Source organism: Chenopodium album, chromosome 9, assembly GCF_948465745.1.
Source record: "Chenopodium album chromosome 9, dcCheAlbu1.1, whole genome shotgun sequence".
NCBI classification, from domain to species: Eukaryota; Viridiplantae; Streptophyta; class Magnoliopsida; order Caryophyllales; family Amaranthaceae; genus Chenopodium; species Chenopodium album.
In genome coordinates this window covers 29,537,201-29,609,289 of record NC_137842.1, presented here as the reverse complement: position 1 = coordinate 29,609,289, position 72,089 = coordinate 29,537,201, and the positions used below count along the sequence as shown (strand labels likewise).

At 40.0% G+C, this 72,089-nt stretch overlaps 1 protein-coding gene and 2 non-coding genes across 3 annotated transcripts; 1 reads left to right on the top strand and 2 right to left on the bottom strand.

Annotated features, from left to right (window-relative positions):
• Positions 1–11,189: 11,189 nt before the first annotated feature.
• LOC145557576 (uncharacterized) lies at positions 11,190–13,371 on the bottom strand. The gene is made up of 4 exons (XM_081618749.1): positions 12,909–13,371; positions 12,007–12,809; positions 11,680–11,920; positions 11,190–11,488 (listed from the first exon to the last, which is right to left on the bottom strand). Exons 1-4 carry the CDS (start codon positions 13,369–13,371, stop codon positions 11,190–11,192), a joined length of 1,806 nt encoding a protein of 601 aa, XP_081474875.1.
• An 18,695-nt stretch (positions 13,372–32,066) lies between these two features.
• LOC145561059 (small nucleolar RNA R71) lies at positions 32,067–32,172 on the top strand. The gene has a single exon (XR_014093643.1). It is a non-coding gene; the product is annotated as a small nucleolar RNA R71 (small nucleolar RNA).
• Positions 32,173–54,217: 22,045 nt separating this feature from the next.
• LOC145560937 (small nucleolar RNA R71) lies at positions 54,218–54,323 on the bottom strand. The gene has a single exon (XR_014093528.1). It is a non-coding gene; the product is annotated as a small nucleolar RNA R71 (small nucleolar RNA).
• Positions 54,324–72,089: the final 17,766 nt, after the last annotated feature.

Below are 72,089 nucleotides of genomic sequence, written 5' to 3'. Positions count from 1 at the left end.
TGCTTATAGGGGCTAACTGGCGTACCAAGGAACCCAAAAATTGCTATAAGAGGTAAAAATAACCTTCCTGAGTGGCTTAGAGCGGTGTCGCCGCTTAAACGTCGCTGGCGCCAAGATTTGGCTCTGTCGCCAGATGTTGCACTCTATCGCCAGACACTGCGCTGTGTCGCCTGGCGACTGATCTTTCGTTTGGCGCCGAAATCGGGATTTCCGTAAAAATCCCTTTTCTTCTTCATTTTTACTACTGCTGCTCTTTTTCTTTGAAAACTCACCGCAAAAGTTCGATGTGTTCAATCTTGGTCGTTTCTCAACCAAATTTGCCCAAATTTGTTGCAAATTGAAGCATTATTCATCTACTTTCCCGATCTATGTAAGTTTTCTTCAAACTCAACTCGGTTTTTGCTTAATTTGTGTGTTTTTGTTAACGAATTTTTGAAAAATTCGAAACTTCTTTTGCTTAAATTGCTTTGTTTATCAAATTTTATGCCATGAAATTGTTTGATTATGTTTGTATGTTGCCTTAGGAGTATATATTTTGAGACTTGTTTCACTCAATTTGATGAAGAAACGAACATTTCACCATTGTTGGACCTTTTAAGGTGGGGAAAACAATGTGGCTTGGTCTTGTTGTTTTTGCTAGCAATTCTTGTCCAATTTGTCAATGTAATTATCATAATATTGTAAGAAATTGTTAGAATGCTTGAAAAATGCCATATATGCTCAAATTGAAACTGTGCTATGTTTTAGTACTGCGTACTTTGTGTTTTTTTTTTTTTCGAACATAGTATCATGCGGCTAGGAAAACCTTAGATACTATAGAACCTTAATTTATGTCAATTTTGCACAATGTAGTATGGATAGACAACGAGGTTCAAATTCATGGTCCCGAGACACACGAGGGGAGCATGAGCCCGTTGAAGAAGACGCCGACCCGTCCACTTCTCTTGGTCCCCTCCCTGAGTGGGATGAGCGGACTTTGTACTTTGCCCCCGACCACCACATTTCTGAGAGGGTGCGTCATGGGATCACCGCTAGTAGGACACGTTGCCATAGCTTAGGCAACGACACTTAGGGCAAGTTGTATAGGACGTTCTTCAGCGTCGATGGGTAGTTGAGACTTCTTAGGGAGTCTTATGGGCTAACTGCATTGTTTGAGGCCACGCAGGCCATGACCTCTTTTGATGGAGGTTACCGCGTGGTCCGTGCTCTGGTGGAGTTCTTCTCGGACACCATCAACACTTTTCACTTTCCCTGGGGTAAGATGATGGTCACCCCAGCCGACTTAAGTCCCATCTCGGGATTGGAGTTTAGTTCGACTGTGCTGCCGTTCGACATCAACATCAGCGTCTACTCTCTTGAGGTTGATGAGCTACTTGGTCTGATCGCTGTTTGGGCCCGTGCTGAGGTGGAGTCATCATAGTTCAGCACCAATAGTATTCGCCAATCGACTCTAGTGACAGCTTTCGAGGATGATGCGACAACTCGAGAGCAGTGTGTGCGCATCTTTGCGCTTATTTTGCTGTCAGGGATGTTTTCCCCTAACAAGGGTAGTAGGGCGCTGCTTTACTATCTTCTTGCTGTCCGCGATCTTCATCTGATCGGGACTTATGACTGGGCCAGTTTGGCCTATGCCGATTTTCTGCGTGCCCTGCAAGACTCGTGTCGACACTAGTCTTACAAAGGAGACATCGCTCTGTCCGGCTTCTGGAGAGTCGTAGAGGTATAAATTATCTCCTACAAAGTTAGCTCTAAGCTTTTTGTTAGCACTTGCTGATATCTTTGTCTTTTGTAGATCTGGTTCTACGGGTACTTTCCTTCACTCGCGCCGGTGAGGCCGTCGCCACGAAGGTTTCCTGTGGGTGCCTACTGGGGAGGGCTCTACATCCGGGCGACTACCGCCCATGTTCAAGAACAGATCCTCTCGGTACGATCTTTTGCATAGCTATCATTTTTGTATTGCTTTTTAGTAGATCTTTATCTCATAGGTATTCTTTGCAGGAGCCTGAGGTGTTGTACCAGCCATGGGGCGATTTGGTTATCCCTAGGCTAGCCGCGCAGTAAACTACTGAGCGTCGCTACTTCTTAGGGACATATGGGGCGGCGGCGTACCTAGGAGAGAGAGTTGCTATTCAGCACTCATCGGATATTTTTGTCGTCCCTGCTTTTCCGCCACATTACATGTTCAATGACGTGACGCTGCTCAGCATGTCAGATAGGTCGCCTGCTGGCACACCTTGGCGATCTCATGTGATCCCAGGCTAGTGCTACGAGAAGGAGTTGCTGTTGTTGTTAGCTCCAGCCCCTGTTCTATCTACGGAGGCGGCGTTATGATTTTTATCTTTTACCTTTTGCTAAGTATCCCCCAAGTGATATTTTACTCACTTTGGTTTTCTTTTTGTCAGGCTGGGCCTACTGAGTTCGTGCCTCCTTGTATGTCCATCCATTACCAGGGGACATACGACCTGTTGAGGAGATGATTCCTCTGGCTCCCGAGGATCAGCGCTGTGTGGAGCGATCGATTCCTCGCCATTAGACTCGGGTGAGTTTATTTACTTGCTATTTGTTCATATCTGTCTTGTATTTTTATTGATTTCATTTCTTTGACAGTTATCGAGCGAGGTGGTTACGGCGATGGCGAGGTGCATAGACGCCTTCCGAAGCCAGCTCGTTCGGATGAGGAACGTGGCTACCTGTCGTCGCGACGACACTGTTCAGGAGGTAGCTTTTTCTCCTTATTTCTGTATTGTTTATTTTTCTATTTTGATTGTTTCTGACTTGATATCTTCTTGCAGAGACAACCCATTCCTTCTCGTACCCGGACTAGTTGGCAGTAAGGGTGGTCAATCTGACGCTGCCCGGACAGAGGCGGTGGAGGGCTCGGGCTCTTCATCTGAGGGTGCACAGGCCGGGCTAGTAGGCTAGGGAGAGGCCACCTCGGCTCCGAGATGTGGTGGGATGTACGAGGTCGGCTCGTCATCGCAGCAGCCTCAGCCTCTGTCAGTTCATCAGGGCGACCTTGGGTGGACGGGTCCTGAGCTGAGTCTTCCTCCTCCTTGAGGGACTGGAGCTGGAGCTGGTGGGGAGCATACTCCTCATTCTGCGCAATTCTTTGATATGATGAACATTCCTCACCGTCTGCGTCCTCCAGCGCCGTAGTTGTACCTGTGTTATTTTATTTTTACTTGTATAGGACTTTGCCTAATTGACTCACATATTAGACATCTTTGTATATACATAATATTATCTATTATGACTGCATTTATTTTTCATTTATTTTTAATTTTATGTGCATAGTTGTGTGTGCAAAAAATTGTGATAAAATTAATTTTGCACAAAAATTTCCGTCATTTTTAATATTATTGGAGGGTATCCGACTTTCTCCCCCAAAAAGAAAAAATGAAAAATAAATTGGACATGCAACAAACCAAAAATTAAATTAACTCTTAATAAATCCAAAAAAGAAAATATATGAAATTAATATGTAAGGGTATTTGTAGAAAGAAATAAAATTGTAAAATCATTGTACAAGTTCGAATCATAACCAGAATAACGCGGTTTGAATAGCTCGTTGATAAAACGCTGCAACGCCACATGTCGCCACGCGTTTTGCGCTGGCGCCAGGCGTTGCTGCTGTCGCCAAGTGATAGAGTTGTTGTTTGGCGCTGAAGTACGCTGACTCCGAGTCCTTTTCAAATTAAAAATACATTGTTTTTGTGTATAAACAGCCCCCTAATTTGCCGAATTTTTACATAATTCCAGCAGATTAATCAAAGTCTTAGCTTCTTAACAAATAATCATGTCTTTAGTTATTAAGAGTTTTACCAATTTCAGTCGTGAATGGTGTCGGTCTTTAACTTCTAAGGAGAGAAAAGAACTTGACTTTTTCATATGGGAGGTATTTATGGTGTTAAGGGGTAGATCTTGAAGTAGATTTCATTCATACCGCTTTAGAATATTGGGACACAAATACTCATTGTTTTAGACTAGGGTGTGATTAAATTAGCCCTTTACCGGAAGAATTTGGTGTCATCTTAGACTTCCCTTCATTAGATCTTCCGGTAATCCCTAGAATAAGTGAATATTATTGTTCCAGGTATGGATCCAAGGGTTCTGCTGGGTAAGTTGGGTCCCGTCAACAACCTACACATGGCAGCACACGTAAACTCCCCTCGGGAATGGCTCGAGGAACCCCCCTCCGAAGCTTAAGTTAGAGAGTGTTTAGAGAGAGAAAGTGTACTTAGAGATATATAGAAAGTGTAATAACTTGAGAGTCTAACCTCCTTTCCGTTGTACTTTACCCTCTATTTATAGGCGTACTATCTCCTTCGTGGAGAGTTTAGCCTGGTCAACCCTGTGGGCTGACTCTGCCGGGCTGATAAGCTCTCCATTAGTTTCTTATTCGGCGGTGAGTGTGCACCCTGGGGGCTGGGCGATAGTTTAGCGGGAGCTATCCTATACAACTAGCCCCTCAAGAGGTGGTATGAGGTCACTCATGCCGACTCTTTGCCTGTAAGAACGTTCTTCTCAACTGAGCTCAGCTGGAAGGAATAGCTCATCAGGAGCTATCCCCTAAAACTAGCCCCTCAAGAGATGGCGTGAGGTTCTTTCATGCCATCTGTTTTGAGCGTGTAGACTTATCGGCCCTGACTCAACGGGTCGTCTGACTGAAATAACCTGCACACTCCTAACCCCTCAAGTCTCTAAGGTGTTCAGGCGCCCTGGAGACTTTGGAAGTCGGGCATTGCTATTGCTTAGTCCGTTGTCCTATTGCTTGTATGGTGACATTGGTTCCAGACTTAAGAAATGACGAGCTTGCCGAGAGGAATTTCGATCACTCCCGCTGAAGTCTAAGAAATGACGAGCTTGCAGAGAGGATTTTTTATCACTCCCGCTGAATTCTGAGAAATGACGAGCTTGTAGAGAGGATTTTCGATCACTCCCGCTGAAGTCTGAGAAATGACGATCTTGCAGAGAGAATTTTCGATCACTCCCGCTGAAGTCTGAGAAATGACGAGCTTGTAGAGAGGAATTTAGATCACTCCCGCTGAAATCTGAGAAATGACGAGCTTGCAGAGAGGATTTTCGATCACTCCCGCTGAATTCTGAGAAATGACGAGCTTGTAGAGTGGAATTTCGATCACTCCCGCTGAAGTCTGAGAAATGACGAGCTTGCAGAGAGGATTTTCGATCACTCCCGCTGAAATCTGAGAAATGACGAGCATGCAAAGAGGATTTTCGATCACTTCCGCGGAAGTCTGAGAAATGACGAGCTTGCATATTGGATTTTCGATCATTCCCGCTGAAGTCTGAGAAATAACGAGCTTGCAGAGAGGATTTTCGATCACTCCCACTGAAGTGCTTTCCTCTCAATTTTTTATTTTTTTTATTTTTTTTTTGAGGCGGGAATCGCATTTGCATGAGTGGGACATATGTTGGCAATCCAGGCTGTCACTTTGATTTTACTGAAGTGACATGAAGGTTTTTCTTTGCCTTGTGTCTAACTGCCCATTTACTCCATATTAATTTCACTGTCCACCTCTTTCATTTATTTCTTTTACGCCTCCAATTTTTTCATCTTCCCTCTTCGTTACTTTGGCATTTTGAAATTTTCTCTCTTTGCTCTTCCTCCGTCAAGCGTCTCTGATCCTCCATTGTTGTGGTAACTTCTTGCTTCTTCGTCTTTATTTTTGTCCTAACTTTCACTTTACTTGCTTTTTCTCCTTTAATTCTTTCTCTTTTGTTAACTTTTTCCTTCTTTTCTCTTCTTAATTGCAGATTCGGATTTTTGTCTTGCTTGGACTTTTATCTCCGCCATTGTTGTTGTACTCTGTTGCTTCTGCAACTTTTTTTCTTAAAGGTACTTACTTTGTACCTATTGTTGTTTGTATTTTCCCAATTTTGCTTCTTTTTACTTTTTCTTCGCAAGATTGTGCCTTTTGATTCTTCCCAATTCTCGCTATTCCCATTTCTTCTCTTTTGTTGTTGTATTTGCATTCTTGGCTTTTTTCTACTTATTCCTTCACTGTTTTTAAACTGATTCTTTTATTTCCTCGTGCCCCATTGCTTTTTCCTTCCTTTGCGGGCCTGTATTCCTTTTTAGATTTCATAATGTCTGAGGCCTCTGATAGTCAGAATATGAGTGAGCCTTAAACAGCCACTGGATCGGATTCCTCCTCTTCCCGATCTTCTTTTTCAGGTGAGCATCCTGCGCACACTTCTCCTATTTCTCCTAATTATTTACAAACTGTTATGCCTTCTGACCTTCCCCCCGCTGCGAGCGGGATGGGTACTGCTGCGACTCTTGCTGCTGCGTCTGGGTAAGGCAATAGCCGTTTTGCTGAGGGTAGTGCATTTCTCCCTTTCTAGCGTAGCCCCCATCCTGATTCCCTTATCTCATCTTACTCGCCTGAGGTTGCGCGCAATGCGCCTTAAAATGTTGGCTGATGCTGTTAAGGGCAATCCCCCTAACGTGTCTCTTGTTAGCCCCATTCCCCATGTTCAGCCTTTAAACAGTTTTGCTTGGCTTGATGACATGGCTGACATGCATCGGTTTGATCATTATGTAGTGCGCGGTAGGAATACTAGGACTCTATCACCTTCTCCTTCCCTAGCAGTTCAATCAAGTAGAATGGCTGAGTCTCCTGGTGACAGCTCATACTTCGACTGTCAGCCCACTTATGTTGTTGAGCCCGTAGAGGAGGGCAAGACTAAATTCTTCCTTGATGACAAGTGTTATGGGCCTAAGAACTGTGTGTTAGATTCCAGTTGGCGTAAGGAAGTTGAGAGACTTGGCCTGGCTGCTGTTGGGCAGAAGTTTTACGGATTTGGGGAGGGCTACGAGCTGGTTTTGCCTGCTAATTGTGCGAAGTTATCAGCTCCTCCTGCAGGTCATATTGCTGTGTTTGCCTCGCAGCTAGACTTGGGCTTGAGGTTCCCCTTGGACCCCACTTTAGAGAAGTTGCTACGTGCTTTTAACATCTGCATATCTCTGGCGCACCCTGCCTCCCTTTATACCTTGATTTGTCTAATGTGGTTTTTGAGGTTTCGAAGGTACCCTGAGTCTCTGCATTTGTTCAAGTCTCTCATGAGCTTGAAAAGATCAGCCTCTGGGACTGAGTCAGGGTGGTACTATATCGTTCCCAAAGAGAGTAAAGTCTTGTCCTACCCAAAACTTGGGCGTTTCAGGGACTGGACTGGCAAGTTCTTATGGGTGAGGGTGCCTTACAATTTTTCTGCTCCGCGCAACTTCAGAGAGATTCACACAAACATGGCTAGGGTCACAGTTTCTCCCACTGAACCTGCTCATAAGACAGAAGCTTTTGAAGCTCTACAGGGAGCGGGGACAGGTGACTCCAAGTTTCCTAAGGTCTGGCTGCTCAACTCTATTTACATCATGGGTAATGATCAACTTTCTGCCATGCGTTTGTGCCGTACACATGAGTGTGGTAAGCTTTTTCTGCCTTCTGCCTTTTTTCTGTTTTCTGTCTTTTCTTCTTTTTTTTTTGCCTCCCTGCCTTATTTGACTTTTTGTCATTTTGTGTCTTTAGGCTATGACAAGTTGGACAAACGCATGCTCGGGCTGGCCGATAATTGGAAGGACCCTTTGACTGCCACTCCTGAGAACCCTCCTCAGCTCTTTGATACGCTGGAGATGTTTGTGGGTTCCCTGAAGGGCGAGGTGCGTTTGGCTCCTGCTGAAATGCAGGCTGTTGTTGGCACCGTGGCTACTAGCGAGCGTGCTGGGTCCAACCGCGCTGAGCCTGAGCCTTCGTCTTCTAATGTTGGGAGTAGGCATGATACTCGCCCTGCTTCTCAAAAGGTGGCTTCAGATTCTGAGGCGTTAGTGGCGCCTGTTGCTTCCCCTGAGAAGCAGTCTGTCGCGGCTTCCGGCCGGGTGGCACCTCAGACTTCTGCTGCCAAAAGGCCACGTGAACAAGCTTCTGAAGAAGCAAAGGTTACTGCCACTGATTTTGCTGACAGTGCTCTCCAGTTTCCTTCTGAGGGGATTGAGACCACTGGTGCGGGTGAAAAACCCGTTTCCTCTGTTGAGCATGTTCTTTTCTTTCCTACTTCTACTAATGATACTGCTCCTACGAAGGGCACTACAGTTCCTTCTGTTGCAGCTACTGATTTTCAGCTCCCTAATGAATCTTTCATGGAGCTTCCAAGGTTTTCGCCGCGTCCCTACGGGCTGAGGGGGCGACTCCGAAGCGCTACCCAGGGTGGGCTCTCCCGAGCTATGGGCTCTCTTCAGTAGGATCGTCCAGTGATTGACCAGGAGGACGATCCTGTGTCTTCTGCCCCTGCTAGGGATGAGCCAGAGGCGAAAAAGGCTCGCACTTCTCCTAGCCCAGACCCTCTTGCTTCCACGTCTACCAACACTGGACTTCCAGGTGGGAACGTTGGTGGGGGAGACACTCAGAACTCCAGTTAGCTTAACCGATGCGTTCATCAGTTCTTGGGTGATGCCTTTGAGAATCCTCTTTCTGCGTCCTCACTCTCTGCTGGAGGGACTTTTCGCCTTACTAGGGCCATTGAGTTTGCTGAGGTCCCTATTTACATTCATCTTCGCCAAATACTCTGTCCTTCTGGAGCTGAGAACGCTCCCTTTCGGCCTTTGATGAATGTGAGGGCTGATGAGTCTTTATTTGTAGACGACCCTCAGCAAGGTGGTACTCTAGGATACCTCCTGACTTAGGGGGTTTGTCTTCCTGCGGATTCTACGCGCAGCTTAGTCAGCCTTCCAGCAGCTACTGCTTGCCATGATTTGCAGAAGGTTAGTCTCTGCTTTTGGCTTTTCTTTTTCTCGTTTCAGCTTTTCTCTGCTTGTTTTGTTGCTGATGTCTTGTTTTACTTATTATTAAACTTTATTTTTTTATTGTTAACTTCTTTTGTTAACTCCCACTTTGGCTGACTCTTCTTTTCTGCTTTTCTTGCAGCTTGTTATGTCTGTGGGGGATTTTTCCAATGCCTTGCTGTCAGGGGAGAAGGAATATCAGAACCGGGGTATAACTCTTTCCCAGAAGACTCTGGAGGTTCAGCAGGCTCAAGCTGAGAGGGATGTTATGGCCAATGAGGTGACTCCGCTGAGGGAGAAGGCAGATGCCTTGCAGCTCCAATTGGGAGAATTTCATCTCACTCAGACCAAGCTGAAGGACTACGAGGAGCAGTTGGGGACTTCTCAGGCCAGAGTGAAGACGTTAGAGGCGGAGGTGGCAGATTTATAGGCTACGCATGCTGTTGCACTGGAGGCTGCTAGGAGAGAGGCTCTTAAGTCTTTTGCGCTCTGTCTTGCTTTTGCTAAGCTCCTGGCTGATCGCCATGATGGAGGATGGGAAGCTGCGGCTCGATGCGTTAGCAGCTTGTATGGTGAGGGTGAAGAGCAGCAGGCTCGCTTTAATGCCTTCTGGGCTAAGGTTGAAGCTGCATGTGAGGCTGGTTTGTTTGATCTTCCCGATGATCACCCTCGCGTTGCTGGCTGCAAGATCCCCAACCAGGCCGTGCTGAACTTAGAGGGGCCTCTCTGCCCTGACGTTGCTGCAGCTATTAGAGTGGAGTCTCTAACGGATGATCAATAAAGGTTATGGCGGTTGTCACCCTCCTACTCCAGTGGTTCCTCTGAGTTTCCCTCACCCAGATCTGTTGTAACTAGGTAGTTTTTGTTTCTATCTTTGGGGTGTATAGCTACCAAAGATTATGTTTCTCTGTATATTTTTAAAATACTTTTTCTTTTGTTGCTGGGTCTGTCCAGCTTAGCTTGAATTTGTGATCTTCTAACTTTACCCGCTGAGCGTTTCCTTATCCTGGTGGATGAGGGCTCAGCTTTATTTGTTCTGTGAATGACCTGCTGAATGTTTACCCTGCCTTGGTGGGCAGGGTTCGGCCTTATAATGTATGTTCCTTATGATCTCCTCTTGCTGCTTTCCTTGTTGTTTACTTCATTGTTTGCATGCTTGCTCTTTATTACGTTTGGTGGGGCCTCGTAGGTTGGGCCTTCCTGTCTTTTAATTTAGCTGCCTAGCGCTTTTCTGTTTCTTTTGCGCTCCGCTGTGCTTCAGCAGGGACTTTGTTACATTTTGTCCTTCCTGCTTTATCTGCTTCAAGTGTTTGCGCGTTGTGTACTTCACTTGGCTTTGCCCAAAGGCTTCGTCTGCGTGCTGGTTGACATATTTGATTGAGAGTTATTTGACTTATCCTTGCTGAGACTTGTTTGTGTCGATCAGCTTTTTGCTTATTTCGTCTGTGTCATCAGCTTTCTTTGCTGTTACTTATTTGTGTCGTTCAGCTTATCTATGCTGCGACTTGTTTATGTCGTTCAACTTGTTTATGCTGCGACTTATTTATATCATTCAACTTGTTTATGCTGCGACTTATTTATGTCATTCAGCTTGTTTATGCTGCGACTTATTTATGTCATTCAGCTTGTTTATGCTGCGACTTATTTATGTCACTCAGCTTGTTTACTGCCTGCTTACTTCTTTTTGTAATGGCTTACTGACTGTCTTCTCCTTTCTTCTCCCCCTCGAAGAGATAGGCTGAATGGGACTAAGAGAACCTTAGTGTTGCCTATGTAGCTCATCTTCTTATTTTCTTCTCTTCTCCCCTGCTCAAGCTGAACGTGTCAGGCTCCCCCTTAGGCGTCCCCGAGGTGGTGCCCTGTTTTGCTTTTTGCAGGTGAAGTGAGGTTTTAAGGAGGGATGCTTTCACTTTGTCATTTTGCGCTAGAGTGCTTCTTTCCTCTAACACTTTATTATTATTCTTGTTTGATTTCTGCATGTTAGTATATGATGCTTGGGCATACTATATTAAACAAATTTATGGAACATACTCCTCACGCAGAGGCTTGTATTTCTTTGAATAAAAATGGCTCAAATACCTTAGTTAACATAACATGGACTGAATAAAGGTTTATCGACTTCAAACAGCTATGTTTCAGGCTATTTAAACAAAATATTTCTTTAACACATCAGCATTGAAACTGTTTCTTAAACCTGACCTTCTTGATCTGCAAGGAGGAACGTGCCTGGTCCCACCTATTCGTGGATGATGAAAGGGCCTTCCCAGTTTGCTGACAGCTTTCCATGCTGATTTCCTCTTCCAACTGTTGCTGTCCTCCTGAGGACTAAGTCTCCTGGCAGGAGCTCCCTGTGTTTGACCCTTTTGTTGAAAGCTTTTGAGATCCTGCTCTTTTAGGCCGCCAGCTTAAGGGCTGCTTTTACCCTTATTTCTGGCAGGAAGTCTAGCTCTTCTAGCATGCGCTTTTCATTTCCTTGCTGCTCATAGAGCTGTATCCACAGGCTAGGGATTTGCACTTCCACAGGGACAACTGCATTAACCCCGTAGGCCAGGGTGAAAGGGATTTTACCGGTTGACTCTTTCTTAGTGGTCCTGTTTGCCCACAAGACCTCTAGGACTAAGTCTGCCCACAGGCTCTTGTACTCCTCCAACTTCTTCTGTAGGGCTGTCAGGATCAGCTTGTTTGCTGCTTCTGCTTGGCCATTGCTATGCGGGTGGCAGACTGAGGCACTTGCATACTTAGTGCCCATATCCCCCAGGTAGTCCTTTATGGTGTCGTAGTCAAATTGGCACCCATGATCAAAGACTATGCACTGTGGCACCCCGAATCTAGTGATGATGCTCTTCCATATAAATGTTCTGACCTGGGTTGCTTTTATGTACTTGGCAGCCCAGCTAGTGCATCTTGCGTGAGAGTTGGCCAATATGCCCCTCTTCTAAGGACCTCTACTCCCAATGCTTTCCCGCCGATATGGTTGGCACATATTCCGGAGTGGGCGTCTTCCATAATGCCCTCCTGCTCCCATTCCGGAATACACCTCAGCAGCGGCTTTGAGAAGCCTTTCTTGTTGAGCTCTCCATTCATCACTACATACCAATTTGCGTCTTTCTTCACCTTTTTAGCCTGTACTTCACATCGGGCAGCGAGCCATGAAGTTTGTACGCCAAGATGTCTGAGAACCAGGCTCTTTGACTCCTGACGTAGTTTACCAGCTCCTTTTCAGCGATGCTGCTTTCCTCTAACACCTTGACCATCACTGTTCTTGTGAGGCTTTGTAAGGTGGAGCTGGCTAACTTAGATAAGGCGTCAGCCTGAGAGTTTCCTGCTCTAGGGACCAAGTCTATCTGGAAATGGACTAGCTGGGCTGCCAACTTTTTCACTTTGGTTACATATTTCATAATAGTGGCTTCCCTTATCTCATACGCCCCATGCAGTTGGCTAGCAAGGAGCAGAGAATCAGTCTGAAGGTGTACTTTGCGGGCTCCGGCTGCAAGGCTCATACGCAGGCCTGCCAGTGTCGCCTCGTACTCTGCTTCATTATTAGACGCTTTGAACTTGAACTTGATGGCATAATCAAATACGTTTCCTTTTGGAGACGTCATTATGACTCCTGCCCCACTCCCTCTTTGGGCTGAGGATCCATCCACTTCCACCTTCCAGACCCCAATGTCATCCTCTTTCTCCTCATAGGAGGCTTCCACTATGAAGTATGCTAAAGCTCGTGCCTTGATGGCTGCTCTAGGCTTGACCTCGAATTCATACTCAGAAAGCTCGATTTCCCACTTTAAGAGTCTACCCGATGCATCCATCTTTTGTAATGCTTTCTCCAGCGGGTGGTTTTTGAGGACCTCTATTATATGCGCGTCAAAATATGGTTTTAGCTTTCTTGCTGCTGTAATCACTGCGAAGGCTAGCTTCTCTACTAGGGGGTATCTTTGCTCTGCCTCGGTCAGCACGTGGCTCACGAAATATATCGGCCTTTGTTGCTTCTGTCTTTCTACCAGCAGAACGGCTACGATTGTTTGTATTGACACTGAGATGTACAACTACAGTTTTTCCCTCAGCTCCGGGCTAATCATTGTTGGGAGCTTAGTCGGATGCTCCTTAATACCCTCAAAGGCTTCTTTCTCCTTAGTCTCCCACTTGAATTCTCTGTTTCCTTTCAACAGCTGATAGAATGGCAAGGCTTTGTCTGCTGACTTACTGATGAATCTGGTCAGTGCGGCCATTCTGCCTGTCAACCGCATGATATCTTTGATGCTCTTAGGCTCGGACAGACTGAGGACTGCTTCGACCTTTTCTGGGTTGGCATCTATACCTCTCTCGCTGATCAGAAAACCCAAGAACTTTTCGGAGCTCACTCCAAAGACACATTTCTTCGGGTTGAGCTTGATTCTATACTTGTTCAGGGTGGCAAATGTTTCCTCTAGATCCATGATATGTCTAGCCTGCGTGACGCTCTTAACAATTGAGTCGTCAATGTATACTTCCACATTTCTTCCCTTCTGGTGAAGGAACACTCTATCCATTGCCTTCTGAAAAGTTGCTCCAGCGTTCTTCAGCCCGAAGGGCATAGCTATGTAATTATACACTCCCCCTTCGGTAATGAATGTAGTTTTTTGCCTGTCTGGCTCGTGCAGGCTGATCGAATGGAACCTGAGAAGGCGTCCATGAAGCTTAGCAGGGCGTGCCCGCTGGTTGAGTCTACCAGTTGATCTATCCGTGGCAGTGGGTAACAGTCCTTCGGGCAAGCTTTATTAAGATCCGTGAAATCAACACACATTCTCCATTGGCCATTTGCCTTCTTCACCATGACCACGTTGGCTAACCATTCTGGATAGTTACAGTGTTCAATAAATCCTGCTTCCAAGAGTTTTTCCACCTCTTCCTGGATTGCCTGGTTTTTCTCCGTGGAGAAGCTTCGCTTTTTCTACCCGACTGGCTTAATATCCTCCTTCACATTCAGCTTATGCACCATGACAGCTGGGTCAATTCCGAGCATCTCATCTATGGAAAATGCAAAAATGTCTTTATTCTTTCTCAGCAGCTCTATAAAGTGCACCTCTACTCCTGGATCAATGTCTTTCCCAATCTTCACCGTCCTCGAGGGATCACCTTCTGTGAGCTCGACTGTGACATGCTCCCCGCTAGGAAGTGCTCTAGCCATTTCTTCTTTTGCAGGCTCGAAGTTTTGCATTGCCAACTTTTGTTTATCTTTTTCCCTGTGATACCCTTCACTCTTCCTTTTCCTCGACTTCCTCTCAGGTTGCTCAGGGAGCCTTCTCTCGGAACCAGACTGCTGTTTGATTTTGGCAGGCTGCTTTAAGGAAGTTATGTAACATTATTGGGCTGTCTTCTGGCTTCCCCTGAGCTTTGCTGACCGACCCTCATTAGTTGTGTAAGCCACCCCGCCTATCTTGTGGATGAGCGGTCTTCCCATGATTACATTTTAGGGTGAAGGGGAGTTTATCACGAGAAATTCTGCTCGGACATCACGCCTTCTTGACCTCTCTCCCACCTGGACTGAGAGTTCGATTATGCCTTCTAGGGTGATCCCCGAACCATTAAACCCGGTGACCTCGTAGTTTACTCTCTTCATGTCTTTTCTTTCCAACTTCAGCTCATTGAACGCACTGATGTATATGATGTTGGCAGAGTTGCCTCCGTCTATCAGTATTTTATCCACCTCCCAGTTTACAATTCTCATTGTCACCACCAGCGGGTCTTCATGAGGGTAAATTATTCCCTTTTGGTCATACTCGTCAACCATGGCTCGTGGCTGCGGGGGAAGAGGTGGCCATCTACGCTTATCATTGTCGTTTATTTGATGTATCATTGCGCGCAGGTCAGCCCGCGCTCTATTAACTGTCCCCCCATGTACTGGACCCCCGCTGATCACGTACCCCTGCCCTCTGGCATGACATCTCTATCTTTGTCTCCAGCTGGGCCCCTATAACCTCCTCAGCGATCAGCTCAGCCCGCTCTATCCCCCTCTCTTCTTCTGGGAGGGTCATCACGCTGCTTAAATTGACTCAAGTATCCTCTCCTGACTAAGTCCTCTATGTTGTCCTTCAAGTGCGTGCATTCTTCAATGGTGTGGCCATAGTCCCTGTGAAAGTCACACCACTTACTGGTATCACAACTCCTGTTTACCATCCTTGGAGGCCTCTACCACTTATCATCAGCCTTATTTACGCTGAATATGTGAGATCTGGAATGGGTTAGTGGGGTATACTGATCAAACTTCCAAGGCCTTGGCCCTCTCCTTCGATCGGACCTTCTCAGTCCCGCTGCCCTGTCCGCTTCTCTATGGTTTTGCTCAGCCCTGCTTGGCTGGTCCACCCTTGGTTTGTTCTCTGCCCGGGTGACCTCTGCCCGCTTAACTGAGTCACCTGTTGCTTTCCTACCCAGCATTGCTCTGTAAGTCTCGTCTGCTTTTACGAATTCATGCGCTTTACCCAGCGCTTCAGCGAGCGTTTTGAGGCTCTTACGCCCCATGTATGCTCTGAATGGTGACCCTGGTAGTAGGCCACTCTGCATTGCTAACAGCGCTACCTCCTGGCTCATATTTGGGATGATTGTTGCCTCCTTGTTGAATCTGGTGATGAACTCCCTCAGGGGCTCATCCTTTCCCTGAACCAGGGACATCAGCTCGGTTGTCATCTTGGTCCTGTCCACCAAGGTTATGAAATGCTCCATGAACATTCTCTTCACCTGACTATACGAGTACAAAGAACATTCGGGGATGGCGTCGTACCATTCCGTTGCCAGCCCCTCTAGAGTTGGTGGGAAAGCCTTACACCAGATAGAGTATGTCATGGTGTAGAGTACCATATTATTCTCAAAAGCTGATATGTGGCTTTTGGGTGTTGTGGTTCCATTGTACTTGCAGCTCGGCATCTTCACCTTCTCCATGGGTTCTTCCAGAATCTCCCACCAAAATGGGGAATCATCTAGAACAACCTGGATTCGCGCTCGTTTGTCTCTCTCCGGGCTGGGTCCTCGCTCTGCGGCCGGTGACCTACTGCGACGGACCCTCTTCTCCGGGCTGATTCGAGTGGGGGTTATTTCCTCCACGCTGCATTCTCGATTCAAGCTGCGAGCTTCCAGCTCCAATACCTTTTTCCTCAGCTGAATGATCTCTTTCTGCTCGGGGGTGAGAGTTGAGACTTTCGGCTTTTTCACTGCGGGCTTCGCAGCTGCCATTGTCGGTGATGGGCTTGCCCTCTTACCCATATTGGTAAGGACCGCTGCCATTGCAGCCAGCTGCTCCTTGCTACACTTAGAGAGGTTCTAGAGAATGGCTGGCATATTTACGGGTTGCGGTTTCTAGGTTACAGTTGCTGAAACAATAAGCTCATTTTTTGCGCCTGTTAACGACATTCCGTACTTGAAAATAGAGCTGGATCCTACCGGATCTACTGGTTTCGCCGCTGCTTTAGCAGTGGCTGATGTCGATCCGATGGGGTTGGATTTCTGTGAGATGATCGATTTGGGGTTTCCGGTGGATCCTTTTGGATCGCTGGTTACTGGGGGTGTTTTTTGTGGTGTTTGGCTTGTCTCATTAGTTTTGGACGTGGGTGTTTGTACAGTTTCTTCTCCGGCCATGGTGGTTAGTTAACTAGTCCCTAACTCAGTTGGTGAACCTCAGGTTAGATGATCCAATCCCCTTCTTCTAGCGCCAATTGTTCCAGGTATGGATCCAAGGGTTCTGCTGGGTAAGCTGGGTCCCGTCACCAACCTACACACGGCAGCACACGTAAACTGCCCTCGGGGAAGGCTCGAGGAACCCCCCTCCGAAGCTTAAGTTAGAGAGTGTTTAGAGAGAGAAAGTGTACTTAGAGAGATATAGAAAGTGTAATAACTTGAGTGTCTAACCTCCTTTCTGTTGTACTTTACCCTCTATTTATAGGCGTACTATCTCCTTCGTGGAGAGTTTAGCCTGGTCAGCCCTGCGGGCTAACTCTGCCGGGCTGATGGGCCCTTCATTAGTTGCTTATTCGGCGGTGAGTGTGCACCCTAGGTGCTAGGCGATAGTTCAGCGGGAGCTATCCTATACAATTATTATAAAGATTTTGAGCGCTTCTTTAGTTTAAGAGACAAAGATCTAACAAATATTGTAGATGGTAGTGTAGTAAATTTAAAATAATTTGCATGCCATTAATTTCATATACCTTATTCTGAATCTTTTCATGTTTATATAAGAAGGGCTTTTCTCTTTTGCATGCTTTAACCAATATCTTCTCACTAGTGGTAGAACTAATGAGGGTCAAGCAATTATACTAACTATTTTGGAGCAAATTGAATATGGAAGAAATCCAATGTTGTTAATTGTTGGAGAGACTATGCTTAGTCTTGATGAATTGAAGAGAAATAAAAAAGCACCTTTTCGGGGCTCTCCAATTTTATTACAGGTAGAAAAATAATATTTTTAATTACAGAGATCAAAAACATATTTTTGTATAGTAATATTAATTTATTTGCATTGAATTTTTTTCTAGATATGGCTAATGGAGAGACTAGAATTAATTAGTCCTCCTGACAATGTTGAAAAATATACTCCAATTTGCTTTGTGAGGCAAAAGAAACGCTTCTCTAAGATGGGGCGCCATGAATAGAGTCTTTGCCTCTTGTAAATTTGCTATTAAGTGGGTCATCCCTTGGTGGAAAATAGAGAAGATGGTTGGCATCAACAAGCAACCTTTCTATCGTCTTCCAAGCTTAATCAAGATGACTTTTTATTATCCCCGCAGGGTAAAAAGACAGTACGACCTACTTAAAACAATTCCTTCTTGGGATCTTCGTCGTCCCTATGAATTCCTTGTTTCACAAGAAGTAGAGAAATTTGATGCATATTGGAGTGCAAGACCTTTATGGGAAGTGATTACCCCAAAGGTTCCTCCTTCCTTGCCCAATTATGTAAAGAACTGGCTTCTTCAAAAACCTTCAAAGGACATGAAGAAAAATCAGAGTAAAACCAACGTGAAGAATCAACTAGGTGACAAGGTGATTCCTGTTAAGGTACGCTTAGGTGAAAAGATTGAATTCAAAACACCTATGATGCCTAAGAAGAAAGACTCTACAAAGGATAAAGGGAAAAGAAAAGCTGACACTTCAGAGAAGAAGGTTTGGGTAGAGAAGAAACACGGAGTCCTAGCTAAGGGAGAAACCATGTACTCTAAAATTGAATGTAGGTCCTCCAAAGGATGCATACTAGCTAAAGTCATGGACGAAGAAGAGGATACAGATAAAAATTGTAAAAGAGAAAAGAAAAACACCAAAATTTGCCCAGGTACTCCCGGAAGAGCGGCACCGCTGTTTTGCGGCTGTTACCGGCTATCGTTCGGCGGCAGGCACTGTCGCCATGCGCTGTAGTCTTTCGGCCGGTGACAAACTTTTTTCTGTGACGCTACTGTTCCGTTGAATTTCTGTCGAATTTCTTTTTATTTTTGGGATGCGAGGTTTGCGAAAATTAAAGTGGTCGCACTTGTAAAGGATTGTCTACGTATCCTTTCCTAAGGAATCAGGCCAAACGTAGCTTTCTTGAGTATCCTACTCAAGTAATTATGGGTAGTACTTTTTTAGTTGGTCAAGATTTTTCATGTCCGAGAACTCATTGCCATCCATGTCAGTTAGTTTGCTGCACCTCCTGATAAGATTGTTATGACAATATAAGGTCCGGACCAAATTAGGCCTAAATTTGCCTCTTGGATCTAAAACATTTTTCCTTAATGCTTTTAACACCAAGTCTCCTACTTTGATGTTTCTTGTCTTGACCTTCTTGTTAAAATGTCTAGCCATACGGGTTTGATAGCATAGGGTCTGATGTAGAGCTTCAAGTCGCTTTTCATCAAGTAGAATTAGCTCTTCATATCTTGCTCTAGTCCATTCGACTTCATCGAGTTTACTTTCTAGTGCAATACGTGGAGACGGTATTTCTAGCTCTACAGGTTGTGCGGCATCCATTACATAAACCAAGGAGAATGGCGTATTTCCTATCGATGTGAGAATTGACGTGCGATAACTCCAAAGTGCGAAATGGAGTTTGTCAAGCCAATCCTTGTAATTTTCAGTCATTTTCTCGATGATAGTCTTTAGATTTTTATTAGCTGCTTCAACCGCTCTATTTGCTTGAGGTCTATAGGGGGCAAAATGATGGTGTTGAATGCTATATTTTTGTAGCAATTCTTCACACTCAACCTGAAAAGTGAGTTCCATTGTCACTTATCATTTCATGTGGGACCCCTTATTGAAAAATGATGTTTCTTCCGATAAAGAGTGCTACATGTTTTACAGTGAGTTTAGCATATGATTGTGCTTCAACCCACTTTGTGAAGTAATCAATTGCTACTAGGATGTATTCGTGATCTCCTATTCCTGGAGGGGTAACTTTACCAATAATATCAATTCCCCATGTAGAGAATGGCCATGGTGAAGTGTAGGTGTAAAGTAGAGATGGGGGAACATGTTGTAAATTGGCATAAATTTGGCAGTTAGGGTATCGTTTTACATATTGATGACAATCCCTATTCATTGTAGTCCAATAGTATCCTTCTCGCATTATCTTTTGGACTAGCATTTTTCCATTAATATGGGTTCCATAAATGCCTTCGTGGACTATTCTCATACCTCTTTGGGCATCCTTTTTTCCTACACATAAGAGAGCTCGACCCTTAGGTACCCTTTTATGTAACTCATTGTCTATGAGTACGTATTGGGAAGCCAAGAGTCTTAATGCTCGTTTTTCTCATGAGGAGGGTATTCTCCTTTGGGGACATAGTTAAATATATCTGTATAACACGGTTCTTCTTCTTCTTCTTCTTCATCTTGGATCACTTCATCGTCTTCTATAGCTTGAATATAAGTCAGTTTGTGCCTTTTCTCTATGGTTAGAGGAATTTGCTCGATTTCCGTAGGAATCCTAACCATTGAGGTTGGTCTTTCTAAAGCATCAGCAAATTGATTTTCCTCTCTAGGTAGATAAATGTATTCCACCTTTTCTAACTGATTAGTGAGAGTTTCCAGGTAAGTTTGGTAAGGGGCAATACTTTCACTCCTTACTTTCCATCTTTTAGAAATCTAGTTTATTATCAATGAAGAGTCTCCAAATATTCGTAATCTCTTTACACCCAATGCCAAATCTGTTTCAAGGCCTACCACACATGCTTCGTATTTAGCAGCGTTGTTGGTAACGTCAAATTCTAGTTTTACGGAGATTGAAACGTGCTCTTCTTTAGGTGATACTAATAATACTCCACGCCACATCCCTTTTGGTTTGAGGCTCCATCAAAGTATAAAGTCCAAGTATCATCTTATGTGACCATCAATTCTTCGTCTGGAAATTAATTGTCGTGTATTGGCATTGAATCTTCTATTGGGAAATCTGCTAGGAAATCCGATACTACAGATCCTTTGATAGCCTTTTGAGGCATGAATCTAAAATCGAACTGGGCTAAGTTGACTATTCATCTTGATATGCGCCCATGAAGTGTAGACTTCTCGAATAGATACTTAAGTGGGTCCATTCGGGAAATTAGAAAGACTATATGCACGAGCATATAATGTCTTAGCTTGGTTGTGGCCCACACCAATGCGAGGCACAATTTTTCAAGTGGTGTATAGCGTACTTCATACTCGAGCACCTTTTTTCTTAGATAGTAGATTGCATTTTCTTTACCTTCTACTTCTTATGCAAGCATGGCTCCCATTGTCTCTTTGGTGACTGTTAAGTACAACCTAAGAGGTATCCCTGGAAGTGCTGGTGCTAATACGAGAGGATTTGCGAGATAGGATTTGATCTTATCAAAGGCTTTTTGACACTCATCGTCCCATATTACTGGTACATTCTTTTTGAGCTTCTTGAATATTGGTTCGCATATTGTTGTTAGCTTCGATATGAACCTTCTTATATATTGCAACTAACAAATAAATCCTCGAATTTGTTTCTCGGTTTTGGGCGGTGGCATTGACATGATTGCCTTGATCTTAGTTGGTTCTATCTCTATGCCTCTAGAGCTTATGACATATCCCAAAAGCTTGCCTGAGGTGACTCCAAAAGCACACTTTGATGGATTCAACCTCATGTTGTATTTTCTTAGCCTTTCAAAGAATTTTCTCAAGGATAATTGATATCCTAGGCGATCTTTTGATTTCACAATCATGTCGTCCACATATACCTCAACTTCTTTGTTCATCATGTCATGGAGTAAGGCAGACGATGCTCGTTGGTAAGTAGCACCCGCGTTTTTCAACCCGAACTGTATTACCGTGTAACAGTAAGTACCCTATGGTGTTATGAAGGTTGTTTTCTCCATGTCTTCTTCTGCCATGAGAATTTTATTGTACCCCGCGTATCCATCCATAAATGAGAGAAGTGCATGATTTGATGTATTATCTACCAAAATGTCAATGTGTGGTAAAGGGAAGTCGTCCTTTGGACTTGCCTTATTTAAATCTCGATAGTCGACACACATTCTGATCCTTCCATCATTCTTTGGAATTGGGACGACTTTGGCTACCCATTCGGGGTATTTAGATACCCTGATAAAACCTGCAGTTATTTGTTTTTGAACTTCTTCTTTTATTTTAAGAGATTCGTCGGGTTTCATTCGATACAACTTTTGTTTTATAGGTTTCATTCCTGGAATTACTTATATAGTGTGTTGAGCTATTTCTCTGTTAATGCCTGCCATATCTTCATATGACCAAGCAAATACATCGATAAATTCTTTAAGTAGATTAATTAAATCGGTTCTTTTTTGTTCATTTAGTGTTAATCCGATTTTAAATTCTCTTTTAATGGTTGAATCATTTGAGATATCAACCGTCTCAGTTTCCTCAATTATCGGTGTTTTCTTTTCGAGTGTTTCCATTGCTTTAATAATTTCTTTGTCATTTTCCTTGTTAGTTCGGCAATGCTCGTCATCTTGGGTTAAAGAGAAACACGAGGAGTAAGCAGAAGAAGATGTATTATTGAAATTTTAAATTATTACATAAAAAAGGGAAATGTCCTCAGGGACTTGATTACTAACTATCCTAGGAGTAGAAATAGAAGAAGAAGGGGGTGCTACGACTAAATATAAATACCCCCTCATTTCTGATGTACGGGGAATCAATTAATTCTCTAGGTTTTTCTCTCTTCTATGCTTTAGCCTAAAACACTAGCCTACCCCTTCTTATTTCAAAATTCCTTCTTCAAGTACTCCAAGGAGTCCATACTTTACTCGTGGTTCTATCCTTAAGCCAAGGCGTGAAAGGCAGAAATGTTTGAGGGTTTGGCCCCAAATCAACTCTACTTTATTTAATTTAATTTAATTGTTGTTTTATTATTATTTCCTTGAAGTTACTAACTCGTTTATTATTTTGTAGTTGCAAACAAATAGAATCAAAGTAAGAATTATGTTCCTTTTATTTCTATTATTTTTCTAACGCTTTTATATTGTTGGAATTATTGTTAAATTGCTTCCAATATTAATGTATATTCTATTATTTATTATGATCAACATATTGCATGTTTAAAGGGAATATGTAATTGAAAATCACGCCTTATAAGATAATTTGGACAACCGGTGTAGGATCCTTTTTAATCTTATTGTTTAATCAAGTGGTCACAAATATTTTAGAATTACGTGTTGCATTAATATTAAACCAATTTAGCTTAATAATAAGATTGGAGAAAATTGAATATTTTGTTTGTATGCCTTTGAGATCACAGGAATCATTTTTCACTATAAGAATCGAGCAGAGGCCAATACGGGCGAATGTGACTCCATGACTCACTTCGTACCATCATCCCCGATCCTCCTTTCGTGGTTCCGAACCATATGGAGTTAGTAATCTCATGGATTATGAATGGGGTATAACCTTCATGGGTCAATCGTTGTTGTCTATCGTTTTCCCTTTATCGTGGTTGCCTTTTATGATCCGTGAACGGTTTACAAGTTCCTTAAAAACTTGATGGCGGCTCCCTACTTTATTTGTCCCTAATCGTAATGTCAATTCCCACTTCCTATGAGTGCCAAGCATATTCACAACATGCTTTTAACGTAGGCGCACTTCGAACGACGCCTACACCTGCCCCTCCCTTTGAAGCTAAGAAAGGTTTAAGACAAGGTGATCCTATGTCTCCCTTTCTTTTTGCTATTGGTATGGAATACCTTTCCAGATGCCTTGATGAGCTTAGGTTAACTTCTGATTTTAACTTTCATCCTAGATGTGAAAAGTTAAACCTAACTCATATGATGTTTGCTGATGATCTGTTGATGTTTTCTAGAGCTAATAGTATTTCTGTTAAGCTTCTCTTCCAAGCTTTCTTGAAATTTTCTGGTGCTTCAGGGCTTTCTTCTAATCTTGATAAAAGTGAAGTTTATAATCTTTGGGATATTTCTCACAAGGTTGATAATCTTTGGGTTAAGTGGGTCCATATCTATTATTTCAAGCATAAATATTGTTTGACCACTCCTACCCCTGCTAAATGCTCTTGGTTTTTGAAGAAAATTCTGAGTTTTAGAGATATTGTGAGTGATCAAGGGGGATGGGATGGTTTCATACAGGGCAATAAGATGAAAATCAAGAAGCTTTATGCTGCTATTAGGCCTCAAGTCCCTAAGGTTCCTTGGAAGAGGGTCATTTGTCATAACTTGGCAACTCCTAAAAGTCTGTTTATCTTGTGGCTAGCTTTGTGGGATAGGCTTGTCACTAAGGATAGGTTGCTACAATGGCACATCTCTTGTGATCCAAGGTGTTTCTTTTGCTTGAATAGCAATGAAAGTGTTCAACACTTATTCTTTGATTGTGAGTACTCTAGACAGGTTTGGAACAAGGTGTTAAGTATTTTACATGTTTCCAAGCCTGTTCAGCAATTAGATGATGAGATTGAATGGTTGAAGAAAATCTGCAGAAGTTCCAGAATGAAAAACAAAGTGATCGAAGTTGCCTTCACTGAAATAGTCTATGGTATTTGGATACAGAGGAATGCAATTTTGTTTATTGGTTGTTGCAAGCCTGTTGATGTCCTAGTTAAGGATATTATCTTTCATTCAGCTTGTAGAATCCCGGCAGGAAGCAAATACATGATTTTGTAATTTTCTGCTTAGTTGGTAACAGGAAGCTGCAGGTTTGCTGGTGTTTTGTTATGATTTCAGGCTGCTGGTGCTGTTTTGAAGTCTGCAGTAGCCTAGTCTGCTGCTACTGCTGTTATGTTTTGCTGTTGTTTTTGCTGGATACTGTTGCCTTCTTTTCTGATCAACAAGTTGGTTGTTGCTGTTCTGATTTCAGAAGCCTGTAGCAGCTGGTTGTTGTTTCTGCAGTTGCTGTTCTGGCAGGCTGTTGTTGTTTCTCCAGTTGCTGATTCAGGTGGCTGTTGCTGTTCTGGTTTTTGAAGTCTGTTGCAGCTGTTTCTGTATGCTGCAGCCTGGTTTCTTGGTGGCAGCTTGTTTTTAGGTGGTTGCTCTGTGTTTGTCAGGCGCTGCTGCTGATTTCTGGTTTGCTGTTGCTGTTTTGCTGTTCTGGTTTCAGGCTTGCTGCAGCTTGTTTTGGGTGGCAGTTGGTTTTTCTGGTCTGCTGCTGTTGTTTCTGATCTGCTACTACTGCTGTTTTTTTTTAGTCAGCAAATTGCAAAATTGTTTTGTCTTTTCTGGTGCTTAGCTTGGTTGTATTCTCTAAGTTGCTGTATTACCTCTTTTTGTTTAGTCCTGTTGCTTTTGCAGCTGAGTCTTGGTGGGGGTTTTCTATTATACATTTTGCAGGGTTGGTGTTTCTTGTATGCAGGTTTGTCCTGCTCTGTGTTTGCTTTTGTGTTCCTGGGCCTGGTTTTCAGAAGCCTTCCTAGAAGGTGGCTGGAAGCTTGAGCTCAGGCTGTTCTTGTCTCTTTCTCTTGAACATTCCTAGAAGGTGGCAGGAGATTGAGCTTGAACTGTTTGGTGGTTGGTTGGCCTGTTTTTCAGGTCTTGTGGGGTTTGGTGTTTGTTATACTTAGCTCTTGTAAGTTGTAACTTTTCCTTTTGGTAATAAAATTTTTCATATTTACCAAAAAAAAACCAATAACAATAACAATCAATATACTATCAAGCAACATAATAATAACAATCATAATTAAAATAAACATGTTAAAGCATGCATAATACTATTAGCAAGATTCTAGGCATGATACTGACAAGAGGAAAACTAGATCGTTATCTAATCCTCCCTTGGTCAAACTAAATTTATAAACACTTAACAAACCTTATACAAGTATGCGGTAAGTCAAGGGTCGAACCCAAAGGAATGAGTAGGAACTATGCTATAGTCTATTGTCAAGCTAAATAAAAGAACATCAATGGTTGAGGTTGGTAACTAAAATATCAAGAAGATAGACAAACCAAGGAATTCAATAATATGCTAAACACTAGGGATATAGGTTCCACATGCAAGCTCAATGATTATGCTAATTGATAGATCACTCAATTATTCAAACATTACAAGGCACAAAAAATAGTTGCAATCAAAGGAATCCAAAGGCTTTCTCCTATAAGCCAAGCTAGGGTTCACTATGAATGGCTAACAAGGAGAATCACAATCAAGTTCAATCAATTAAAGCAATTTTCAAATCAAGGGTTCATGTCATTGAAATTTACAATGCAATCTAGATTAATCTTATAGGTTGATCACGCCTAGTCTAATTAATCACATGCACAACTATGTCAACCAATTTAATTGTAACAATTCAATCAATCAATGATCATCAACTAGAAAAAATCATCAGTCAAGCATGCTTCCCCTTATCCTTACCAACTAATCTACTCGCTAATCATGGTGAAATTGAAAGACAAAACAAATTCAATCACAAACATATTCATTTTAAGCTAAATCAAAAGGAAAATCAATCAATTAACAAATTCTCAAACCTAAATCAAAATTCAAATCAAACATTCAAGCATTAAAGAAAATTGCAATTGAAGTAAATTCAAAGGAAAGAAATCTCACAAACTTTCATATATATGAAGAAGAAATACAAACTTGATTGAAGCAATGTTGTAATACAAATAAAAATCCAAGAATTCCAATCTCTAATTTCTCTCTAACCTCTCTCTAATGTTTCTCTAAAAACTAAGCAAATAAATTTTATCTAAAAGTTAGCCTTTAAAAGGAATTACAAGAGTATTTATAGACAACGAAGAAAAATTGATCGGCCACGCCCTCTCCTAGAATATCCCGCGGGCGCGGAGAATAGTGTACGGAACCCATAACTAACTCCGCGGGCAATCTGGGTAAGACCCACGCCCGCGGGTATTGTAGCTCGCGCCCGCAACAAAGACCCACGCGCCTGCGTCAAAGACCTCCGCACTCGCGGCGAAGGCCGCGGCAGATGCCCTGTTCCCAAGTGTAAACAGGGGGTCGCGGTCTCTCCAAAGGAAGCGGTCTCTCCAGAATCTCCGCGCCTGCGGCTAGACTGCGGCCAAGGCGTGGAGAGTTCCTGCAAAAAATCCTCAATTTGCTGCACTTTATCCGCGCCCGCGGCCCTTAGGACCCGCGCCCACACCATTTGGCAAATGTTGAGCACCCTCTCCATGTTCTCTCCAAGCGATCTCTAGAGAGCTTGCTTCTTCTTTGCTTAGCCCTTTCTTCTCTTCTTGACCTCTTTGCAAAGCCAACTCCTTAAGCACCTACAAAAGTAACCAAAGAGAGAAAATATAAGAGAAAAAGAGCCATATAAAAGGGAAACACAAAGAAAACCACATAAAGGAAAGTAAAACACGAAGAAAGAAGAAATAGAGAAACTAAAGGAGAAAAGACCAAAATGATAAAAGAACACCATGAAAAATAGGGTGAAAACATCTTAAAATACTACCCTATGAGGGCCATAAATGACACTCATCAAATTCCCCCAAGCTAGACTTTTGCTCGTCCTGAGCAAAAAAAAAAAGCTAAAAAGGACTATGGAGAGCTTATTTAGAAAAGAAAAAGAGAGAGAAAGAATATACACTAAGACTCACTAACGTAGGAATCACGGTTGTTTATAGCTACAACAAGCCCTTTAAACCCCAAAGTCGCCTATGAGGACGAGTAAGGTCTCGTAAGGGTTTCCTAAAAGCTTAACCCACAACTCTTTGGAATAAAACGAGGCAAAATCATTTAAAAGAAAAGAAGTTAAAATAAAAATTCAAACAAATAGCTCTTGATAAGGACCTTCACAAACAGTGAAATGCAAATGAATGAACACTTTTCTATATGAAATGATAAGGTATACTAAGCGTAGAGAACTAATGAGGCGCAATCCACTTTAATCCCAACCAATCTAACCACGTTCTCCCAATGGCTTCAGATCTTCCCTTAGTAAGCGTCTCTATGGTTCCTCGAAGGAACCGGAAAAGAGTAAAATTTGAGGGTTCTCGACATCTTGACATTGCATCCCTTTTCCTTAGGATTTAACTCATAATGCCCTCCCTAGGTATATGACTTAATCACTACGTTGAAAGGACTTTCCCAAAGGTTGTAACTTAAGGGCAAAAGGTTAGGGGTAGGCTAAAATTTAAAAATTTTGTGGTATCCCTAATAGTGAAGCAAAGAACGGGCCCTTTCTTAAAATCACAATCAAGTAGTCACCAAACAAAAAACAAACTAACACCCCCAAGCTTATTCAAAGCTATATCCACAAGCTTATGTACAAAAACCGTAAACGCTTCTCCCCCAAGCTAAAAGGAAGCATTGTCCTCAATGCTTGAAAAGGGAAAAGAATCACATCAAAATATTTTTGAAATTTCTCATTTCCATTCCTTTTTTTTTTTAATTTTCATTTCTTTCAAAGCAATCGTCCATGCCTCTTTAACTTAGGACAACTTTTACAATATTGCATTTTTTTCTGTCCTTTCCATTATTCACAATATATACAAAAGACAAGCTTGCTTACAAATGGAACCAATATCCAACCTTATAAACCACAAATTCCAAAGACATGACCATTTGCTTCTCAAAAACCAAGAATGGAACAAAAAGAAAAAAAAGGCTCAAAATTTTAAAGACTTGGCTTGAAAACAAGGGGAAAGGCTCAAATGGTTAGCAAGAAGGCAAATGTAAATCCAATGAACTAAAAAGAAAGAAAAATCCTAGAAATGAAAAATTACCACCCCGAAAAATTGCCTTTGTCCTACCTAGTTGGTTCGGTCTCGTGTTTAAGAATTATGAGTCAAGATTTAAGATAAGGTATGCAAAGGTCAAGGATCCACGCCGCACAATCAAAACATGATGAAGGCTTGAAAAAGAAAAATCCTCACACGGTTGTAGCAAAAACTTACTAAAGGTGTCAAATCCACCAAAGGAAGCAACTCCGTCTTACCACAAACCAAAAGAATCCGTCTTCAAGGCCCCAAAAGGTCTAAACCGCTACGTTAGCATACCCTGTGCTAGAGTCAATCGCAAATACTCTCAAATCATGCACACCGATAAAGCATAGGAAAGCATACATTCAATGGCAAAATTCCTAATTGTAGAATGTCCAAAGATAAGAGCTAAACAAGCAAAAAGAAAAGTATAGCCTCAAAAATGTTTTTTTTTTATTTTGAAAGAAAGAAAAGAACTAAAAATAAAAATAAAGAGAGAAAAGCACAAGTATGAAAGCAATCACAAGTAATACCTAATCGTTAAACATGCAGTCATTCGGCCACAACGCCAATGACCCCAAACACGCTAGGTGTTACAAGGAAAACAACCTCGAACGATTCAACTCATCCTAAATGTAATTCTAATCTAAGCATCCAAGAAAAGTGAAAGAAGAGAAATAGAAAGATCTCACCGGGCGCCAAAGCTATGCTACATCAAACAAGGCGAAAGAGCACCTTTACGAGCGTCGAAATCCAAAGCATAAGCAATAGAGTAAGGTGAGAAATAAAGAACTATATACAAATAAAATTGTTAGTAACTTCAATACAAAATAAAAGAAGAAAAGAGAAAATAAAATGCAGGAAAATAAAGAAAAAGCAAGTGGTAATAGCAACAGGAATATAATCCAATAAGTATAGGAAGCAGAATCATCAGACTGAAACAATAAAAGGAAACAAGATATCGGACAATAATCATCAGGAATCATCATAACAGAGATACAGAGAAACACAACAGACAACGATCAGCGAAACAAACAACAAAACCAATAGTCGGGCAGAGAAATCAACAGAAGCATAACATCATCATCATAAAACCAAAGGACATAGAGATCAATACCAGAAGCATACGTGACCAGGAATGAACTACAAAATCAAGGGGGGAAACGGCGAAGCACAGCAACAAATAACATAAAACAACCCGCCCGCGACAGCCAACACGCGCCCGCGGGTAGTCCCTGTGGTGCGTGCGCACCACATGCAACTCGGGAGTGCTCTAAAATTCATTACCAAATGTTAAAAATTACGCCAAAATCTTCGACCCCTATGGTGCGTGCGCGCGGGTAAGGTATATGTGTGCACCATAGGGTGATCAAATTTGTTTGAAATTCGGCAAGAATTAAGCAAAAGGCTAAAGAAAACACCCTTAATTATGCTTTTGTGTTTGCATTCTCACCATCCCTATCAAGTGTCATGATCATGTACTAAAAAATTTCATAAGAAACAATCCAAAATATATTTGAACATGAATAAAAACAGATGGAAATGCAAACACGATAACATATAACCCAAACGAACTCCTTCCTCTAAGCTTAACCAAACCTCATGAAATCTTGAAGTAACACCAAAATTGTTGGAAAATTTTTCCGATTCAATCTCATGGTACCTAGGATCAAGAGAACAAACAGAAATAAAGAGAAATAACAAAAGTTCTCAAAGGATGAAATATAGAAAATTGTAAAATCAAAAGAAAAAGGTTAGAAAACCGGGTTGCCTCCCGGGTAGCGCTTGTTTAAGGTCAGAGCTCGACATCCTCCACTAATTAAGGTGGTTGTCGGAGAAACAATGAGTGAACAAAGCCAACGAAAGCACCATAAAAAAAACTTCTTGAGACGATGGTCATTGACCTTGAACGGAGAAGAAGAATCTTTCATTGAGACTTTTACAAAACCATTTGAAAAACACTATTGGCCAAATTGGGACCGCTCCATCTTGATCCCTTGATGCTTAGGAGTGATGGAAGAGGTTTGAGCTCAACCATAGGTACACCTTTACCTTCCTTTGAAGTGGCAGCTTGCAAAGCTTCTTGGCTTGAAATATTCATGCACACATGCTCATCCACTTCCTCGATGCTTCCATTTAGCAAATCCTCATACATTGCCATTTCCTTAATAGGAGCACCTATCTTATCCTTATTTGACAAGACATTCTCAAGAGGATCATTATAAGTGAGCAAGTGCTCATGCATGGAAGATACAACAAGATCAAGAGAATCAATTAACATGCAATTTTCTAAAGAAGAATATGGATACTTCATGCTTTCATTCAAGTCAAATTCATTGACCTCATCTCCTAGGGCACCAAAGGTAGCAAGAAAAGATCTACCAAGAATAATAGGAATGGTAGCATCTTCATCCATTTCAAGAACCACAAAATACACCAGAATCACAAACTTCCCTACTCTCAAAGGATCACCCTCCACCTTACCCTTAGGAAATTTGATTGGCCTATCGGCTAATTGCAAGGTAATTTTGGAAGGAAAAAGTTCCCCTAACTCAAGTCTTTGATAAACCGAATATTGCATTAGGCTAACACTAGCTCCTAAGTCGCATAAGGCATTATTAATTTGCATCTTGTTAATGGCACAAGGGATAGAGAAGTTTCCAGGATCTTTCAACTTGGGTGGCATCTTGTTCATTATAAATTGCACTACAATTCTCGATCAAGTTGATCGTCTCCACAACATCACAAGTACTCTTACCACTTAAAATGTCTTTGAGGAATTTTTCATAGTTGGGCATTTTGGTAACAACTTCGGTAAATGGTAGAGAAAGGTGAAGTTGCTTTAGCATGTCAATAAATCCTCCAAATTGTTCATCAGCCTTATGTCTCATGAATTTTTGTTGATATGGAAGCTTGGGTTTCACAATTTCTTTCTCTACTCTCACCTCTCTAGGAGTCTTAATCACAACATCACTCAAAGAAGCACCATCTCTCTCATCCTCTACTAAGACTTCCTTGGGGACCTCCTTAGTTAACTTCTTCCTAGGAAAACTTTCCTCATGAACCTTACTACTCCTTGTAACAATAGCATTCACGGGTCTCTTAGGATCTAAGCCTCAGAAAGGTAAATAAGAAGGACTAGCATGGTCTTTCAAAGCATTGGCAAGTTGAGAAATTTGGTATTCAAGCATCTTATTATGAGTCATCATCTCATTGAATTTCTTGTCACTTACAGCCATGTAAGTGTTCAACAAATTTGTTTGATTTTCAATGATTTCCTCCAAATTAGTCCTAGAGTAAGAGGATTGTGAATAGGAATTATCACCTTGAGTCTTTAGAGCAAATCCGGGTAAAGGGCCTCTTTGAGCATTGTTTTGAAAATTGCCTCTACCTTGATTGTTCCAATTACCCCTATTTCGATTTTGACTATAACCTTGATTATGGTTACCACTACCTGATTATGATTTCCATAACCATGGTTTTGATTACCATAATTTTGGTTTTGATTTTGGATACTATAACCTTGATTGTTATAGTTACCTCAAGAACCTTGGTTCCCTTGGTTCCTATAACCACCACCTTAGTTATAGTTGTCAAAATTACCTTGGTTTTGGCAATTCCTATTCCATTGACCTCTTTGATTATCAAACCTTTTCACATTATTATTGTTATTAGACACATAGTTCACATGTTCACTCTCATTGTTATCAAAATCATTATTACCATTCGGAAAAGCATGAGTGCAATTACAAGCATCATGATCATATGAACCACACACATCACAAAACAAATAACCACTAAGCATGTTAGTAGAAGAAAGAGGGGGATGAGAGTTAGAAGGAGTCCCTCTCCCCTTAAATTGGGAGGGAAGAATTGTAGCTTGGGAAGAATTGAAGAACTCTCCAATTTTTCCTTGATTGCAACCACTTCCTTCCCCAAGTTCGTCATTTTTGAGGAAAGATTGTTGATTGCATTTAGATGATCAACCGAGTACACCGAAGAGCCTACTCTTGCTATTTAAATCTCTCTCACCATCTTGCCAATCTCTATAGTACCTCACAACATCCTCAATGATGTCTACCACTTCTTCTTCCGTCCTATTCATGATGGGACCTTCGGCTCCCCTATCAAGGCATGACTTGCCTTGGGGACTTAGGCCTCCATAGAAATTTTGAATAATTTGATAGGTTGGAATTCTGTAGTGAGGACACTCCCTTTGGTACTCTTTATATCTCTCCCACGCTTCATAGAAGCTCTCACTTGGTTTTTGTTTGAAACCTTGAATCAAAGCTCTTGCCTTCGCCGTTTTCTTTTGTGGATAGAAGCGGGATAGAAATTCTTTTGTAACCTCGTCCCATGTCGTTAGAGAATTCGGCTTAACCTCATTGTCTAGCCATTCCAAAGCACACTCAATGAGAGAAAAGGGAAAGAGCTTGAGGCGGATGAATTCTTTGGAAACTCCGTTCACTTTGATAGTATTGCAATATTTTTCGAACACCTTGAGATGATTTAGTGGGCTCTCATGCTTGGCTCCACTAAATTGTCGCCTCTCCATCAAAGTGATCACAGCCGGTCTAATTTCAAATTAATTTGCCGGTATTGTAAGTGGAGCAATTCCACTCTTAAATCTATATGCACCGGGAATCCCTAATTCTTTCAATGCCACTCTCGGATTCTCTCCCATTCTTGCTTGTTCCTCTAGTTGTGGTTCTTCCTCACTTGAAATGCTAGAGCTCAAAGATCGCCTAGCAACCCATAATCTTGTAATAGTCCTCTCAATCTCCGGATCAAATGGCACTAGTGAATGGCCACGCGCTCTATGCATACAACTTCTAAGGGAATGATTAGTAGCACGGCTACAAGTGTAGCCTTAAAGAGAAAAATCTGTTTTTTTTTTTTTTTAGAATGAAATAGACTCAACAACAATAACAAAGCACCAATGTCATTCCCCGACAACGACGCCGTTTTGACAAGAGGAAAACTAGGTCGTTATCTAATCCTCCCTTGGTCAAACTAAATTTATAATCACTTAACAAACCTTATAGAAGTATGCGGTAAGTCAAGGGTCGAACCCAAAGCAATGAGTAGGAAATATGCTATAGTCTATTGTCAAGCAAATTTGAAGAACATTAATGGTTGAGGTTGGTAACTAAATATCAAGAAGATAGACAAATCAAGAAATTCAATCAATATGCTAGACACTAGAGATATAGGATCCACATGCAAGCTCAATGATTATACTAATTGATAGATCACTCAATTGATTCAAACATTACAAGGGACAAACAATAGTTGCAATCAAAGGAATCCAAAGGCTATCTCCTATAAGCCAAGCTAGGGTTCACTATGAATGGCTAACAAGGAGAATCACAATCAAATTCAATCAATTAAAGCAATTCTCAAATCAAGGGTTCATGTTTGAAATTTGCAATGCAATCTAGATTAATCTGAAAGGTTGATCACTCCTAGTCTAATTAATCACATACACAACTATGTCAACCAATATAATTGCAACAATTCAATGATCATCAACTAGCAAAAATCATCACTCAAGCATGCTTCCCCTTCTCCCTAGAAACTAATCTACTCACCAATCATGGTAAAATTGAAAGACAAAACAAATTCAATCACAAACATATTCATTTCAAGCTAAATTAAAAGGAAAATAAATCAATCAACAAATTCTCAAACCTAAATAAAAATTCAAATAAAACATTCAAGCATTAAAGAAAATTTCAATTGAAGTAAATTCAAAGGAAAGAAATCTCACAAACTTTCATTGATATGAAGATGAAATGAAAACTTGATTGAATCAATGTTGTAATTAAATTAAAATCCAAGAATTCCAATCTCTACTTTCTCTCTAAATTCTATCTAGTTTCTCTCTCTAAAAACTAAGCAAATGAAATATTGTCTAAAAGTTAGCCTTTAAAAGGAATTACAAGAGTATTTATAGACAAAGAAGAAAAATTGATCGGCCGCGCCCTTTCCAAGAACATCCCGCAGGCGAGGAGAAACGGGTACAGAACCCATAACTAACTCCGCGGGCAATCTGGCAAGACCTGCACCTGCGGCTAAGGGGGCGGTAGGTGCTCTGTTCTTAAGTGTAAACAGGGGGCCGCAGTCTCTCCAAAAGAAGCGGTCTCTCCAGAATCTTCGCGCCCGCGGCTAGACTGCGGCCAGGGCGCGGAGAGTCCCTGCAAAAAATCCTCAATTTGCTGCACTTTATCCGCGCCCTCGGCCCTTAGGACCCGCGCCTTCGGCATTTGGCAAATGTTAAGTGCCCTCTCCGTGCCCTCTCCAAGGAGCTTGCTTCTTCTTCGCATAGCCTTTTTTGCTCTTCTTGACTCCTTTTCAAAGCCAACTCCTTAAGCACCTACAAAAGTAACTAAAGAGAGAAAATAGAAGAGAAAAAGATCCATATAAAAGGGAAACACAAAGAAAACCACATAAAGGAAAGTAAAACACGAAGAAAGAAGAAATAGAGAAACTAAAGGAGAAAAGACCAAAATGATAAAAGAAAACCATGAAAAATTAGGTGAAAACATCCTAAAAGACTACCCTATGAGTGCCATAAATGACAGTCATCAGATACTAACAAGATTAATAACAAACCCTAGCATGTCACTAAAGATTAAAAGATCAATTAGCCCTAACATGATACTAATATGATATTAAGAAATAAATAGGAAGCATCATAAGCGTAATAATATCATAAATAATAGTTAACTATAAACATGATACTAGGAAGCAATAAAATATCCTAACATGATACTAGGAATCAACAAAATAATCTAAGCATGATTTCTATATTAAAAGAATAATAAAGTAATTAAAGTACTTACTTTGATGCCTCGTATCTCTTTCTAATAACAAAATACACACGTTAGTAACTTCAAGGAAAAATATTAAACAAAACAACTAAATTAAATAATAATTGAAATAGAGATTTGGGACCAAACCCTTAGAAATATCAAACCCTTTCACGTCTAGGGCGAAGGCAACTTCGAACTTGGCTAGGTGTTTCTAGGACTAATGAGTGAGGAATTTTGAGAGAGGGAAGGTTTAGAAAATGAATAGAGAGAGAGAAAGCTTCTAGCTTTTAGAGAGAGAGAGAATAGAATTAGAGAATTCAAGGTGATCTGAAAACAAGGTAATACGACCCCTATTTATAAGAAAAATAGCATGGGATCAAAGAAAATCATATTCGAAATAAAATAACTCTTGTCGCCTAAGACAGGAGTCAGCGCCAGACTACATGCTGGTCGCCAGAAAGGAACGGAAGGTTAGCGCCAGGCGACGACTCTGTCGTCTCGCACTGGTTCAAAAGTACAACATGCTTTAATATGTGGAATCACCTTTTAAACCGATTACAGGTAATTTTGCATCCAAGCAGATATTAAATCAAACTTAATATATTTTCTTCAAAATAAAACATCTTTAAAATATAATTATCAATCCTAATCTTATTAGAATTAAAAAGAACCTTCTAGATATTCCTAAGAAAACTAAAATCAATCATAATTACTTTAAAAATAATAATTAATAAGCCCTCCTCTAGATCATTGGGCCACATTTAATATCATTGGGCCTAATTTAATTTAATCCAAAACTTCCTCATTATTCATCGGAATTGGGCTTATAATATATCATTGGAAAGCTCTTTTTCCAGCCTAATCCAACTACACTATTATTGGACCCTTATCATGGACCAAACTACATTGGACTGACTATTTTTAAAATAGGGTAAGAAAAGAAATATTTTTGAAAACAAATTGTGAAATACTTTAATAAAAACATCCTCATCACTAGACTTTTAACACTTTCACCTCGTTCGGTAATTAAATGACGTGAAAGGTATTCATCACTGGTTTTGGTTTTGGGGAGACACATTTGGGTGTCTACAATTACCCACCTAGGGAATTACTGGGCGAGCATGAATTCGAACGCCAATGAAAATGAAGAAAAATTGTTACAAGTGCAAGAGATTTGCAACCCTTATTCCCCGACCTGCAAATAGCTTGTTGGCCATAAGTAGTCCGCTCCCCTTTGCAAAATGGGGCATGGAAATCTTGGGGCCGTATACTTCGGCGTTCGGGAACAATCGATATGTGTTAGTAGTAGTAGTAGACTACTTCATCAAATGGCTTTAAGTTGAGGCCGTCCGAGGAATCAAGTGGGCGTGTGTGTCCTCCATTATTTGGAAAAATGTCAGTACTCGTTATGGTGTGCCGCAGTCAATGGTATTTGATAACGGGCCCCAATTTGAAACGCGCCAACTCAAAGATTGATTAAGTGATAACTAGGGCATCGCTCATTGTTTTGCCTCGATCAAATGCTCGCTAGTCAAAGGGCGCGCATCCGCGCCCGCGTGCAAGGGCTGCGAACATGTGCGTCTTGGCAGCGCGCTCGCGCTCTTCTGAGTTTATTTCGCCGTCCTTGCCTCTTCATGTGTTCGCAATAGGTTCTTCGAGTGCACACAGTATGATGATGATAGACACTAAGCATGGCAGATTCAAATGGACTCCGCGATGGGTTCAACACCACTTCTTCATGGGAGCACGACTTGAGAGCGCAAGAGCTAGAACTTAGAGCATCCACTTCCTTGCATCTTGAGCTTTCCTAATGCTATGAGCTTACTTCAAAAGTATCTTCCAACTTAGAAAACAACCAATGTTAAGACTCAAACCTCGTACAATACCTACAACAATGAAAAGAAGAGGAATAAAGGAGAAAATACAAGAAAAACCATATAAACACAAAGTAAGAGAGATAAAGGAAATAAAGAGGAAATCCATCTAATTAAGCATTTATTAAGAAAGAAAACTTTGAAAAGAAGGTAAAAACAACCTTAATACTCATCAATCACATGGAGGATAACATGTCATTTTCCCGCCCAAGGTATAGGCATGTATAGTTTGTAGAAAGGTGGCCTTTTATGACCCTCCTTGAATAGGGGGAAAGGTTAAGATAGAGACCCTAAACAAGTGCTTCCGAAGAGGCAACTAGAGTTCTAATTTCCCTCTTATTATTTTTTTTTCTTTTTTCATTTTATTTTGTTTTTCTCACTTTGTGTACTTTTATTTTAGTTTTTTTTTTTTTACTCATCCTGAGATTGCATAGGGAAAATTTGGACGGAGTTGCAATTGGTGATTTTGTTTCTTGTTACATGGTTACCTTTCTTCATGCTCTTGGTAAGATATTTTTTTTTTATTTTTCTTACTTTGTATGCATATGCTAGGTTTTAGTTTATATTATAGATGAATGGTTCAAGGTTGATATGTAGCTAGATTGTCCTTTTGTTAATGAGTTCAATTAGCTCCAATAGGTAGCTAGATTGTGTTTTGAATCATTGAAAATGAGATACTTAGTTCATGCTTTGATTCAATGTCTATGCCTTGTTTATGCTAATTGAGTGAATGCTATACCTAAACCATTTTCCTTAGTGCTTTAATCATCTTGATTCTACCTTTTTTTATTTCTTATTTTAGTGACTTGTTTATGCTGCCCAAGGCAAGGCCGGCCTGTTGGCCGGTTTTTAATAGGGGCTTGTTTTTTCTTGGGGATCAAGGAGGGACTTATGGTCCTCTCCTAACCCTCCTAAGAATTGAACAAGTATCGTTTGCGTATTTGTCTTGGATATTTAATTGATTTTATAAATAAATTAGATAGGGTTTCGATTTAAAATGGTTATCCCACCTCGATAAATACCTCATAATTTTTGGGGATTTGTTAAAGAGTAGGACTCTAGGGATCTCCATTTGAGAATGAGAAAACCTTGAGTTCAAATCTCTAAGTAGTGTCATTATTGGTCTAAGCTATCAAATCCCGACCATGTTTTGGCGAGTGGGTTAGACGTGTCAGAGGAATCACATGTAAGATTCTCGCTCCCGTAGTTGCGGTTTTCAAAAGTCGTGCTTGTGGTTTGTGAGAAGCGTGATACAAATAAGGTATAACCACTAGACCTGGCAAATGGGTCATTCGGGTCGGGTATGGGTTAGGTAATTTCGGGTCGGGTCAAGTTCAGGTCGGGTCGGGTCATTTCGGATTTCGGGTCGGCCGATAATCGGGTCGTGTCGGGTATCGGGTCAACACTTTGGGTTGAGTTCGGGTCGAGTCAAGTTTAGTTCGCGTCAGTTTGGGTCGGGTCAATTTTCGGGTCGGGTCAGTTCGGGTCAGATTAATTTTCGGGTCAACTTATAGTCGAGTCATATTCAGGTGATTTATTGGGTTAAATTCAACACTGTATATATATTTATTTATATTTTTGACGAAAAACTCACTATATTTATTAAGGCTATTTTTTTTCATGGATTATAGTAATTGTTTAACTTTTATTAACCTTTTTTTTTTTTTTTTTTTTTTTTTTTTTGTGTTTAGAATTTTAGATTGAGAATCACTTTCAAGATCTCCTGAAACTAAGAGGGATGCTCTAACTAATTGAGTTATACCTCACTCTCTTATTGATCTTAGTTTTAATACGTACTCTTATTATCATTGTCATTGTTGTAATAATTTCTTTGAATTATATATTCTTATACCCCCTCCGTCCCAAATTACTCTTAACGATTTGATATTTGCACTATTCACACATCTCACTTTGACCATCTTTTTTAGCTATTATATGAAAGTCAATGTAGTCATGTAAGATGTTGTTGGGTCTATTTTAATGTATAATTTTTTAATATAAACTTTTTATTACTTTTTTAGCCATTATATGAAAGTTAATGTAGTCATGTAAGATGTTGTTGGGTCATTTTCGGGTCGGGTCAACTTCGGGTCGGGTCGTTTCGGGTCTCGGGTCAACTTTTTGTCGGGTCATCTCGGGTCAGGTCGTTTCGGGTTGGGTCATTTCGGGTTTCGGGTCAAGGTCGGGTCAGTTCCACTTTGGGTCGGGTCGAGTTAATTCGGGTTTTGGGTCAATTTTGGGTCACTGGTTTCGGGTTGATTTCGGGTCATGGGTCGGGTCATCGGGTCTGGGTCAGGATTGCTAGGTCTAATAATCACTTAGCCAGATTATGTATTAACATGTTTTAGTCGTATATTAATTACACATTGGTCCAGGGAGGGTTTTGGTTTCCACACGGTGCATTGAACACCCTAAAACCTAACACTACTCTCCAACCATATTAGAATTAGGTTCAAATCAATTGTAGATTTTATGATTTGGTTGAAACATTGCAAGGGTATCGATTTTTGCCAAGCTTAATACTTAGCTTATTTCTTATTCATTTTAAATCAAAATTAGGCTTATAATATATCATTAGAGAACCACATATGATTTGCATATAAGATATGAGGCACGAAAATTGGATTTGCTTGGTATGAAAAAGTGCATGGGTTTAAATGAGTGTATATAAAAATAATTTATGGATAGTATGAAGGAAAATGGTCTAGGCCAGAGGACGTCAGGTAACTCTTAAATCTCAAATGCAACCAAACCAAATGATGGTGAGAGGCCATTTATTATTGGGATTAAGTTGGAGAGAATCGAAACAATCAGGTGTTTACAAATGTGCATTAATTTATTGTTCAATATCATTAATATCTTAACCAAAAAATTATGAAAATATCATATTTAAAAAAAATATTTTAATAAAAATCTAATGACATCATAGTTGATAATTTTATAATATGAATTAGTATAAATGTTGTATTATAGTTTAGTCAAATTAGATAAGATTGAATAAGATCACATGAACTGAACATAGCCTTATTGTTATACCAATTATTTAATCATTTAAAAAATAATATACTACATACATAAGATAAGACAATCAAATTAATAAAATAAGAAATAAAAATCACTTGTTAGCTCTAAATCAATCCATTTATCTTATAATGACATTGATAAATATATTGATATTGATGATATTGTTATATTGATATTAATATACAATGTATTTACTTATATTCATATGATACTTAATTTGACCTTGTTTCATATCCATTTAATTTACATATATTCATATTGATTGACACGGATATTGATATAGTAATATCTATTCAAAAAAAAAAAAAAATTATTGATATACTAATATTATCAATAAATGGGAAAAAAAAATGAACTTCTCCATAAAATATATGATTACAGACATAACAAGTCAAATTCAAATCATACATAGAAGGAGAATATATGTTTTATAATAGGAAAGCAGGGGTTTGATATGGATCATTAATCTTTGATAATATTAGAATATATAAATTGATAATAATATAGTGATATTGATATATACTAATATTGATATTAATTAGTACTGATAATGATATTATTGTATTGATTTTAATACACTATATTTACATATATTGATAAGATACTTAAATTGACCTTGATTTATATCCATTTAATTTACATATATTCATATTGATTCACATGGATATTGATATACTAATATTATCAATAAATTTAAAAGAAATGAGTATTTCCATAAAATATAGGAAATTTTACAAAAAAAACACCTTTTATAAGTATTTTTTTTGTAAGAAACCACTTTATAATTTTTTTTTTTGCAAAGACACACCTTAATCAAATTTTTTTTTTGCAAAACTACACCTTTATGCCGGAAAATAGAGCCAAACCCTATTTTTCGGCGTTGACTACACCATTTGCACCCACGAAACTAGCAGTGGAGGAGAGAAAGGTGGCTAGGGCTATAGAGGAGGGTTTAGAGTGGTCAACGTCGTTAAAGGGGTATGTTTAGGGTGGTCAACGCCGTAAAAGGGGGTGTGTTTATGGTGGCCAACGCCGTGAAAGGGTGGTTTTGTGGGTGGGGCTTAGGAGGGAGGTGGTTTCGTGGGTGGGGCTGGGGAGAGAGGTGGTTTCGTGGGTAGATTGGGGTAGTCAACGCCGGAAAATGGGGTCAAACCTCATTTTCCGACATAAAGGTATTGATTTGCAAAAAAAATTTTGATTTAGGTGTGTTATTGTAAAAAAAATTTATAAGGTGGTTTTTTGCAAAAAAATTGCTTATAAAAGGTGGTTTTTGCAAAATTTCCTAAAATATATCATTACATACATAACAAATCAAATTCAAATCATACATAGAATGAGAATATCTGAATATCTGTTTTAAATAGGAAAGCAGAGATTTGATATAGATGATTAATCTTTGATAATATTATATAAAAGCACACCAGGCCAAACATTTGGAGAGTTACACTCACAACACTTATTCACAATATTAATTTATAAATTCTATTCTCTCTCTTTAAGCTAACTCACATGGTAGGAAAGAGATTTTTTGTGCCTCTCATGCTAATACTACTAGTTATTTTGTCTTCGGGTAAGTGGTTTACAGTTTGACTAATTTTATTAGCTGGGATTAAGTTTATGATTCGGATTTTCTATAAAATTCAATCAATTAATAAGACTCATTTTAATTTTCTGATTTTGTATTGTAAGTCCTCAATACAATATAATTATTGTTTTAATTAAATTTTACCAAGTATAAATATCAAATTTATTTATTCTATTTTGATGATTGTAGGTTCAAGTACTATGAGTTCTAGGCACGATAAAGTGTTCCTTCAAAGGCTTCAGCATGTTGGTGTAATTGATCAAATGTGTGTGCTCTTGCCGGATTGTACAGACGATGCATGTACGAAGTTACGTGGTGGGTCTCCAAGCAAATGCCTTGGTCCCGATAAATGTTGTAGTAATGATTTGCAATTACATAAATAATCAAAATAAATTAATAACCCTCCTATTTCTTCTCCTAGAATAGTTAGTGATCAAGTCCCTGAGGACATATCACTCTTTGATGTAATGATCTCAGAGTATAATAATATTTCTCATTCTCCTTATTTCTCGTGCTCTTCTCTAATCAAAGATGACGAACATTGCTTAATTAACGATGAAAAAGACAAAGAAATTATTAAAGCAACGGAAACACTCGAAAAGAAAACACCGGTAATTGAAGAAACTGAAACGGTTGATATCTCAAACGATTCAACCCAGAAAAGAGAAGTTAAAATCGGATTAACACTGAATAAACAAGAAAGAACCGATTTAATTAACTTACTTAAAGAATTTATCGATATATTTGCTTGGTCATACGAAGATATGCCAGGCATTAACAGAGAAATAGCTCAACACACTATACCACTAATTCCAGGAATGAAACCCGTAAAACAAAAGTTATGTCGAATGAAACCCGACATAGCTCTTAAAATAAAAGAAGAAGTTCAAAAACAAATAACTGCAGGTTTCATCAAGGTATACAAATACCCCGAATGGGTCGCCAACGTCGTCCCAGTTCCGAAAAAAGACGGAAGGGTAAGAATGTGTGTCGACTATCGAGATTTAAATAAGGCAAGTCCAAAGGACGACTTCCCTTTGCCACACATCGATATTCTGGTATATAACACGGCAAATCACGCGCTCCTCTCGTTCATGGATGGGTACGCAGATTACAACCAGATTCTCATGGCAGAAGAAGACATGGAGAAAACAACTTTTATAACACCATGGGGCACTTACTGTTACACGGTAATGCCATTCGGGTTGAAAAACGCGGGTGCTACTTACCAACGTGCAGCAACTGCCTTACTCCATGACATGATGCCTAAGTAAGTTAAAGTATATGTCGACGACATGATTGTAAAATCAAAAGACCGTCCAGGCCATCAAGTAGCCTTAAGAAAATTTTCGAAAGGCTAAGAAAATATAATATGAGGTTGAATCCAGCTAAGTGTGCTTTTAGAGTCACCTCAGGCAAGCTTTTGGGTTATGTCATAAGCTCTAGAGGAATAGAGATGGACCCAACAAAGATCAAAGCAATCATGTCAATGCCACCGCCTAAGACTGAGAAATAGATTCGAGGATTTATTGGCTGGTTGCAATACATAAGTAGGTTCATATCAAAATTGACGACAATATGTGAACCAATCTTCAAAAAGCTCAAGAAGAATGTACCAGTAATATAGGATGATGAGTGTCAAAAAGCCTTTGAAAAGATCAAAGCCTATCTCGTAAATCCTCTCGTATTAGCACCAGCACTTCCCAGAATACCTCTTAGGTTATATTTGACGGTTACCAAAGAGACAATGGGAGCTATGCTAGCACAAGAAGTAGAAGGCAAAGAGAATGCAATCTACTATCTAAGCAAAAAGATGCTCGAATACGAAGCACACTATACACCACTCGAGAAGTTGTGCCTCGCCTTGGTGTGGGCCACAACCAAGTTAAGACATTACATGCTAGTGCATACCGTCTTCGTGGTCTCCCGATTAGATCCACTCAAGTATCTATTTGAGAAATCTACACTCAATGGACGCATATCGAGATGGATAGTCAATCTAGCCCAGTTTAATGTAAGGTTCATGCCACAAAAAGCTATCAAAGGATCTGTGGTGTCGGACTTCCTAGCAGATTTTTCAATAGAAGACTCGACGCCAATACAAGACAATGAATTTCAAGATGAAGAATTAATGGTTACTGAAGACGATACATGGACCTTATACTTCGACGGAGCCTCAAACCAAAAGGGATGTGGCGTTGGAGTATTACTAGTATCACCTAAAGAAGAGCATGTTCCAATCTCCATAATGCTTGATTTCGACGTTACCAACAATGCTGCTGAATATGAAGCATGCGTGGTAAGCCTTGAAACAGCTTTGGCATTGGGAGTAAAAAAGTTAAGGATATTCGGAGACTCTTCTTTGATTATCAATCAGATATCTAAAAGGTGGAAAGTAAGGAGTGAAAGTCTAGCCCCTTACCAAACCTATCTGGAAACTCTTACCGATCAGTTAGAGAAGGTAGAATACACATATCTACCTAGGGAAGAAAATCAATTTGTTGATGCCTTGGCAAGATTAGCCTCAATGGTTAGCAAATGCCTCTAACTATAGAAAAAAGGCACAAACCGGCATACATCCAGGCTATAGAAGACGACGAAGTAGTCCAAGACGAAGAAGAAGAAGAAGAAGAAGAAGAACCATGGTACACGGATATACTCAATTATGTCACCAATGGAGAATACCCTCCCCACGCTGACAAAAGAGAAAAACAAGCATTAAGGCTTTTGGCTTCCCAATATGTACTCATAGAAAATGAGCTACATAAAAGGGTACCTAAGGGTCTAGCTCTCTTATGTGTAGGAAAAAAGGATGCACAAAGAGCAATGAGAATAGTCCACGAAGGAATCTGTGGCACTCATATAAATGGCAAAATGTTAGTCTAGAAAATAATGCGAGAAGGATATTATTGGACTACAATGAATAGGGATTGCCATCAATACGTAAAAAGATGCCCTAAGTGCCAAATTTATGCCAATTTACAACATGTTCCTCCATCCTTGCTCTACACCTACACATCGCCATGGCCGTTCTCCACATGGGGAATTGACATCATCGGCAAAATCACTCCCCCAGGAACAGGAGGCCATGAATATATCTTAGTAGCAATTGATTACTTCACAAAGTGGGTCGAAGCACAATCATACGCTAAACTCACTTCAAAACATGTAGCACTCTTTATCGAGAGAAATATTATTTGTCGATATGGAGTCCCACATGAAATGATAAGTGACAATGGAACTTACTTTCAAGCCGAATGTGAAGAATTGGTACAAAAATACGGCATTCAACATCATCATTCTTCCCCTTACAGACCTCAAGCAAATGGAGCAGTCGAGGCAGCTAATAAAAACCTAAAGACTATCATCGAGAAAATGACGGAAAATTATAAGGATTGGCCTGACAAACTTCACTTCGCATTGTGGGGTTACCGCACATCAATAGGAAATACGCCATTTTCCTTGGTATATGGAATGGATGCCGTACACCTGTTGAACTAGAAATACCATCTCTACGCATTGCGTTAGAGAGTAAACTCAATGAAGTTGAATGGACTAGGGCAAGATATGAAGAATTAATTCTACTCGATGAGAAACGTCTAGAAGCTCTGCATCACACTCAGTGTTATCAAACTCGCATGGCTAGGAATTTTAATAAGAAGGTTAAGACAAGAAACATCAAAGTAGGAGACTTGGTGTTAAAAGCACTAAGGAAAAATGTTTTAGATCCAAGAGGAAAATTTAGACCTAATTGGTCTGGACCCTACATTGTCAAAACAATCATGTCAGGAGGTGCAGCAAAACTAACTGATATGGATGGCAATGAGTTCTCAAACATGACAAATCTTGACCAACTTAAGAAATACTACCCATAATTATTTGAGTAGGATAGTCAAGAGAGCTACTTTTGGCCTGATTCCTTAAGAAAGAATACGTAGGCAACCCTTTACGGGTGCGACCACTTTATTTTTTGACATCCCCGTGTCCCAGAATTAATTAAAAATTCGATAGAAGATCGGCGAAATATCGGCGTCGCAGAGAAAACCCTGGCGCCAAACAACGGCCATCAGCGCCAGCCGATGGTATTGGCGCCTAGCGCCAGACTTCCCTGGCAGGCGCCAGTCATAAATAAGCGACGCCAATTCACAGACAAATTCTGGGAAAATTTCAGTGTTTTTCGGAAAATTTTCGACTTCCGTACTCGAAGAATTTATGGAAAATTAATTTGTTCGGTTTTCATTGCTTTAATAAAATAAATTTAAAGTAAATAATTTAATTAAAAGCTGAAATTTCATTAATAAAATAAAATTACATTATTGATGGAATTTTAATAATGCTGAAATAAATTAACTTTAAATGAAAAATATAAACTAAGTCTAATAATTTGAAATTAAGCAATGCTCCTGATCTTTCTTTTCTTTCCTAGCCCTTTTCCAATTTTTGTCTTCTTCCTCCTCCTCATCCATAACTTTAGCTAGTAGGCATCCTTTAGAGGACCTACATTCAATCTTAGAATAGATGGTCTCCCCTTCAGCTAGGACTCCATGCTTCTTTTATACCCAAGCTTTTTTCTCTGTGGTGTCAGCTTTCATTTTTCCTTTATCTTTGGTAGTACTTTTCTTCCTAGGCATTGCAGGTGTTTTGAATTCAAATCTTTCACCTAAGCGTTCCTTAGCAGGAATCACCCTGTCACCTAGACGACTCTTCGCATCAGTTTTCCCTAATCTTTCTTCGAATCCTTCGAACGTTTCTTCAGCAACCACTTCTTCACATCATTGGGCAAAGAAGAAGGAACCTTTTGGGTAATCACTTCCCATAAAGGTCTAGCACTCCAGTAAGCATCAAATCTATCTACTTCCTGAGAAACAGGGTACTCATAGGGAGAACGAAGATCCCCGGAAGGAATATTCTGAAGCAAGCCGTATTGTCTTTTTACCCTGCAGGGATAATAATAAGTCATACGAGATAAACTTGGAAGACTGCAGAAAGGTTGCTTGTTGACACCGACCATCCTTTCTATTTTCCACCATGGGACGACCCACTTGATAGCAAAATTGCGAGATTCGAAGACCTTTCTCCACCCATGGCGCCCAATTTTAGGGAAGCGTTTCTTCCTCCTCACGAAGCAATTGGGAGTATACTTCTCAATATTTTCCGGAGGGCTAATTAATTCTAGCCTTTCCATTAGCCACATCTATTAGAAAAATTGCAATGTAAATAAATTATTATTACAATACAAAAATATATTTTTTTTATTTCTGTAATTAAAAATATTATTTTTCTACCTGTAATAAAATTGGAGAGCCGCGAAAAGGTGCTTTTGGGTTCCTTTTCAATTCATCGAGACTAATCATGGTCTCTTTAACTATCAATGGCATTGGATTTCTCCCTGATTCATTTTGTTCTAGTACGGTGGTTATAATTGATTGGCCTTCATTATTTTTACCACTACTAAGAAAAAATTGATTAAGCATGCAAAATAAGAAAGCCCTTCTTCTATATATATGAAAAGATTCAGAAAGAGGTTTATCAAAATAATGGCGTGCAAATTCTTTCAAATTAACTATGTTGCCATCTACTATTTTTGATAGATCCCTTTCTTTTAAATTGAAGAAGCGCTCAAAATCCTTGTAATAATATGCATCAACTCTAGGGATTACTATGAGGTCTATTGCAGGAAAGCCTAAAATAGCACCAAATTCTTCTGGCAAAGGGCTAATCTCGTCATACCCTATTCTAAAGCAATGAGTATCAACATTCCAAAATTCTAGAGCGGTATGAATGAAATCTAGGTCAAGATCTACCCCTTTGATGCCATAAATTCTTTTCTATCTCTAGCATTAAGAGATCGACACCATTCATGGGTGTATTGAGTGAAAGTTTTGGTGATTAGAGACATGGTATTATTTTCCTAAGGCCAATAATTATTTTATTTGCTGAAATTATGAGAAGAATCGGCTGGGCAGGGGGCTATTTATACACAAATTACGAGCAGTTTTAATCAGGATGAAATACGGAGATAGCGTCAATTTGCGCCAAACTTCGCAATTGGCACCAGACGCCAAGGCTTGGCGCCACACGCCAAGTGTAGCGCTTGGCGCTACACACCATTGCGTGGCGCCAGCTGGCACCAATATGCCACGTCATCTGCGCTTTCTTAAATCGCATTTTTACCTTAAATTCGAGTCTGCTAATGACTTTACGGCTCCGATTATTTTTTTCTTAAACATTTTTTTCCCATTTTTTAATTAATATAACTATTATATTAATTATATTATTCTTTTTTTGGATTTTATTTAGATTAATTTCCAAGTTTTTTTTATACACCCAACATTTTATTTGATTTTTCCTTTTTTCATTTTTCTTTTTGGGGAAGAGAGTCGGATACCCTCCATCAATAATAAAAATGACGCAATTTTTGCGCAAAATTGTTTTTCACATCTTTCTTGCACACACAAACATGCACATAATAATAGCAAACATAAATAAACTCATAATAGTATGTATATACAAAATATGTCTAAAAAAATGAGTTTAACCAAAAGGCAAAGTTCTATACAGTCAAATAAATAATAAGCACAGGAACTGAAACTAACAACGGCAGTAGCTCCTCTGCACAGCATCGACCAAGGATCATGCAAGATCACCAAGGGGGACTAGTTCCCTCTGATATACTCAACAATTTCGCAGCACCTGGATACTCAGTCACTCGGTGGGGTTTTTCTATCTTTTTGCAATATATTTTGGGTTCCTTGGTACACCAGTTAGCCCCTCTAAGCAATTGGATATGATTTTTAGTAATCAGCTTGATTATGTAAAGTGATCGACCTGATGAAAGATCGTCTCACTTAGCTTAAAGCGCCTAAGCATTGGTTCATTCGCAAAAAGCACCAACATAGTGGTTCAAAAGCAGAAAAAGCACCGACATAGTGGTTTAAGAGCAGAAAAGGCACCGACATACAGGTTCAAAAGCAGAAAAGGCACCAACGTACAAGTTCAAAGCAACGGAAACGCCGACGTACAGGCATAACAGGAGCAAAGTTCAGGCGAGCTTTTAAAGATCGACAAGCAGAGGTCTTCGGTAATTTCCTTTGGAAAATTAGCATCGAATGAGGATAGCTTCAGGCAAAGAAATCTTCTGCAACATTCCCTATCTTGTGGAGAGTTGTCACAAACAACTGGAGATTGTTTCAAGAGAAATAATCTTCGATAGTATTCCCTTGGACGCGGAATATTATCAATGCAACTGGAGATTGTTTCAAGAGAAATAATCTTCGATAGTATTCCCTTGGACGCGGAATATTATCAATGCGGATGGGGATTGTTTCAAGAGAAGAAATCTTCGATAGTATTCCCTTGGATGCGGAATATTATCAATGCAGATGAGGATTGTTTCGAGAGAAATAATCTTCGATGGTATTCCCTTGGACGTGGAGTACTATCATAGCAGGAGGAGGATCGTTTCAGGCGAAGCAATCTTCTAAATTGGAAGCAGTTACGGGCGTAGCGGTTTTCAAGCGGGATGAAATTCTCTAGCTTGTAGGAGGTCATCAAAACAATAGTAAAGCGGCAACAATCGGTTACTTTCAGAGACGTGTGCTCGACGGTGCAAGATACGCGTTACTTAACTCTTTTATCTGTTTAAACTAACGCTAGTTTTGCAGGTATCGGCATTACAAGGGTGATTCTGGATCGCGGAACGTTCTGAATCATTCTGCGTCCCTATCGCTACTTTTACTTTCGTTTTCGAAACTCGCGTTTCTCCAAACTCAGTCAAAGTGGGGGCTTCTGTAGACACCCATTTGTGTCTCCCCAAAACCAAACCCGGTGATGAGTACCTTTCACGTCGAATCATAATCGAATGAAGCGTAAGTGTGGAAGATTTAGTGTTGCGGATAGTTTTAATTTCTTTTCTTTTCTCTCTGTTTTTTGAAAACTTATTTTAAGAAAACAGCCAATCCAGTTTGGTTGGTCCATGATGTTGGTCCAATAGTAGTATAGTTGGATGGGGTTTGACAAGAGATTTCCAACGATATATTATAAGCCCAATTCCGATGAATATTCAGGAAGTTATGGCCAATTTACTGAACTGGGCCCGTTTTGAACCTTATATGCGGCCCAATGATCTAGGGGAGGGCCTAATATGATTTATCATTCCTAATGCAATTAGGAATGGTTTTAGTCTTCTAGATTCTTCTAGAAGGTTCTTTTAATTCCTAATTCAATTAGCATTGATAAATTGACTTTTGTTGACTTTTCAGAGTTTTAATTAAAATCAAAGAACATTTTGAGGAAAAGATACGATTTTATCCTCTTGTGCGGCAAAATATATCTGATTTGAGAAAGCACGTCAAAAATGGTGTTATCGCCAAACGCCAGGCATTGGCGACTGGCGCTAAGGCCGGCGCCTGGCGCCAATAGCCTAATGTTGGCGCCAGCTCTGTTTTTCGTGCGCCAATACTCTGCTTTGTTAGTTTTATCTTTTTGGCTGATTTTCTCTATAAATAACGTCGTAAAAACTCCATTTTCATTCACCTACAATCAGTTTTCATTCATTAATTCTCTCATTCTCTTCTCTAATCATTCATTCATCTCTCTTTTTCTCTTTTCTAAACCTAGCCTTTTACATACAAAATTCCGCATTCGCAAGATCTAGAAACACCTAGCCATATTCGAAGTTGCCTTCGCCCTAGACGTTAAAGGTTTAATTTCTGAGGGTTTGGTCCCAAATCTCTATTTCAATTATTTAATTTAATTGTTTGTTTATTATTTTCCTTGAAGTTACTAACGTGTGTATTTTGTTATTAGAAAGAGGTACGAGGCATCAAAGTAAGTTCTTTAATGATTGTAATTAATATTATGATGTAGAAATCATGTTTAAATTGTTATTATGATATTCCTAGTATCATGTTTAGGGAAAAAGTTATAATATCAAATATGCTTATTATGATTCCTATGATGCTTCCTATGTTGTTCCTAATATTTATGATTGTTAGTATAATGTTAGGGCTAATGATTTGATTTTTATTACTTAGTGACATGCTAGGGTTTTCTATTAATCTTGTTAGTATCATGCCTAGGATCTTGCTATTTTAATTATGCCTTAACATGATTTATGATTATTTTTATAATTGTTTTGATTATGATTATAATTTTATTATTGTTATTGTTTTGATGATCATAATTATTATTTTAATTATTATTATTGATTATCATTATGTTGCTTGATATTTTATTGTTATTGCTTGATCACGCCTTTTATGCATGTTTAAAGGGACTTTGTACTTGTTATCATGCTTAATAAGATAATTAATAATCTTGTTTTGGGTTAATATGATTATAATTCAAGTGATCTCCAATAATAGATTTGTTTGTGCATTAATATTCATTCAACATAGATAAACAGGTTTAGGGTTAATCCTATTGATTGCATGTTAATTAAAAAGCGCACATGAATACGATCAGAATAAAGTAGAGGCCTATTATTAAGGCAGGTTCAATCTCTTTTAGGTTAAATTTGTACCTTCATCCCCGAACCCTGTGAACGGTTTACAAGTTCTTAAAACTTGTTGGCGACTCTTTTGCTCTATCTTCTTCCCTTTTTGACGCCATCGTACTTTAGTGTATGATCACAGTGGGATTCAAGCTAGGGGATTAACGCTTGAAATATTCCCTACAAGTCGCAACGATCAATTTGAGCGATCCTCTGACCACTTCATTTCATGAGGCCGAGGATCCTCCGGTGACTGCTGGTTCACTTAAGCTTGCCTTGAGCTAGCTCCGAAGAGAGTTGGTGGGTAAGATGCCTTCTTCTTCAAGGCCACCGCCCAACATAGTAGGAGAGGGCACTTAGAAGAAAGCTAAAATCAAGGCGACCAATGCCGAAGGTGCCGCAGACAAACATTTCCAGGCTCCTTGAGAAAACATAGTCGGCTAGGGGGAAGACCTGACAGCCTCAAAGGAAAGAGCCTGAACCGTTTCGGCATTGTAAAAGTGTAAGAGAAAATATCCGGCATAAGCAACAGGAACAAGCAGCTTATTCGTCACTGTCTTTACTCTAACAATTCTATATGATTTCTCAAACCATACCCTCTCCAAGCATACCAGCTTGGCAAGGACCAGCAGAAGTCAAGCTCATCGTACTTACACTTTAATTCCAATTCAATCGATTCAGTATTAGACTCCCTAGAATTACAATGCAATTGTTCCACCTTACCCCCATGTCTTCCGATAAACATACATTATAGAAAATCGTTCGACATGGCTACTTACCTGGCTGGATCGGCCGCACAACCTCAGCCCGTTGATTGGCAAATGTGTTTGTTAAATCTTGGTGACAAGCTGCCTCTATTTTCTCAAGAAACTCTCAACTCTACTCATCTATCTAAGGTAAAGAATGTACTTGTGGTTGCCTATGATGGTACGGGCAACCCAGAAGAGCATATCATTTCATACAACATCTAAATGTATCTATAAAGCGTGGTGTAAATGCTTCCCAGCCATGATGCCACATGGTGTCGATGCTTCCCAGCCACCCTTTAGGGTGTGACACAGGATTGGTTTTACAAGATTTCGACTGGGTGCATTCACTATTTCAGTACTCTCAGCTTGTTTTTTGTGGAAAACTTTTCATGCAACATAAGTCCTTGCAAAACAAGCCTTAACCTGGCAACGATTGTCCAGGAAAAAGATGAAGGATTCGTTCGTATGTGTAGAGATTCACCAAAGAAAAAACCTAAACTCATAATCTACTGGATGAAATAGCCTACTCTAAATTTCTCCTTGCACAATGGTTTTAAGTTTGATGTACTTAGGAAAAAGGTTCGGACGTATGCAGACGTATTGCGGGAGGTCAAAACCTACATCAAAGCATCTGATTTTTGTTTTCTCACCAAAGAGGAAGAACCGGCCAAGGGGTGATGAGTGTCATTTATGGCACTCATTTGTTCTCTTTTAGGATGATTTTAGATTGCTTTTTTAGCTCTTTCCTCACCTTTCTCTTTAGTTTTGCTTTTTATTTCTTCAATTTACTCTTTACTTTGTTGATTTTCCTTTTTATGCATTTCTTGGTTTAATTTGTTATTTTTCCTTTTATTTGCTTGTTTTCTTTCATTTTTTAAGTTAAGGTCGTTATACAAAGGTTCCCGAGGCCCCTTCCCAATTTTAGAATTGATTAGGATGCCCAATGTTCTCTATTTGAAGCTCAAGCATGGAGAAGTGCAAGTTCCCAAAGACTTCAAGCCGTGGGTGCAAGATTTCTAGTGTTGAACCCACAAACATTGAGTTTGGAAACTGCAAGGTCCCGTGTTTATCAAGAGCATTGAGTGGAACGCACGAGGAGCATCAACATGATGGTGAAGAGGGCTGCCTTGTTCCCAAGCGCGGGCGTGCGCGACTATGGCGCGACCGAGTAGCCTGGTGGCGCGGGCGCTGGCGCACCTTTTTGGGTCTCTGTTCTGTACCAAGATTTGCACGGCCGCGCTCCACCTTATAGTTGGCTGCGCCTGTACGAGTTTATTTTAGGGACGATCTAACTGACTTCTCTTTGTTAGTTTTGCTATATGATTTTCCCTCTATTCTTAGAGGAGAGTTCAATATTTCAGAAATTAGAATAGAATTAGGATAGATTTTTAGAGAGAGAAACTCTAGTTTATAGAGAGAGAAGTTCTTGATTGATGATTGAAAAATTATGATTTCAAGTGTTTTCTCCATTGAATTGAAGCAAGTTTGTAAGGATATCTTTACTTTAATGCAATCTTAGTTTTGATCTCAATTTCTTTGTTAATTGTTCAAGTTGGTTGATTTTTGAATTGGTTTATTCTTGATTAATATGATGATGATGAATTTGTTGTTTAGCTTATTTTTGATATTGATTTCCATGAATAGTGAGTAGTTTTCTTGCTAGGGAAATGGTGAAGCATATATGAGTAATGGACTTATGCTATTTGGGGAAAATTAATGGAGTTGATGTTGTGATTAAATTGGTTGATCGATTATGTGCATGTCTGTGTTTAATTTAGGAGTGATCAACCTAGTTACTCGCACTAGATTGCATTGTAAGTTCACATTGATACAGAAAACTAATTTGTGGCTTACATTTGTCGATTGAGTAGGTTTGCAAGTTTCCTAGCTAGAGTCTCTCGTAGTTGGCGCTAGTTTCACCTCTAGGAGATTAGCCTACCATACTCTCTTTGTTGCTTAATTGATTTTCCCTTGCAACACTCGACTTAGTCATCTACAATCCCAATTAGTTGAATTAATTACGAGTTTATGTGGATCCATACCCTAGTGCTTGATAAATTTGATTTCATTTCGATTGTTTGATTGGTAGAATAGACACACCTCACTTCATTGCTTCGAAATAGCTTATTTTTAACAATAGCATTCACCTTCCATTCCTAGTGGTTCGACCCTCGACTTACCCTATGCTAGGTCTAAGTGTGTGTTGAGAGATAACAAATTTTGTTTTGACCGAGGGTAGATTAGTTTTCAACGACCTAGATAAAAAATGGCACCGTTGTCGGGGAATGACGTAGTTGTTTGCTATTGTTGTTGAGTCTTTTTCACTAAAATTCGAAAATACAAAAATATTTTTCTCATTTGGCTATATTTGTAGCCGTGTTACTAATATATTCCTTTGAGTTTGTGTGTGCACGTTAACATTGGAGATATCCCGAGGGTTACATTGAAGGAATTGGTTACTCTAGGTACATACAAGTATGAGAGCAGGATTGCTCCATTATTGATCCTTGATAGTGACTTTAAAATCAAACCGGCAATGATAACTTTGATTAAAAGGCGGCAATATAGTGGAGGAGTGAATGAGAGCCTCCTAAATCATCTTAAGGAATTCGAGAAATATTGCAACACAATTAAGGTGAACGGGGTTGCTCAAGAATTCATAAGGCTTAAGCTATTTCCTTTCTCTCTAATTAGAAGAGCTCAAGAGTGGCTAGACAAAGAAGTGAAGCCTAATTCTTTGAATACTTGGGATGATGTCACCATGGAATTCCTCTCCCGCTTCTTCCCTCAAAAGAAAACGGCGGAGGCAAGAGCTTTGATTCTAGGTTTCAAGCAAAAATCTAGTGAAAGCATTTATTAAGCATGGGAGAGATATAAAGAGTACCAATGTGAGTGTCCTCACCATGGAATCCCCACTTACCTAATCATTCAAATTTTTTATGGCAATTTGAGTCCTCAAGAAAGGGCAAGTCTTGATGCCGGAGCCGGAGGGCGAATCATGAATAAAACCGAGGAAGAGGTTGTAGGTATCATTGAGGATGTAGTTAGAAACTACATGGAATGGCAAGATGGTGAGAAGGAGTCGATAAAAAAGAGTAGTAGAATGGGATGCTCAATGGAACAACTCAATGCTATCAACAATTTGTCGACTCAAATTTCGGATTTAGGAAAGGAGGTAGTTTCTATCAAGTATAAGCTCAAGAGCGCGACTGTAAGGAGGGTGATCCCATCGTGAGGGGCACTCTCCTTAAATGCCCTTGGCCACTTAAAAGCCCAGGACTTTACACTTGTTAAAGTGTAGTAGGATTTAAATTTCTGACTGTTTGGGGGACCTTGAATTAGAATTGATTCCATCATCACGCTTTTTTATAAGAAACAAGTAGGAGTTGCCAATGAGTTTTAGGAAAAACTCATAAACCTTGTTCAAGCCTTTCTTCCATGTGGAGTTCATGGAATAACTAGCACAAATCATAAATTTACCCATGCCAAAATTGGTCTATAAACCAGATATGAGTTCGGGAGCGAGGGTACTAAGATAACGTTCCTTTAGAGGGGAATCGTCATCCTAGCCCCAGTACGACCTCTACTAGCTCTTTCTTTTTTACAATTTCATCACCAAACAATATATGCAACACGATACCTAAAATTGTGTTAGTTGATTTTATTTACAAGCATTAATTCACGTAGGAATTACATTGCAAAAGTCGTTATTCTGTTTTAATAATATTTGTGAAAGAACAATAAATAAACAAGATTCGCCTTGGCTTAAGTGATCAACCAAAAATTATCTAATTCAATTCTAGTCTTTATTTAATGCAAGATACTATGTGGAATCGATTAATTAATTATTTTAAAAGTGATCAAACAACACTGATTAATTAATTAAAGTCCTTTTAAACAAAAAAAATAAAGGTGATTTAACTAAGTGCTCGTGAGTTTACCACTTCTCTTTGCTAGATCTCCGTTTAGAACACTTATGGACACCTTTTTGTTGGGAAACCTCAACCGTAGTAACAAAGTATCGAAAGGGTGAGTGTTTAGGACAAGAGGGCTAGGTTGCACAGGTTCACATGTTATTTCGCCAGAATTTTAGGTTCATTTCTGTCTCTTGAAGCCTCGGTTTAAGCTCGTATTTATAGAGAAGGATTAGGATTAGGGTTTCGCACTTTCTGCCGCAGCAGGTGTCACGCGCAACAGATGAAGTTGCGCGTGGTAACCCAGTGCAAGTTATAGAGTTGCGCTGCTATGTGCAGCGCGACTTTTTGTCTTGCGCGCGACTTTATGGTAAGATTCAATTTTATATTTTCTGTATAATTTCCGAATAATTACAAATCTTCCACAGTGTAACTTTGAAAGTTGCTCTGGGTGTCGTGCGCAGCTGAATTAGTTGCGCGCGGCAGCCCAGCGCAACTTTGTGAGACGTGCGCGAGTTTTTCTGCGGTTGCACTAAGTTTTAACCTAGGCGCTCCTAAATCCGTCATTGTTAGGGTTTAAGCACGGGCTTAAGCCTGATTATGATCGGATTTAGTTGATTGGACCTTTGTTTTGGCTTTTTCTTTAATTTGGGTTAGTCTTTTGTGTTTTGTGGCTTAACTAGTTATCCATAAATATTCTTCACTTTGACCCAACACAATGATGGCTTTATTTATCGTCATTGCACTTCCTGTCGGGACAGGAGGGCAAAAGTAGATGTCTACAGTTAACCCCCACTTTGATCGAGTCTAGAATAGACGATGATCAAAGTAGTCAAGGAAATAAATCCGAGACTCATTCTGCGAAGTTCTCCAAGGATAGGGAATCTTTCAGTAATGTTTAAGGATGTCGAAACAATCCTTGGTTCTCTAAGTGTTTGAAACAAGTAGCTATATTAAGGTAGAAAAAGTTCTTCCTAGTCTTAACGTGCTAAAGAATCTAGATTGATCCTTTGCAATTGTAAAACGCTCTTACAAGTAAAAGTATTATGGGTGATGTCTGGTCATGAGAAGAGATCGGTTTTAAAAAGGATAAAAGGGGAGGATTTCCTCTCAATCGTGTCATCGTTGGTCTAAAGTCCCTCAATATGTCATTGAAACTTTAGCCTTACTTTAACAAAGTAAAAGCTGAAATGGGGGTATTCGGTATTCGAGCCAAAATGGTCTAGTATTCGAGCCGGACATCCACAAGATAGAAATACATGTCTCAAGACTGGAGGCATATATCCAAATTCAGTGAGAGCGAAGAAAGTCAGCAACTCTCTCATCAGTTTTGTCCACAAGATGAGTACACGTGTCTCAAGACTGGGGGCACATGACTACATAGGCGCGACATCGTCTCGTTGCTCTTTATACAGGGGGTGGATTTGACACCCTAACTGTCTGGTAAATTAGTAAGCGCACTAACTACCGTTTTTGCTCCCATACAAGAAGTGCCTGTTCCTGAAGGTTCGGCGTGCCTGTCGACTCGTTGAGCTAACGCCTACAATAATTCTCTACCTATTAGTTCTGAGAGGTAGATCTCGCAAAGCTTGGGCTGAGTGAAATTTAACGTATCACCTACGCCGTACAATTTTGCATCGTATGATACGCCATTTGCATTTTTACGCTGCATGAAAACGCCTTCCTTTTTGCTTTGGACGTGAAAAAAGAAGAAAACCCGAACATTTGTAACGTTAGTACAGTATAATGACAAACCTGTCTATGGGTGCTCTTACGTAAAGCACCACCACGGAACGTCTTAAGGCACTCTTACGAAAAACGTTCAAAATGTATGCTTGGGGAAGATACAAAGCACGGTGTGCATGCAATATGATGCAAAAAAATAACAAAAAATAAAATAAACTACAATATGCAAAGCAATTAAAAAGAATTTGATAATTTGCGCGCCATTACGTCTAATAATGAGCAAAAGACGTTCAAAAAAATGATCAACCGGATCAAAATCAAAATCCCGGTCTTTTGGTGACTAGTATCCGCACGCAACTTAGAAGGCGCGCGCTGCCCAAGCGCGCACATCTTTTTGAGTTGTGCTGGTATGCCATGCGCAACATCTAAAGTTGTGCGCGACGTTTATGTCAGTAAAATGAAAATCGCAAACACGATTTTTCATTTCACAAATTTTCTCCTTCTTCAACCATTTTCGACTCTTTCTCTCTCTAAAAAGCTCTGTTTTTTTTTGCAATTTTTGAAGCTAAAGGAAGCTAATCTCGTTCTCAATTCATATTTGTCGTAATCCAATGTAAGTTTTTTTGCTAAAATTTGCTCTTTTTTTTTTCTAAATTCAAACGATTTTTGAATCGTTAAACCCCAAATTTCGAATTTAGGGGTTTTCGATTCGGCTTCTTTTTCTTGAAATTGTTTGCTCTATGTTGTTATGCTATGTTTAAGGAGTGTTTTGAAACAAAATTCATGAAAAATTGTTAAGTATTGAACCTTGTATGATCATTTCTTTTTTCAAGTTTTTTCTTGCTTCTTTTTTCAAATTTTTGCTTGATATTCTGTTCTTTTGTTTGCCCATTTTGGTTATGCAACAATTGTAGTATTGGAACTAGTTTTGCTTCCAAAATTAACATTTTGAAAATTTTGAATCCGAAAAAATGGCGCGAAGTGTATACTTAGCCTATTTTAACCATATTCAATTCGAACTCTAAAATTGTTTGGTAGACGATAATCATGTTTATATTACTGTTATTCGTCTAGAACTAGTTGATTCTTTGAGATTTTAGAATATAATCCCTTGAATGCTTAGTTGAAACTGGTATAGGGTGGCTTTTGTGGGTGTTAAAAGCCCCCATTTACTGAGTTTAATTGCAGGTATCGTATCCCCTAAGTATGGGTGGCATTCGATTTTCGGGTTTTGCCCTATCGGTAGCCGTTATGCTGCCGAAATGTGTCTAGAATACGTATATTAGTTTAGTTTTGGAAATAAAATAAATTAATTTAAAGAAATTTTATCCATCATAGCATGGAATCGCCTCCGTTTGTCGATGCTGAGGAGGTTCTTGTTGGTCCGGACAAGGCGGTTCGACCTCGGAAGAAGGTAACCCGTCCTTGAGAGGAAGTTCGAGAGCGACGCGTCGCAGGCGATCGACGCCGTAAGGAGGAAGTGGTTTGGGAGGCTCCTCCCAACTAGGACCCTAGGGTCCTTAAGTGGGACCCAGACCACCACGTTTCGAACCGAGGGTGGCACAACATCGTGATTTTTCTGCGCCTTTGTCTCTGTTCTTTTCCTTTGTTTCTTCTCCTTTTTAAATCATAACCATTTTTTTATTTTTAGAGTGAGCCTGACAAGCGTTTGTACGGCTCTGGTGACCTACGATCCTGTTTTGAGCGTTTGCCCGAGGTGGCAAAGGAGATTGTAGCACTTTCGGGGATTGACCCCCAACTGGTGTTGGGGTTTGGTAAGTCCAACTTACCGTGGAAACGACCCCGACCTAAAGAACCACTCGCAATTAATAAAACCATAAAGCATAACAAATAAACATAAAAGGATAAAATCGAAATTTACCTTTACACGTGCTGCGCTCGACCTAATGGGCTCTTACTTGAAATCTTTAGCTCCGAAAATACCAAGCCTCCAACGGTATCCACCCGCAAAGGACGAACACCGACTTTTTAGGTCCGCTACCTTGGAGTTAGCAAGGTCCAACCAAAACCTAAGTGATTAAATGAGTTCAAAGGTTTTCACAATGGTGATGCCTTTTTCAACTCTCACTCAAGTGATTTTCCCAATACCCTAACATGGGTATTTATAGGGAAAACAAGAGAGTTAAAAAGCTCTCCCATCAATGTGGGAGAATTTGATTTTTCCATTTTATTTTAAAACTAAAATAAAATTAATAATCAAACTAGTAATAAATCAACAAGTGGCAAGCTCATGAGAGAGGTTAGGTGAGGACCATTTGGAGGAGGAGGGGGGGACAAAACTTGCTCCCCACTCCCTCTCCAAAAACTGGCCAACACACCCCTCAAACCTCCTCTTAAATCGCGCCACATGGCACCACACTTAGGCACCAAGGCACCCAAGGTGGGCTGTAATGCGCGGCTGCCAGCAGGCCCAGCACGCTAGCATGCGCGCAATGGCCCAGCCATGCTACTGCTAGCTACTGCGGCTTGTTGCGGCATGGCTGCTAGCCAATGCTCGCACAAGGCAGCACTAGCACGCACTAGGCTGTGCCTAGTGTTGCGATGCTAGCATTGGTGCGCTAGCACGCACCAGCCAGCCTAGGCTCGGCTTGGTGTGCATGCTAGCCACCATGGTATATCAAATGCCCCTAGCACTCGGTTTGCTCGGGGCATTCCGATGCTAGGGGTATTTTGGTCTTGTTAATTTATTATTATTTTATGTCCCGTCTTTTACTATTTTGACTCGACTTACAACGCTCGGTTTTTACGCTCTAAGCTCGAATTTCCGATTTCTAAATATTTAACACACGGGCGACGAATTAATTTCTTCCAAATTTATTCGTCGAGTCGGTTCGTATATTTGCTAGGGTGTGACTCGAATGGTTCAGTCAAGATTAAGCTGTAATATTAATTATATATTAATATTACTGATCGGAAGCGGCCTCCACCCAGGAATTCCGATCACTTGACCTTACTGAATATATTAGCTTTCCAATAATTCTTAACCCGCTATCAGAATAATACACTTGTTCGAAGGTCACCATCCCTTTCAATCTCCCACTTGTCCTTTCGGACAAGTGAGCATTTAGTGTATAGCCTCTTTCCTATGTCTCTTCATGAACTATAAGGTATGATTATTTCGTCATCCTTATTACGTCCAGAAGTGTTTCTCGATTCCGAGTCCGACTGTCAATAAACAGATGATTTCTATAATCCATCCGAGCCCGGCCATGCATTTTTATAGTCTCGCTCTACGAGAGGCCTTGTATACAACAAAGACATCTTCCCTATTTAAGTAGGGGGGACATTCCAAGTCTTGTAATGTAGCTCCTCTTACTGAGAGGACCTAGCCGCCTGAGTGTTGCCGTTATAATCCCCTATTACGCCAGCCGTTTGACAATATCAAAGCGGACTAGTACTCAAACAAGAGAACTCACAATACTCATGGTCAAGGAAATAGGTTCCGATAGCCATAATGAGAAGTATACTTATGACGATTTTTAATCTCTTTAAGTATTATCATTGGTCGATCCAGTATGGTTCTAAACAAATATCTGTGTAAATGATTTATGACAATCATGTCCTCGTAGCACAGGAAATAGTGCTATAAATCAGACTACACACCAATCTCAATTGGTCATTAATCGTTCATCGTTTAAATGACCTCGATTAGGGATAATTTTCGATTATAATATTCAATGTTCACTTAATAGGTGTTTCCTTACTAAGACTGGTCTTGATACCCTATTTTGAATATTACAAGAATCGAATGGAATCATTATTTAATCCTAAACCACATTAAATAGCAAACGGAGTAATAAAATATTGCATGAAATTTATATTACTCAAAAAATTGAATGATTTTTCTTAGTGTCTTACATTAAATGTTCAAAAATTAACTAAAACACTAAACAGGGAAATCAAAGCCAGTCTCCTACATGCCTGATTCCCATTGCCTCAACGTGCTTGTTGTGCTTCACTTGAGGCAAAGGTTTAGTAAGTGGATCGGCTACATTGTCATCCGTTTCAACTGTGCAAATTCTAATTTCACCTTTTGATTTCCATTCTCAAATCATGTGAAACCGCCGTTTGATATGTTTGACTTTATGATGTTCCCTTGGATTTCTGGCCTGAGCAATAGCTCTAGTGTTGTCACAATATAGGGCTATTGGACCCTTTATGGTGGGTACAACATCAAGTTCACCAATGAACTTACGAATCCAAACAGCCTCCTTAGCCGCTTTAGCACCTGCTAAGTAATCGGCTTCAGTTGTAGAATCTGCAACTGTACTCTACTTGACACTCTTCCAACTGAACGCTCCTCCATTTAGACGAAACACATATCCAGATTGTAATTTGAAATCGACTCTGTTTGTCTAGAAGCTCGCGTCGGTATAACTTTCAACAACTAATTCCTCGAAACCACCATACACCAGGAATTTATCCTTGTTCCTTTTAAGGTACTTTAGGATATTCTTGGCCACAGTCCAATGGGCCTCTCCTAGATCTGATTGGTAACGGCTCATAGCACTCAAGGCATACGATACATCTGGCCTAGTACATATCATGGCATACATGATAAATCTAATAAGCGAAGCATATGGAATCAGATTCATTCATTCCTGCTCATCAGGTATCTGTGGACACTGCTTCTTGCTTAGGGTTATGCCATGTGACATTGGAAGGTGACCTCTCTTGGCCCCCTCCATGCTAAATCGAGCAAGTACCTTATCAATATAAATACTTTGACTCAATCCAATTATCCATTTTGACCTATCCCTATAGATCTTGATGCCTAGTATGTACTTAGCCTCTCCTAAGTCTTTCATTGAGAAACATTTTCCAAGCCAGACCTTTACAAACTCTAACAACAAAATGATGTTTCCAATGAGCAATATGTCATTGACATATAAGACTAAGAGGGCGATGTCACTCCCACTGACCTTCTTGTAAACACAAGATTCATCTGGATTCTTGATAAAACCAAATTTACCGATGGCTACATCGAATCGCAGATTCCAACTTCTGCTAGCTTTTTTTAGTCTATAAATGGACTTCTTAAGCTTACAAACATTCCCAGCATTGTTTTGGTCGACAAAACCTTCAGGTTGTGTCATGTACACAGTTTCTTCCAAAATACCATTTAAGAAGGCGGTTTTGACGTCCATCTACCATATTTCATAGTTATAATAAGCAGCAATCGCTAGGAGGATCCGAACGAATTTGAGCATTGCGACTGGTGAAAAGGTAATCAATACCATGAACTTGTCTATAACCTTTTGCTACCAATCTAGCTTTGTAAATGAATACATTTCCATCTTTGTCGGTTTTCATCTTGAAAATTCACTTACATCTGATAGGTGTATAACCTTTGGGTAAGTCAACCAAGTCCCAGACTTGATTTTCAAATATTGAATCCATTTAAGATCTCATGGCCTCATGCCATTTAGCAGAGTCGGTGCTTGCCATCACTTGCTTTTAGGTTGTCTGTTCATCTCAATCCATAATCAGGATGTCCTATGATATCTCGGTTAATACTAAACCAAGATATCTATCAGGTTGAGATCTCGGCCTCTGAGACCTACGTAGGGTAATGGATTAAGCATTTGCATTGTCAGTTTGACTTTGCACATTTTGATCATTTTGACTTGCATCAACAGATGCTGTTTGAGCACTTTGACTGTTATTCTGATTTTGTTGCTCATCATCACGAACTTCGTCGTGTTTGATTTTCCTCCCACTTGTCATTTTGGAAAGGTGTTCCTTCTCCAAAAAGACACCATCGCGAGAAACAAACACTTTGTTCTCCGATTTGTTGTAGAAGTAATACTCTTTGGTTTATTTTGGGTAGCCCACAAAGTAAACCTTGTCAGATTTGGGATGAAGTTTGTCAGAAATCAATTTCTTGACATATGCTTTGCATCCCCATATCTTTAGAAAAAAAACCTAGGAGGTATCTTTGTCCATAATTCATATGGAGTATTTTCTACTGCTTTTGATGGTGTACGGTTCAGTGTTAGTGCAACAGTTAGAAGTGCGTGTCCCCAGAAAGAGATAGGAACATCACTAAGACCCATTGTTGATCGTACCATGTCTAACAAGGTCCGATTTCTCCTTTCGGATACTCCGATCCATTGTGGAGTTCCTGGAGGTGTCAATTCTGAAAGTTTACCCTTTTATTTCAGATGGTCATCGAATTCTTGGCTCAAGTATTCACCACCTCGATCTGATCGAAGAGCTTTGATTTTCTTGCCAAGCTGATTTTCAACTTCACACTGAAATTCTTTGAACTTTTCAAACGATTCAGATTTATGTGACATTAGGTAGACATAACCATATCTACTATAGTCATCTGTGAAGGTGATTAAATATCGGTGTGCATTTCTTGTTGTTAAGCTCATTGGTCCACATACATTAGTGTGTATTAGACCTAATAAGTTTCCTGCCCTTTCTCCTAGCTTGGAGAATGGCTTCTTAATCATCTTGCCTAATAAACATCCCTCGCAGTTCTCAAACGATTCTAAATTAAAAGAGTCAAGAACGCCTTCTTGTAGAAGTCTCTTGATGCGTTTGATATTAATGTTGCCAAGACGACAATGACACAAGTAAATTTGGTTTGACTCCATGGTCTTAGCTCTTTAGGTAGTATTATTAACATTATAAACTTTTTTGTCCAGATCAAGCACATAAATACCATTTTCAGAATGTGCAATACCATATAAAACATTATCGAGATAAAACGAACATTCATGAGAGTTCCTACGGATACAACACTAATTTTGGCTCCATTGCCGACCCGGAGTTCAACCTCTCCCTTCTTTATCGTTCTAGAGTTCCTTAGTCCCTGAGAATTGGAACAAAGGTGTGAGCCACATCCGGTATCTAATACCCATGATGCTAAGCTAGTGAAGTTAAAGTCTATAATGTATATACCTGATTCAGAAGCAACGATTCCGTTCTTCTTATCTTCCTTGAACTTAAGGCAATCTCTCTTCCAATCTCCCTTTTTCTTATAGTAGAAGCAGTCGGAATCAGATTTAGAAGATTCTACCTTCTTCTCTTTGTTATCCTTGGTAGCTTTAGGTTTAGGTGGACATGTTTTCCTCTTGCCCTTCCCCTTAAAGCCTTTCTTCTTTTTGCCTGAGAATTTGAACGACTTTCCCTTTTTAATCATGAGCATATAATGGTTCCCCTCATCCTTGAGCGTTTGCTCTGCTTGCTTCAACATACCATGCAGCTCGGTGAGGGTTTTCTCCATGTTGTGCATGTTATAGTTCATCTTGAACTGATCATAGCCTTTGTGCAACGAGTGGAGAATGATGTTAATTGCCATCTCGGTTGAATTCCTTGCATCAAGCCTTCCCATGTTCTCAAACAATCCTATCATTTTGAGTACATGTGGGCTGACTAGCTCTCCTTTCTTGAGCTTGATCTCAAGGATCTTCCTGTGGGTTTCAAACCTTTCATTTCGGGCCTGCGCTTGAAACATATTCCACAGTTCAGAAATGATCTCATAAGCTGTCTCCTTCTCAAAGAAAGTCTTTTGAAGCTCTGGAGACATTGTGGCCAACATGATGCATTTGACATCTCGATTGGTACTTTGCCATCGATTTAGGGCAGCCTGAGTCACCTCCTCATTGGGAGCCTCGGGCATTTCCACATCAAGGACGTATTCCTTTTGCTCTTGCATGAGAACAATTTGCAAGTTCCTTTGCCAATCATGAAAATTTGGCCCACTCAACTTCTCCTTGTCGAGTATTGAGCGTAACGAGAATTGGTTGTTTGAGTTATTTGAAGACATGATTCTACAATTGAAAGAATTTCTAAATGAAAAGCCATTCATGAAATTTAAATAAGATTGAATTCATGCATTATAATAAAACTTATTTAAAACATCTTATTCACACATTTAAAATTGTCCCTAATTTGGTGAGAATAAATCAATTCCAAGATCCGAAGAAACAAAGAGTGGTTAAGCATGCTTTGGCTTGTCTTAATACTCAATCTCCTAAGGTAAGCAACGCTTTTCTAATGGCTCCAAGCTACTCTTGGTTGAATAAATCGTCGCATGTAATGCTCTCTCAACAATTTATTCACTTTGCCATGACATGTTAGGACTCCATCACTCATATCGTTAAGTACAACCAAAACCAACTTCCATACCCGGTATCCTTTACTTCCTAGGAGAGGTAGTGATGCCTCGCTTTGGCGTAGCCCACCACTACCCTCGTTCAGCCGGTAAGTGTTGTTTTGGAATGGCTAGTTTTTACTTAATATTTAGGGACATAGGGTTTCTAAGTTGGTTGATTTAAGTGAACTTAATAGATCATCACAACATTCAAAATCCTAAACATATATATATATATATATATATATATATATATATATATATATATATATCGAAGAATATAAATATAGATGCATTTGGCAACTAGCATGACCCCTTGTGATCTTCAAATCTTCAAAAGGTCTTCATTTACAACTTCGTGGCTACGTCTTCCAAGAACCTCCATCTTCAAGACTTGACCATAATTAAATGCAATTACTAGTATCTACGATTAGGACTAATCTAAATATTAAGGTACAAAAATACTCAACGGTATGCCGACTGTATTTAGATTTACAAAAATACATCACGGATCGCAGTCCGTATTTTCTATCCTAATCGGGCCCCACTAGTTGCCATATCATAAAACCTGTTAGAGAATATACATTCCATTCATCTATTAACTATTTGTGAATGGCCCATGCATTTTACAACGATAAACAAGTAACAATGCAAAAAAAAAAACACGCGTTAACTAGTAAATAATCTAGGTGGTTAATCCAAATAACACACCTAATTAAAACTAGTCAAAGTTTTTTTAACCGGTTATGTAAACAAGCGCAATTAACATTTGAAGATCCCACTAAATTCTGCATCCAACTTAATTAATCCTATTAATTAAGTCGGTAATTCACAAAATTTGTCAAAATAAATTTTTGCCAATGCCGCTAAAAACCGAGGCCTAGCCTCAAAAATTTATTAAAATAGTTAAAACAAAATAGATTAATAAAATAATTAAAACGACAATTTTTAAGCAAAAATACGTAGTCCAAAGTGTCTTAGTGCCTAGCACTAAGACATGGAGTGCTCACATTTCGCACAACCGTTAGATGCTCAATGAACGTGGGAGAGGGCCCGATGACGCTAAGCGTTACACCTCCCACATCAGCGAACTTTCACACATTAAAAACGTGGCCCTTGATGGTCATGTTGAACGAATTCATTGCACTACATTGCTTCGCAAGCAACGTCTACGCATACCCCTAATTACACGACGCATGCACAAAGTCCCAAACGATGCACCATGTGCTTGTGCCGCACACACCCGCGCCACAGCAGCCCCAAGCACCACGCAACACAGCACACACGCATGCACGCACTTGGCAGCGTGCTGCTGCTATGCCGCTGTCGCTGTGCTGCTGCTTGCGGTCGTACTCACCGGCCATGGCTTGGCTGCACGCACAACGCATGACGACCCCTTGGCAGCCACCTGCGGGCTGCTATGTAGCCCGGCTAGCCAAGGGCGCTTATGCCTTGTTTTGCGTGCCATTAGCCTTGGGATTTGATCCCAAATTTTGCGTGACTTTTGCAATTAATTCTAAATTAATTTTAGAACTAATTTAACGAGCAAAATTAAAAAATTTAAACAAGTCTAAATTAAATAAAATTTTTAAAGTGCATGTAACCAAAATAATTCCCAAGAACCATTCTTTAATTAAATTGGTTTAACATGGTGCAATAAAAATGATAGGGCAATTACTCACTATGAATTTAATTAATTTAAATTAACCTTAAGTTTTTGACAAAATAAGAGGAAGTTGGAAAAATGAACATAAGTTCAATAAAGATTTCAACTTTAATACTTGTGAATCCTTGAAAAAATATATCTTCTTATATGAAGATAAACAATTTTTCTATCACAAAGTTTCAAACTTTATGATTCTAATCAACTAAAAATGATTAAATCAACAAAGTTTTAAAAAAATTTATGGAATTCAGTAATATAAAGTTTCAATCACTTAACATAATTAAAGATTGAATCTTTAATACTTGGAAGCCTCAAAGAAAAACAATTTCACACTTAATGCAATTAGTTTGCAATTATGTGAAAAAATAAAACCAAGCATTCAAGCACAAATTACTACCTAGTAATCATGCCTAAAGAGGTTTAAAATTGCATATAAAATATGTATTAAACCAATTACATAACCACCATAAATATGCAATTAATTTTCAAGGTTAGAAAGACTTAAAATTTTTCGTTAAAATGAAAAAACCCTCGAAAATAGCATTTCTGGTCGTTTTTTGGCTAAAAACCGAGTCCTAATAGGGTAAAACCATTTTCAGAACACAATTTTCACCCAAAATTCACTATTTTTGTGTTGAAATCTGGGTTCGGGGCTGAAGGTAGCTTTAATACGAGGATAAAATAGATAATACGAGCTACTAATCTAATTAGAAACTTAAACCAGAAAAATTAAGTCAAATAAATCACCTTGAAAAATATTATGATTTTAAAAATAAACGAGCGTGGCTCTAATACCACTGTTGGGGTTTGGTAAGTTCAACTTACCGCAGAAACGACCCCGACCCAAAGAACCACTCGCAATTAATAAAACCATAAAGCATAACAAATAAACATAAAAGGATAAAATCGGAAATTACCTTAGACGCGTGCTTTGCCCGACCTAATGGGCTCTTACTTGAAAGCTTTAGCTCCGAAAATACCGAGCCTCCAACGATATCCACCCACAAAGGACGAAGACCAACTTTTTAGGTCCGCTACCTTGGAGTTAGCAAGGTCCGACAAAAACCCGAGTGATTAAATGAGTTCAAAGGTTTTCACAATGGTGATGCCTTTTTCAACTCTCACTCAAGTGATTTTCCCAATACCCCAACTTTGGTATTTATAGGGAAAACAAGAGAATGAAATAGCTCTCCCATCAATGTGGGAAAATTTGATTTTTCCATTTTATTTTAAAGCTAAAATAAAATTAATAATCAAACTAGTAATAAATCAACAAGTGACAAGCTCATGAGAGAGGTTAAGTGAGGACCATTTAGAAGAAGGGGGGACCAAACTTGCTCCCCACTCTCTCTCCAAAAACTGGCCAACACACCCCTCAAACCTCCTCTTAAATCACGCCACATGGCACCACACTTGGGCACCAAGGCACCCAAGGTGGGCTGCCATGCGCGGCTGACAGCAGGCCTAGCACGCTAGCATGCGCGCAATGGCCCAGCCATGCTGTTGCTAGCTGCTGTGGCTGGCACGCATTGCGTGCTAGATGCTACGGCTTGTTGCGGCATGGTTGCTAGCCAATGCGTGCACAAGGCAGCATTAGCAGTACTACCACGCACTAGGCTGTGCCTAGTATTGCGACGCTAGCATTGGTGTGCTAGCACGCACCAGCCGGCCTAGGCTCTGCTTGGTGCGCTACCTAGCCACCATGCTATATCAAATGCCCCTAGCACTCGGTTATCTCGGGGCATTCTGATGCTAAGGGTATTTTAATCTTGTTCATTTATTATTATTTTTATGTCTCGTCTTTTACTATTTTGACTCGACTTCCGACGCTCGGTTTCGACGCTATAAGCTCGAATTTCCGACGTCTAAATATTTAACACTCAGGTGACGAATTAATTTCTTCCGAATTAATTGGTTGTGTCGGTTCGTATATTTGCTAGGGTGTGACCCGAAGGGTTCAGTAAAGATTAAGCTGTAATATTAATTACACATTAATATTATTGATCGGAAGAAGCCTCTACCCAGGCATTCCAATCACTTGACCTTACAGAATATATTAGCTTTCTAATTATTCTGAACCCTTTATCAGAATAATACACTTGTTCGAAGGACAACATTCCTTTCAGCTGGCAGCTCTTCGCGATTTATCGAGCCAGTCTGCATTATTAGCTTTCCTCCGTGGATTGCTGGAGTTTTGGTGGGATTCCACCAACATTTTTCACTTTTCATAAGGAGAGATGACGGTTACCTCTTTCGACTTCTCTATGATTACAGGTCTTCCTTTCGGAGGCCAGCCTTTAGTTGTAGAGCTCGTTAAGGGGTCAGACGAGAGATTGCACGACCTTGTGGGGGACCGTCTTACGTCGGCCCTTCACGTGTACGTGCAATCTTTTCCGTACTCGGTTTTTGCCGACGAGTTGTCGGCTGACGAGCTTGACCAGCAGTGTACACCTAAGCAGCTGGCTCGGATATACATTGTCCACGTTCTTTCCGTCACCATCTTGAGTGATCGAGGAGAGCGTTTCGCCATTGGGTTACTCATTTGCCTCAGCGATTTAGGGCAAGTAGGTAACCTGATTTGGGCGGAGGTGTCGTATGCCCGTTTGCTTACGACTATGGGCAAGGCGATCCAGGTCATGGATTCCGCGGCAGCTACTGAGGTGCCGCAGATCTCGCTTACATGGCATGGTCGTATCCTTGAGGTAAGTGTTTTAAGCTTTTCTGGTTGTTACTTTCGTTTTTCCTTTAGGCTTATCTTTTCTCGATTTTAGGCTTGGGGATACTCGTACCTGCCTTTCTTAGCCCCCAGGGTGCTTGGGGCTACTCGTTTCCCTATTGGCCATCGATTGGTCGAGATTAAGAGGAGGTGAGCTACTTATGCAGGCGATTTTCTCCAGAGGATTCTTTCGGTGACTCATGCGTCGGTGAGTATTCCAAACTACATGTTCTCTGTTCGTTTTTTATTGTGGTTGTGTTTTATAGATCGATCTCCGTCCTTGGATTTTGATTGTCGGAGTCCTTGAGGCTATCCGGTCTAGCATAGTTCGTTGTCGTTTCCGGGCCCTCTATACGGGACTCTCTGTATTCTAGAGGACCGACGCTTGGTTTTTAGGTAATCGTGTTCTCTGGTTGCTTTCGACCGAGGATCCATTGGTTCCTGGGGATCCCTCGTTCCGGATGCTGCGTCCGGACCTGCTGTCTACCGAGGATCGAGCTTAGGCGATCCTTGGTTATCAAGCGGAGCAGCTGGTGCTGCCGGATCCTTCTTATCCGACTTTTATAGCATCTAGGCTGAATCCCTTTCCGGCCTTTGTTCCGGTTAGTTTTTAACACTCTTTTTCGTGTTTCTATTTATTTTTCGGAATTTTGACCCTTTTATCGTTTTTTGTCACATGTATTTTAAACGGGTCGAGCTAGGTGGTTGGGTGCCTCCTACATCGGAGATCACGTATACTGATGCTGTCGGATCGGTAATTCAGGAGACCCTTACAGCGACCGAGGATGATGAGAGGATACCGTTCGTACCTGAGACGGTTGAGTCGGTATGCCTTTTAAGTATATGTACTTAAATATTTCTATTTATTTTTTGTTTCATATACATTTGTTTACTAACTGTCCTTGTATTCTTGGAAAAGGTTCCGCGAGAGACCGTGAACGGCATGGTGAGGTCTTTACGAGCTTTTCGAGCTGCTAATCGGAGAGCCCTCGTGACTTTGTCATGTTGTGATCATCGGATGATCGTGGTAAAGTTTTTTTTTTCTCTACAACGAAGTTATTACATTTCATGTATTAATATTCATTTTGGATTATGTAGGATTTGCATCAACTGTCTAGTAGTCGCTGAGCACCCTGATTCCTCTTGTACACATTTATATATTTTTGGGTTTTTCTACATTATAACCCTCTAATTTTCCGTTTTCTACGATGTGCCCTCCCTTTTTGAGAAATCTACACTGTAACCTTAAAATACATTTAGTTTCTATACGGTAACCTGGCCGTTATCTTGCCGTTAACAAATTCCGTTAGTGGGGCCTACTCACCATTTTATAATATATTTTTTTATCATTTTGCGTGTTGAAAATGGTTCCGTTAAAGGTTTTGGGGGTATTTTGGCCCTAAAGGGTCCAAACTGAGCTCGGATTTAGCAAAATAATAACAATTATGCCTCATTTTACGTATTAAATATGCAAAACAAGACATTTGCGTCATTTTTTTGTGAAATCTGAGCTCAATTTGGACCCTTTAGGGCCAAAATACCCCCCAAATCCTTTAATGGAATCATTTCTAACACGCAAATCGATAAAAAAATATAACGAACAGAATTTGTTAACGGCAAGATAACGGCAAGGTTACCGTATAGAAGCTAAATGTATTTAAGGTTACAGTGTAGATTTCTCAAAAAGGGGGGGCACATCGTAGAAAACGGAAAGTTGGAGGGTTATAATGTAGAAAAACCCTATATTTTTTAGGAAACTTATGTATATATATATTTTTTGTATTATTATTTTTTTTTGTATATATGACACAATTGTATATATGTCATTATTATTATTAATTTTTGTTTCCATGTGTACATCAATGCGAAAAATTTTCGAGGGAAGGAAAGGGTTCCCGACTTACCCCCCTCGAAAAAAATTAACAAACTCCAAAAAAGAAGGCAAAAAGAAGGAGAAAGATGAAAAAAAGAAGGAAAAAAAAAGAAAAATATCCCTAAATAATCCAACCTTTTCCTCATCCGCTCAAAATAATCCCACCTATTGATTATTTTTTATTAATCCGACCTTTATACCTCTTCCGCTTTAAATGGTCCCAACCGGTCACCTAACTTGTAATTACAAGTTACTAGACACGTGTTAGTATAGGATTGGTCAAAAAAATAAAAAAATAGAAAAAAAAAATCCCAAAACCAAAATCTGGCAGCCCCAGCCACCGGCTTTCTGGCCACCATCTCCTTCCCCACCCCGAATCCGACCACCATATACCTTCCCCTTCCCGATTCCGGCCAATCCCTTCAAGTTTTCGGCCGGCCCGACTCCAGAAGCAACCCGCAAACCACCAAGTAGCAGCGCTACTGCTACTCCTTCGCAAACCGCCGGCGAACATCAATAGAGAAGCCACTTCGACGCCCACAAATTAGCCCCAAATTCGGTCACGCTGAACTCCTTGACCCACGAATCTGGTCTCAGCATACTGACCTCTCCCACCCCGATTCTGGCATCACTAACCTCCCTCATCCCTCCTCCCCTAATTTCAGCTTCGCCGACCTCCCCCATCCCCTGATT

Bases quoted from the DNA above. Each gene is read 5' to 3' on its own strand.
- LOC145557576 (XM_081618749.1), bottom strand. From the start codon at position 13,371: ATGCCCTTCGGGCTGAAGAACGCTGGAGCAACTTTTCAGAAGGCAATG. The intron at 12,810-12,908 runs GTATTAAGGAGC...AAACAATCGTAG, and splicing joins GGAGAAAGAAGCCTTTGAGG to CCGTTCTGCTGGTAGAAAGA. The intron at 11,489-11,679 runs GTACATAAAAGC...ATGGCCAAGCAG, and splicing joins TGCACTAGCTGGGCTGCCAA to AAGCAGCAAACAAGCTGATC.